The sequence below is a fragment of the Zingiber officinale genome, chromosome 3B (assembly GCF_018446385.1).
Source record: "Zingiber officinale cultivar Zhangliang chromosome 3B, Zo_v1.1, whole genome shotgun sequence".
NCBI lineage: Eukaryota > Viridiplantae > Streptophyta > Magnoliopsida > Zingiberales > Zingiberaceae > Zingiber > Zingiber officinale.
Window position 1 is genome coordinate 128,901,578 of NC_055991.1, and position 70,795 is coordinate 128,972,372.

Sequence of the window (70,795 nt, forward strand, 5' to 3'; positions counted from 1 at the left end):
TAAGTTAGTGAAAACATATGCAAGAAACAACATGCATTTATGATGTGGTTTTAAAGTTAGTCTGTATTTTCAAATTGGTTTAGCTAACTTAACCACCTAACCCTCCCCCTTTGGCATTCATCAAAATAAGCAAGGGTAAACAATCATAGTGTAGAGTTACTGTAAAAAGTAATCAAATTTTGAAACATATCTAAGTTTGGTTCAAAATTGAAAGATAAAAGTATAATTTTTAACACCAAGTTAAAAAATAGTCAAGTTGACTTGGGGGAGTTTAAAGTTTTGAAAACTTGTTTAAAGCATTAGCTTTTAGCTTTTAGAAAAATTGCTAAGTTTAGATAGTCTAATTTTCAAACATAAGTGTATAAGGTCTAAATTTCAAGATCAAGTTTAAATTTTCAAAACAAGTTTCAACTTTGAAACGCTTTTCAAACATAAGTTTTCAAAACCAAAATTCCAAAACAAAGTTTGAAAAATCTATTTTTCAAAACTGATTGAAATTTATTTTTCAACACTAAGTTTGTAAAAGATTCAATTTTCAAAATTAAGGAAAATGATTTTGAGAAGCTTAGTTTGTAAACTTAAGTTTTGAAAAATCTAATTTCCACAATTTTCAATAACAACGTAATTTTTTTTTTTAACTAATTTTTGTAAAATTTAACTTTCAAATCAAATTGTCAAAATTAAGTAAAATCAAATTTTAAGAACTAGATTCAGGACAATTTTCAAAGTAAAGTTAAATTAAATTTAAATCTTTACTTTTAGTTTTCAAAGGAGTTTGGTAAAAGTAAGATCATATTTTTAGAATGTTTTTGTAAAATTTGTTTTCCAAAATCAAATTTTCAAAGTTTAAAAGTACTAGTTTCAAAACCATGGTTTAAAATACTTGAAAAGTTCAGTTTTCAAAGACTAAGTAAAAAGGATAAAAAATTTGTGATTTAAAAAAAAAATTCACAATTTTAAACAAGTTGTTTTTAAACTTTGATTTTCAAAATTAAGTTTAAAATTCAATTTGGAAAACTAAAGTAGTTTTATTTCTCCCCCTGAATTTGATACTCCTTTAATTTATTACTCTCCTTTAATTTATTAAATTTTCTAGGGGATTTAAAAAAAAAAAAAATTGAACCTCCCCCTGAATTGGTTACTCCCCTTAATTTAATATCTCTCCCTTAAGTTAATACTAAGGTTTGGTTGTGTTAAATTTCAAAAGCCCTAACACATTTGTCAAATTTAGTAACACTTATATTATTATCTCTGTATCCTTGGTATAACTGTTTATTTGAATTTGATTAATTAATTATTAATTAATTTTAGATTGCGCTTAACTTTAGTTTAAGGTTAAATAAGATAAGATTTTATAAATTCAATAACAGTTAAGCATTATCAATAATTTATTTATTAGTTTTTACTTGATTTAATAATTTAAGACTTAGTGAAATAATTTAAATTTCATATTACCTGATTGAGTTGGTCAATAAAAGTGTTAGTTATAATAATAATAATTATTATTATTATTTATTTATTTAATTTTTTTAAAAAAAAATTAAAAGAATTTTTTTAAAAAAGTTTTTAAGAGAATCTTTAAAAGAGTTTTTAAAAGAATTTTTAAAAAAAGTTTTTTTAAAGAATTTTTAAAATAGTTTTTAAAGAATTTTTAAAATAGATTTTAAAGAATTTTAAAAAAAGTTTAAAGAATTTTTAAAAGAGTTTTTAAAGAATTTTAAAAAAAGTTTTTAAAGATTTTTTTAAAAAAAAAAATTAAAAGAATTTTTTTAAAAAGTTTTTAAGAGAATTTTTAAAAAAAGTTTTTTTTTAAAGAATTTTTAAAATAGTTTTTAAAGAATTTTTAAAAGAATTTTAAAAAAAAGTTTAAAGAATTTTTAAAAGAGTTTTTAAAGAATTTTAAAAAAAGTTTTTAAAGAATTTTTTTTAAAAAAAAAAGATTTTAAAAGAATTTTTTAAAAAAGTTTTTAAGAGAATTTTTAAAAAAAAAAATTTAAAGACTTTTTAAAATAGTTTTTAAAGAATTTTTAAAAAAGTTTTAAAAGTTTTTTTTTTTTAAAAAAAAAAGTTTTTAAAAGAAATTTTTAAAGAATTTTTAAAATAGTTTTTAAGAGAATTTTTAAAAAAAAAAATTTAAAGAATTTTTAAAATAGTTTTTAAAGAATTTTTTTTTTTTTAAAGTTTTTAAAAGAATTTTTTTTAAAAGTTTTTAAGAGAATTTTTAAAAAAGTTTTTAAAATAATTTTTTAAAAAAAAAATTTAAAGAATTTTTAAAATAGTTTTTAAAGAATTTTTAAAAGAATTTTAAAAAAAAGTTTAAAGAATTTTTAAAAGAGTTTTTAAAGAAATTTTAAAGAAGTTTTTAAAGAAATTTTTTTTAAAAAAAAACATTTTTAAAAGAATTTTTAAAATAAGTTTTAAAAGTTTTTAAAAGAATTTTTAAAAGAAATTTTTTTTTAAAAAAAGTTTTTTTTTTTTATAATTAAGTTAAAATAAATTTTTAGGTTAAAATAAATTTTAATTTAAAATAATTTTTAGGTTAAAATAAATTTTTAAGTTAAAATAATAAATTTTTAAGTTAAAAAAAATTAAGTTTTAAAATAAATTTTTAAGTTAAAAAAAAATTAAGTTTAATTTTTAAAATAGATTTTTTAAAAAAAATTAATTTCAATTTAATTTAATTTGAAATTCGAAATTTAATTTTGATTTGAAATTCGAAATTTAATTTTAATTGATTTTAATTTAATTTGAATTTGAAATTCAAAATTTAATTTTAATTTAATTTGAAATTCAAAATTTAATTTTAATTTAATTTGAAATTCGAAATATAATTTTAATTTAATTTGAATTTAAAATTTTAATTTTAATTAGTTTTAATTTAATTTGAAATTCAAAATTTAATTTTAATTAATTTTAATTTCGTTTGAAAATTAATTAATTTAATCCTTATTCATCTCACCCGATCTAGATTATCAATCAGGGAATCTTATAATTTTGTGAGATGAATTAGATTTAATTACAGAGTTTGGTTTAACTTGTGTTAGATTCAGGTTTAGCTTTGGTCTCAACAAATAGGCATTTTTCGGATAAACTTCTAAGCTTGGTGAGTCACTTGGACGTCATTAGAAGTAACCAACCTTTCGAGGTTTTCCGAATAGTCCTATCCGCGGAGCTTAGTATTAAACCTTGGTCTAACTAGTTAGGATCCATTTAAAGGTAACTTCGGTCGGTTCCACTTGCCCAAATGCACCAGATTGAAGTCATATCTTTCTAGACATGCGATGCCCAAGCTTCCCCAACGTACTATCATCAAAAAACTTCACCAGTACCATGATTCAAGTTAAACTTGAACCCTCTTTAACTAGTCCTAATTACCCTGTCGGGTAGGTTGGTTGGGGTTACCCTTTTTGGGTAGGTTGGTTAGGGTTACCCTATCGGGTAGGTTAGTTTTGGAGGTGCCAGCTATTCTGGAGCCTCCCCCTGAATTATTGGTCATAAATTTAGTTTTTAGTTCTGGGTTTATTATAGTTAAGTTTTGGTTAAAATTTAATGTTTAATTTGTAATTTAGATTCAAGTTTTTAATTTTGAATTAATTAAATTAGTCAAATTATCTTTCTTTAAGAGAGTGTATTTAATATTTGAATTTTCTTTCAATTTCAATTTTATTGGGTTAAATGAATTATATTTCTTTAATAGCTTATTTTTAAAGTTTAAGTTTTTATTTATTTTTAAATTTGAATTAACTAAACTATTTGAATTATATTTTCTTAACGGTTTATCTTTTAGCTTTTTATTAATTGTTAATTTTGAAATTTCTAGATTATTTTTGTTTAATATGTTATCTTTAACATTTAATTTTAAGTTTGTTAAATTCCGTTTTGATTTTATCAAAGTGTTTGATTTTATCCTTATATTTTCTTTGCCTTTTAAATTGATATGGTTAATTGAATTTATTAGATTAGTTTTATCTTTAGAGTTTAATTTCTTATTAATTAAATTATCTTGGTTTTGGATAGCATTTTCTAGATTAATATTGTCTAGATTAAATAATTTATTAATTTTATCTAGATCAATATTGACCTTGTCATCTTTTTTGTTTGAATTTTCAAATTTGTTTAGGTTTAAATTCAAATTTTTAGATTTATTAATTATTTTCAGATTTTCTGTATTTTCTAAATTAATTATATTTGTTTTATCAGAAAATATCCTAGAAGTATTTTTGCAAGTATTGTCATGTACACTATTTTCACATATACTTTCAGACATATCCAAATTAACAGTCGCATATTTTAAACTACTACTAGCAAGGGTGTTTTGGTAAATATTACTAACCTTGAGCGCAACCCCTAATTCAGCAGGCTTCTCCGTTGGATCTGACTCGAGTCCATATTCGACTTTAACTTGATCTTTGAGCTCCATCGGCTCCTCGTGAAGTTTGATCAATTGGGTCCAAAGCTCATGTGCATCTTTGTACTTTTTTACTCTGCATAAAACATTGTTAGGTAAAACATTACAAATGATTTTACTTACATTTGTGTTTAGTTCTGAGTTCTGAGAAGGCTTTCTCAATATCAGCCAATAATCAAAGTTTACGCTTCCTAAGAAGCATTTCATTAATCGCTTCCAATAGTTGAAATCTTGATCGTATGGTGGTGGTTCGTGGGGGTTCCGTCCTTCTTGAAGAGTCATTATTCTTGCACACAGAGAAACAGAAAAAAATCCCAAGGCTTGGTCTTGGATTAGCAGTGCTGAAAAAAAATAATATTTCACTATTTTCGAAAAAAATAATAAAATATTTGAAAAAATATTATTTCAAAATTTTGAAAATGTAATATTTTTTAAATACTAAATAATGGTGAAAAGATGACGATGTATTTTTCAAAAACCGTTTTGGAGGGAAAAAACGAAAGGCAAACAATATCTAATTTTTTTAAAAAAAATGACCCCCCTTTGCTTGATTGGTGGTTGCACCAAGTCAGAGCGGTACCTACTCTGATACCACTTGTAGGACCGTTAGATTCGATAGAGGGGGGTGAATATCGATTCGAAAATATCGAGTATAAGCGCAGCGGAAAAGTAAAGTAGACACAGGGTTTTTTTACTTCGTTCGGAGCCTGTGACGACTCCTACTCGAAGGCCCGTACTCCTTGAGTACTTTCGTTGGGCAATTCACTAGCAATTCAGATAATTACAATTTAAGTACAAAAAGATGCTAATGACAAGAAAAACAAAGCTGTACCGACAGACAAGGAATTTAAAAGAGCGGGAACGTGTCGTCGGAGCTTTGTGAGCGTCGTTGGAGCGCAGAGCAGCAGAGCGAGTAATCTCAGAGTTCTCAGATGTGAAAGGTTGATACTGAAGCTCCTGCCTGGGGCTTCTTTTATATGTTGCTCCGGGCGCCTGGATTCCTTCCGGGCGCCTGGATTCCTTCCGGGCGTCTGGAATGTGACGTAGCTGCTCAAACCGAGATGCTCCACATGGCGACGCGCGAGTTTGGATGAAGTTTGCCTCCCGGGCGCCCGGATTCCTTCCGGGCGCCCGGACCCTGTTTTCCCGCAGAATCCGTCCTGCAAGACAAACGTTAGTCCGGAGGCAAATTTACCCTGCAACACAGATTGTTAGCAAAAGCAAAGTGAGTATGAATTAGCAAAAAGGAGTATGACTTAGATTCCGTCTTTCCGAGACCGGAATCTAGTCACGATCTCGACTTAGACATCCGAAATAGATCTAAACCGGATCGACGCCTAATGTTCCCTTCCCGGGAACACGTCCTCGCAGTCACTCCCCTCCAGTGACTTACCTTACTTACCTGCCAGACGTCCGGTCAGCCCTTTGACCCGTCTGGACTTCTCGCCAGCTATCCGGTCAGCCCGTCGACCTAGCTGGACTTCTTGCCAAGCGTCCGGTCAGCCCGTCGACCCGCTTGGACTTCTCGCCAGCTATCCGGTCAGCCCGTCGACCTAGCTAGACTTCGTGCCAGACATCCGGTCAGCCCGTCGACCTGTCTAGACTTCTCCTGCACACTCGATCAAAGTGTCAGACAACAACAAAACTAACTTAACATATTTGTCATTCATCAAAACCTGGGTTAAATCGTTAGTGCTAACCGCACCAACAAGATGTTCTTATGTCGTAGTGTGACAATACAGTGCAGTGAAATCTTTAATAGTTAGATAAAATAGTTGGTTTATTTCATTATGCATGTTTCTTTTGTAGAAGAGATCCTTACAGCGTAGAGTGACACTGCGCTGTGAGTTCATCGCTGCTTGTTAGTTAGAATTTCTTTTATTGCATTAAGTGTAGAAAACCCTAAAAACAAAACCCCCATTGTTCGATTCCGTCTGAAAACAAACACCCTATCATTAGTTCCGCGAGATAGATGATCCGGTCATCTACTATACTACCTAGTGTAGGTTAAGGGATTCGATAGATTAGGAATTAATTAATTTGATATGAGCAAATGACAGTCACACATTAATCAATCTTCACCCCTTCTAAGTTTTTAGGACCAAAACTCATCTCAAGTCCCTGTGCTTTGTCCTTACTGCACCCGAATGCATGAATTTCCAATCGTCGTTCATGAGTTTTTTTGGGCCTATTAGAATCACCTTCGATCGGACCACCTGCTATCATACCAATGTCCCCTTGGGTTTAGTGCGTAGAAGATTGCCCAATGAGATCCTGGGTTCGAATCGCGGGGTAGTCAGGATGTAAATCCTGGTCCCCGTGTCCCTCTTCCCACTGCGCACTAGCTTCTCCGATTACCGTGATTAACCTCCCTCCTGATGGACTTGGGCAAGGTACGGCGGGGGCGCTGGGGGCGAGCGTTATCGCCTCTTGCCCAATGTCCCCTTGGGCGGCACTTGCCATAATTTTCTTCCTCCTGAGTAGGTTGGCATGGAGGTTACTCGAGGGACGCCCATGCAGCGCTTTGGTTGCCCCTTTGTTGGGGTGTTTGTTGGTTCTGATCGGTTGGCGCATTGTTCCGACGTAGGGGTTCAATTGGTCGACGATAACATTGGCGGTTGAGAGAAGAAGATCGCCATCGTAATTCTTGGTGCACCAGTCGATGGGGGCCTTGGTTGAAGTGGTAGTAATCTTTTGTTTTGTGAGTCCCCGAGCATTGATAGATGCAAAACATTAGAGTCCACAATCGAGACTCTGGGACTCACATCTGATCAGCTTCCATATGCTGAACAACGTATGACCTTGACTCGTGTTGCTATGGCGAAGGGCCCAGTCGAGGCCCTTTGGGAGGCAAATTGTTGTTGGCCAATCGACGCTTAGGAGCGGTGCCATGCTTAGGAACTTCCTTTTTTTCAAGCGGAATGAACTTATTCAATATTGATGTATTTAGTGGCTCGTCTGAGTAGATGGTCGAAATCTTTCGAAGGCTTCTTGATGAGGGATCGGAAAAAGTTATTATCTATAAGTCATTGAGAGAAGGGACTTATCAGAATTTCTAGGGTGGTCGAGGGGACATCTATGGCGACTTGATTAAATCGCTTAATGTAAACCTTCAACGTCTCCTTGGGCCCCTGCTTGAGTGAGAACATATTCATTGTCGTCTTATGGTAACGACAATTATTGGGAAAGTGATGAAGGAAGGTCGTTCAGAAATCCTTGAAACTATAGATAAACTCGGTAGGCAGCCGTTTGAGTCATCTTTAAGCAAAACCTGCCAAAGTAGTGAGGAACACTCAACACTTGACTTTGTCTGTGTAATAGTGGAGTATGATCACATTTTCAAATTTTAGTAAGTGGTCCTCAGGGTCGGTGGCTCCTGCGTACTCCCCGATCAACAAGGGTCAAAAATGTTTTGGCAATTTGTCCTCCAAAATCTCTTTAGAGAATTGTGTGCTTACTCTCTCAGGGGAGTCACTCGTCACTGGCCTTTTCCTTACAGATGTCCCGGGCGGGGGCATTCTCGGAAGATGATCCCTACATTCTCTTCGCTCGGGCCATGTCCTCTAGGGTCGTTCGGAACAATGTCCTATGATATACAATTGGTGAAGGCGACATCGGTGGTAGACTGATCAGTGGAACAGGTACTTAATTAAGGAAAGGCAACCAGAGGAGGCTATGTCGGCTAGAACTTGGTTGGGCACTCCACTCGGGTTATGTGTTCAGTGTGCTGGCTAGTTGCAGATATAGCAAGGTCATTCGGCAAATGGCATGTTGTTGCTGCTTGTCGTTGTTGCACCATTCTTGTCGTACAAGCTTCTATCACCATTTCCAGTTCTTCTTGTGTCAAGGTTAATGTGGTGAGTCATCCAGTTTTGTCCATCTTTACATTCCAGATGAGGCAAAATTTCTACAAACGGTGCCAAATATGATCTTGTCTGAAAGCGATGAAGGTGGTTGGCTGGCTGAGAATGTGACTCTAGTATTGACCAGAGGAAGACTCCTCACTATCTTGTGTGTCACAAAGAGCGTTAGATGTCAGGCCAGGGAAGGGGTCCCTGGCATTGGCTCTCCGACGCTCAAGTCAATGATCGATTTTGGGAGAGGAATAATGAAAGAAACTATAGCAATGAGCGTGTAAAATTATGTAGCGTCGCATACCTCAGCCTGTGAATAAAGACCTCCTTTTATAATATCATTGTTGTGTCTATGCATATTTACCTCCTTCATGTTGGCCATAGGATGGGTTGGCGGAGGCGCTGGGGGCGAGCGTATTCGCCTTTTGCTACCATTGTTGTATTTATGCATGAATTATGAAGACATTCCAAAAAAGGACAATATATAAAGTGACTCTGACACCTTTCCTAAAATAAGTTTGCAAATCTCTGTGATTTGATAGGCTGGAAGTTTCGAAAATGTAATTTGCCTGTAGAATATCTCCTATCCTCTATGGCACAAAATGCCAAAAGAACGTACTAATTTATTAGGCTACGGAGCCTACAATAGACTACTTTGATCAACCAATCAAATCACTAGTATAGTCCGACGAGGCCTTATTTCCAAGAAGTACTCTGTCAATGTTTATGAATGCAGTCGGCGACTTGGCTTTCACTCAGCTTCTTTATTTGAACTGCACTCAACTAGGTATCTAACATGCTCGATCATACTATACGTCATATCGGTTGGAGCACTCGGTCGGGGTAATTGATACTTGGCTCCATGCTTCATCATTGATTATGAAATCAAGCTTCGAGGTCAGATCGGCCGGAGGGCCCGTCAACATACAAGATTGGAACTCATGGTCCGACCGACCCGGAGGTCCAGTCAAGCATTCTCTTATTCCAAATGATGTTACATCCTTTGACTTTAATTACCATGTCAACCGATCTCCTAAACTTTGACTTATTCCAAAGGAGCCACCTTAAACACCATATCATATATACTTATTATATTAACTTAAAAAAGTACACTCATATTCATTTTAATATTAATAATTATTATTTATAATCCAGCTTTTCACTCATTTATTTCTATTATTTATATCTAAAATTTATAAAATTTATTTATTTTTATAAAATCGGTTCATTAACCACGTTAAGAAAAATGAACATGGTTAATATGTGAATATTATAACACTTATTCATATTGATTATAATATCATTTGGATATTATAGCATCCACACATTAATATTACATATGTCCTTGAACAATTGGTACATAGTTCATCAATATGAAAGTCATCGTCCTTTCAGATGGGTCTAATAGTTAGCGCATGAAGTGTTACCATCATAAGATCTGGGGTTCGAATCTCGGTAAAATTGAGGTAAATACCTCCCTTATGTGCTAGTCACTATTCCAAAGACTAGTAGTCGTCCGTGATTTACCTCCTCCGTGTTGGCCCTGAGACGAGTTGACGGAGGCATTGGAGATGAGCATATTCACCTTTTGCCACCATCAATGTGAAAATGATACCCGAGCTTGGCTAAGTCGGTCACCACATATAAAATTATCAAATCAAATAAAAATTAATTTAAAAGTTAATTTCTAATAAAGCTAAGAGAAATACTCTTTCACATAATCATCTAATTAATTTTTTAATTTACCTCTCCATAAAACTCATAATGCGAAGCATCTGGATCCGCGTATGACTTCTTTATTTGTCTCGTCAAACCAATGTGAAATTGACGATTGTGATCGGGATAGATAAAAATGTTAAACTAATGATATTTTCAAAAGTGAATGGAGCTTTACACCGTATGAAAGGTAATAAGCGAAGCAATGAAAGAAAATATTAGGATGGAACCTTTTGTTATAAACTTTGCGAACGCTCGGTTTAAATTTTGATAATGCAGGCTTGTGGCAAGTATACTACCTATATACGATTAAGAAATAAAAATTTGTTTTGCTTAGGCTAATCAAAATAAACAATTTCCTAAATGTTTACAGTACTTCACATGAAAAATTGGAGAATACGATACAAAATTATAAAACAATAAATAAATAAATTTTCTATTATCCTTGTTTAAGGAATTGAATTGTTATTTACACAAAAGATGTTAAAATAAAAACAAATAAGAATAGCATTTTTCCTAAAAATGCAGCTTAAGGTTTATGCTCAAAATTGAAACAATACGGAGAATTTATTTCTGTTTTTTTATCAAATATATTTGAGACTCGAGCAAATGTTACACAGGTAATAGCCGCTAGATTTGATGTCTCTTATATTGTCTACGCTTAAAAATTTCACTGAATGCTAAAAGTTAAATAGCATTAAAATCTGTTTAACACACAATAAAGAAGCATAAAACAGTGGCAGAGACGATAGGTAACATTTATCCCTCTTGCTGTCTTGCAGCACGAATATGAGAAACTTGATGCAATCTCTTTCAGTAAAGCAAATAGATAGAAGAAAGAAGAAATCAGTCTCTTAAAAAAAAAAGGAACTCCTTTTAGAGATTCAACCTGTGGAATCTCACAATCTATGTGAATTTTGTTTCAATGAAGTACAGAATTAGTTCTTCATAAATAAATAGCGTCAACTGTGAGACCCAATAAGAACTAAAGGCTAGCTTGGAGTGAAGAAGTTTCAGTAACCCTATACTGCATAAGGAGTTAGACTGCTTAATGCTAAGACAAATAAAACAGGATTTATATGATAACTTGTGAGGAAGTTGAACTTCAAGAGGACAGTTGTTGGGTTGCTTGGTTGCTTCTGAATTAACTGCAATTTTATCAGCATAGCCACTAGACTGCCAATGAAGGAATGAGAACAAAATAGGTTTTGGAAGAGCTGATCTCATGAGGTCCGGATCCGTTTGTTGTTGCTGCAGCGAGGACACTTATAGTTCTTGATGTGTTCAGCCTTTGCAGGGGTGACTTTTACACACTTCCCATGGAACCATTTCTCACAAGTGTCACAGAAAATCCAGAAATTGTCTAAGACAGAGCTCTCTCCACATGCCGCACAGAGATAATCATCCTCTTCCTCATCCAACTCCTCATTTTCTTCCTTTGCATTCTTTGCTCTGGTGTTCTTGGCCTGATATTCAGCCTTCTGTAAATAAAAACAAAGTAGATAGTTGATTTTTATTCATTGTTTTGCTAACCTTAGGCATGGATATTGGCTACTATTAATCCAAGAGAGTATCAAAATCTTAACCATATACAAAACAAGAAGCATATTGGAAATTCCATTCGAGAGTCTGTTACAGGATTTCCATTTTTTAAGTGGAAAGATGCATCAGATACCAATGCTGCAATTCATTTTCAGTGAGGAAGTGGATGTCGTTAGCCATTTTAACCACTGACTATGTTGCATGATCAAATTGTGTCGCTTATATGGGAAAGTAGTTTCCTGAGCTAATGATAATTAGCAAGAAAAGGATCCAGATAATGTTAAAATATTGGCAAGGATTGTTACCAAAATACAATTGTACACAAAATTATCTCCATAGCATCAATATCTTCATAGTTTCCACATGTATGTGATGTGGCATAAGCATGAAGACGGCAGATCACTTGTTTTTCACCTCTATATTTTCTTTGTTTGTCATACAATGATCTGACAAGGGATCTTGCCAAGCACATCCCATGTGTCAGGTAGGGTTAAAGCCAGAGGAATCATAAGAAAATAACAATATGTAATTGGTCATAACATCAGTGCAGTAGATGTAGATCTAAACTTCTCATACATAGCTGAGATTTATGCACTTCATATAAACAATTGGATGAAAAACTATTTATATTTTTGATAACCTAAATGAAACCAGTCCAGATGATAATAGATGGTTTAAGTTTAACATTCAGAACAAACCATGTTAATCCCAACTGATGAGATAAAATATATGAATCTTAACCCTGCTAGAACAGTATTAAATCATCTTGTATTATGTAAGTTCATTTGGATGCTTGATGCACGAACCAATGCTCCCATGTAAATCTAATGCATAACTCTCGTTTAATACTAATAAGGCTCTCATGTTAATCCCAAATAAATATGGCTTCTCTAAAATTTTAACTCATTAGATTATTTAGTTATTATAGTTCTATTTTTTCCTTTTTTGAAGTAAACAAGCTAGCTAAAAGGAGATTTAAGGAATAAAACTCATTTGAGTTCATCTCTATGCATTTTGATACATTCTGAGTTGTGGGTATGATATCCAAGTTGGGTTAGGGACCAAAATTTGGCATAGTACATTATCTTAGACCTTGATTACTTGTAGAAAATAGTATAATATATTATTCTAAAATGGCAACAGTAATAGCTTAGTTATTTGACCTATAAGTAATATGATTACCTTGACTTTATTGGATTAGTCATACACATGAAAAAATTCTCGTTTGTTGTTCTTATTCGTTACTTAACTGTTAGCTTAAATATCAATTGAGAATAAGACAAATGTTAGCTAAAAGAAAAATTAATAGCACCATGGCCATTCTTAAGTGATTAATAATCAAGCTTCAAAATGATGGATCAAATATTAATGACATAAATTAACAACAAATCATAAATATCTCATTTATTTTAACCTTGCTTGAGGCAAACCCATCTTTCAAATTTTTAAACAGAATTTTCTTTTGAAAAAAAAAAGATTCATCCATTCTCAAATTTTGTTGATTTGCATCTCCCCTTTGAGCATTTGTTTGATAATTGGTTGGGATTGCCTACTGAGATTTCAAAGTGCATATGGAATTAAGAAAAGGGAATTTCTTACATTATATAGCATCTAAGATGTTCTTACCAATTTTGAATTTGACTTGGATTTGTTGTTGTTCAGTTTAGATCCGGAGGTCTTATCTTGATTCTTTCCATTTACAACTTCACATATGGTGGGCATATCAGTTATCATATCTAATAGGAGTTTCCTGCATCACAAACAACAAATGAAGTTTCTTTTGGCTGTTCATACTAAATAAATAACAAAAACAAGAGAAGTATGTGACACTATAGGGGCGCAGAGAAGTAACTAACTTACAAAAAGGATTTTCAAGGATCAACAAAAAAACAAACTTTTTGAGTAAGTAATTATGTTTTAAGAGATACATAATATGACGTATGGATCAACAAAAAACCTAAACAATGAATATTTTGCATAATTGTTCTCATCTATGGCTGGGTTCGACATTGCATTTGAATCTCAAAAATGCTTTTGAAGAATAAACTATTATTAAAGTTTGTCACATGAAACTTCAGTATTAGGTATTCAGAATCTCAAATTTTCTACAATTTTATGATATATATTGTTTGGTAAAGCATACTTAGAAAACACTTCTCTTTGTATATAAAACAACAAAAATAAAATAATTAAAATATTAAATATTATGTTACTATATATCATAAAATCAAACTTATAATCTCATAATATTTAATGATAATGTATATTTACTATTAATATTTTATTATATATTTCATTTTTATATTAGTTTTTAAAGTATTTAAAAATTGCTTTAGCAAAGCAGCCTTTGAAAGCACTCACACACTTGCATTGGAGAAGTAGCTTCAGGAATCTAAAATTTGAATGAACGCACTCTAGGCATGAATTTACCAAACACCAAGATATGAAGATCAAGATGGTGGAATGCTCCTCCAACACGTCAAGCATCTTTGAAATGCTCTGCTAACTTGGCATGCTAGAATAGGATGTGGTGTTGTGGGAGCCGTGGCATCGCGGCATAAGTATAGCTTTAATGAGAGTAGCGGGGTTAACAGGTGAAGGAGAGTGTGAGAATGGTGAAGGAGACAAAGAGCTTGTTGGCAAAGTTCTAGCAGTCAATGCTACAAAAATAGAGAAGAGAACTTGAATGGCAAAGAACTAGGAAAGCTACTCCAATTGTTCCTCGTGCTCAATGCATTGTGCCACCACACCACCATCCTCCGTGCCTTTGTCAAGATTTGGAGTGTTTGTTAGTTACGATTACTCTCTAAAGAAGCTAAGAAGAAGAAAAATGGCCTGGCCTCCATGTGGTAATTGACAGTTACGTAGGTATCCACTTTATAAGTTACCTGATGTGGCAATCATGTAGCTACAAGTGTTTTAATGAAGACTGGACAGGTGTAAAGCTTGTGATATATTTATGTAATAACCTTGTAAATAATGGTTCCCACTAGTTACACCCAAACTTTCTAGTTGTGCATCCATCATTCATTCCCCTTGTGTGCCTAATCATTGCAATGACATGGTTCATTAAACAAGACAGCTAATGTATTTGAGACCAAAAGGACAGAATTTTATTGTTTAAGATAATTAGGGCCCTAAATTCTATACCAGGTATATAGGTTGAATGGAAAAAAGAGAACAAAAATCCTTAATGAAAGGGCTACAATATCTCAAGGCAACCATATAATACACAATAATCCAAGTCAATAAACGCATTTATTGCCCATTGGATCTTCTTAAAAGCAAATGAAAAGGCACAGCTTCTAAATAGTACATTATGATTCTGAATTTTTAAAGACATGTCTACATCCCTAAGGTTTTCTACTCAACATTCTGTTCTATAGTTGACTACCATTTTTACAGGCACATTACAGTAAAACTTGATAAGAATGTCGCAAATAATTATTCTAGAGAAAAAAATGTGTATTTGAATGTCCAACATTACAGGCCAATGGTTGCAAATCAATAATTCACATTCTACTTACAACAACTGCATGCCCTATTTGTGCAGCAAATGTTATTTGGCTCTCAGTGGCATTTAGAAGCAATTTAGCATAAGCATATAGCAGATAATTAAGTCATTAGACTCATGACCAGCAACTTGTATGGTCTAAGAAAAAGGACACAAATATATGAAATATAAGGTGTTTAGGTTTGAGTATAACTAACAATTGTTTGTACTTAAATAAAATAACAATTTTGTTATGATCGAGTTAACGATGCCTCTCTTTGCTCCTCTATGGTTAGCTCCTCTATGGCATGCACCTACTAGTGATTCTGCTTGGGCCAACTATCTGACTCCAATAGGTAATCCTACTCCCTTGGCCCAAATCCTTGAGAAGAATGTGGCTTGTCATGTTGATGTTTTAGAGTTTTACAAGAATGTTTCTTTGCATCAACACCAAAGCCTTCTCATGGTAGTTGCATCATGGTTGAGAGGAGTCAGACTACCTCCATTGTCACCTGAAAATTTTCCCCAAATACTCTTTGTTGTCTTTCAGTATGCTGTCTTTCAAGGGGGTTGAGTATTAATGAATATGTATAGACATTGGTTTCTTTTCTAACAGCTCTAGGTTTTGGGATGAGCAATTAGCCAATCAACTTTAAGACGGTAGGAAGTCATGTTCAAATCTTGTGTCTATAACAGTAATAATATCTCATCAATTCACATATTGAATTTGTGTCAATCAAGTGAAATATACTCATCCACACATGAAGTGGAAGCATTCAGAATAAATATGTATATAGACTGGCCCTTTCTTAGCAACTTGATCTTTTGCAGTAAGTAGTTAGCTAATCAACTTTAAGATGAAGGCATATAGTTCTTCCATTGTTTAAAATTCTTGGCTCATCATCTCCTTGCTAAGTGTGTCTCATTACTTTTAAATATTTGAACTTGGACATGAAGATTATGCAACACTATATGATTTGTGATCATCTTGTGAACTATGCATGCATGAAGGTAATGGAGCACTATATGATTTTGGACCATCTATTGAACTATGTGAAATTATAGTGACATACTAACACAAGTCTATCGCAAACAAAAAAAACATAGTCTAGATAAATGAGTATATGATATTGGTATAACTTAAACTTATGAATTCCCTGACAAAGTTTAGCCATAGTTAAATTATCTAACTGACAAGCAAGGATCTGATATGAACGTGTACGACAAATAGATAAGCATTGACAAGAATATAATCAACAGAAATCATCTTACCTATGTTTTTTTTCAAACTGAAACCGACCACTAAAATAAGATGACAAGGCAAGTAACCATGCATCACTGTGTAAAGCAACCAAAGATAACCAGGATTTCTTTTCCATTCCATCTCTAGCAAAGTTAATTCCCAAAACAGGCTCTGGAATTTCTGGAGGAACTTCTTCTGCAGGCAAATTGACCTCCCATTGCTCATCTGGATATCCATAGAGACACAGATTTTCTTTTGCTGAAAGAAGTAAAATGTGGTTAAGGTCTATCTAATCACATCACAGCAGGAAAATTACTGAAATCAACCTCACCAATAATTGATTAGTGTGTCGCACATGCTAACAAATATCTATATTTGCCATGTTATCTAAGACCACAATAGTTTGCATGGAAAGACAAAAAGGAAAAACAAATCCAGATAGTATCAAAGTATTATTAGCAATCCTAAACAGATAATAAAACCTATGTTGCATTAGTGTTATTTAGTGTGTAAAATGTCGTCTGTATTGATTAACTATTACATAGCTATCCCCCACATGGCATACAAAACATATATAGAATTAATGTTATTGAGTAAAATATCACCTTATAACTTATTGCCCAGGAAGTTAAATCTAATGCTGCAAAAAGAGGAGCAACTATATATAGGGCCATAGCAAAATAGTCAATAGACAAAAATGGAGTTATTCAGACTTCTCCTAAGACATGAAGAGGCACCTACACAAGCATTCAGCGATTATTGTCTCAGTACTCTGTTGATTCAAGATTCTGCGCTTTCCATGTCGATTGATAGAAAAGTATAGAATCATTGTTGGTTTTTAGTTATTGCATTATAACAATGATGCAAAAACATGACATGGAGCACCACTGAGTTACATCTAGGAAACCTTAACTGCAAATTGAGTAAAGGAAAAACATTGTTGATGAGGATAGATGTTGAACAATTTTTCATATCACTCTTACCACAATTATATAAAAAGGCAATCTAAGGTTATGTAAACATCAAGCATAGACAGTATCCTAGCAATTGCTAATAGTCAGAAGCAATGAAATCCATAATAAAAAACACTGTTCAAGAAAAATGTTGATAAAAAATCAAAGTCTTGCTCCATTTGTTTACAATTGGTACATGTCGGACTCAAGGGTATTTTCATTATGATTAGCATGGGTATTCACTCTATCCTATATATTAAGGTACTGGGTGTTTAAACCATTAGGCTAGCATGGGTATTTACTCTATCCTATATATTAAGGTACTAGGTGTTTCAATTTTTCTGATGAGAGTTTAAGGTTGATTTTGCTTACACAATTGCATAGTGGACGAGGTAATGTATAATATAGGAATGTCATTTACTGGAATTGACTATGTCTTATCAGGAAGTTCCCGATGTATATTGCACATGGAGCATGATCACTCAGTTACATTTCTGTCACTTTCCCTCTCCCTCTTCCTCCTATCTTCTTGCCCAAGTAAGCCTAGACTTAAACTAAGCACAAAAGAAGACCTAGACTGCTCATTTGGCCACACAAAACTATGCGAGCACCCTGAACAAGAACTTATAATGCGTCAGTGATCAAATACTAGTTTTCTGAATTATTGATCATTGGATCTCTGATACTTACAATCTGAATCCTAGGAAAATTGCATCTAAACTGAACATAATCTAACTCCGATCGCAAATGCTTAATTAGAGTACCAAAACCTTGTACATAAAGGCATTTATCTCGCTCAGTTGCAAATATCCGACAAATAAAAACCTAAATGTCAAGGCTTCGTTACTCCAGCCATGAAATAAAACTCCCAAGTACTTGAAATTCAAAAACCAAGTTGACTACCAGCAGCTAAGATTGTGGAATTACTAACCGGGATCGCATTGTTGATAGAAGTCCTCGAAATCTGCACAGGCGAATAACCAGGAAACAACAGAAGGTCAATGACGATAACATCGTTGAGAAAGGAAAAGAAGAAAGAAGCAGAGTGGAGTTACCGGTGGTGAGCGCCCTGATGATGGCGGCTCGCCGGCCCTTGATGTCGCGGAACACCTCCTCCACCAGGCGGGAGTTTTGGGCTGCCGATCCACGGTCCATCTCGGCGATCGAGGGGGCTCCTAATTGGTCACGGAGCTGAGAACGTAGCCAAGAGAGAGAAGGGCGTCAAGCTTCGCGAGCGAGGAAGAGATGAGAACGGCAACTAACGGTGGGACAAGGGTAATATTTCCAATAATTAATTTATATATTTCTCAAATAGGAGGAAGAGGATAGGAGAAAAGTACGGCTTCCGGTGAATATTTCGTGTCATCGTACCCACATATCATTGCAGAAGCATGCGGGGTCCAGCGGCTGACGTGCTTCCGTTATCTATGATGGGTGAGGATTTGGGTGGATTTTGTCAGCGATTTTACTCTGCCTGTTATTTCTTTGATAAATTTAAATTTTAGTTTTTTTTTCTTAATAAATAATATTATGCTTTCAAAGCTAAAACTGCTGTTTTCATTATTTATTAATTTTTTATATATTCAAATGTTTCATAATATATATTTAATAGTCAAATTAATGATTATTCTAATTCTTACTATAAATGACTAATATAGTGTAATTGTTTGTAACAATTTTATTATAATTTAAGTAACCACTTATACATATAATCAATCAATCCCAATACATGATTATGTGGAAATGAACTAAACATGTTTTTTTGACCTTATCGGCATGTGATTTTATAATCTTCTAAAACAAATGTGAAAAAATTGTGATGAATTTGTACCCTTTTTATAGGATGCCAAAAAATGAATATGCCAACTCGACTGGAAAAATAACTGGATTCGGATTCAAAAATTTTGAGTTCGGGTTAGATTTATATTGAGGTGTTTTTGAATTATATTAGAATAGGATCGAATTTGGATTCATCTAAATTTAAGCTTTAAATATGAATTTTTAGGTTAAATTAAATTTTATTTTAAAAAATTAAGATGCTATAGTAGTAAAGCTATTAAATAGGCCGATTTGTGACGGGTTGACATATGATGAATCAGTTATTTGGTGGCGTTGGACTGGCTGAAAATTTTTAATTCAAACTCAATCAGCTAATAGACCCATCGGAAAAACAAAAACTAATGTATAACAGAGTACAGAATAGCAGTTACAAACAATTCTATCAAAAATCTTTATCCAACGAAAGGAGCTTGCCAATTCTTCCGTGGAAGAAAGAATGAATGATCATTTCATATAAAAATAAATAATTAATTAATTAGGCTGAGTAACGTTGAGTCTGGAGTGATTGATCCGGTTTTATGAAAAATTTTTACTGGTTATCAGAATAAATCGGGAAGCGCTCGCAGCGGACAATCCAGGAGCTCAATATCCTTTAGTTATTTGTCCTATTTGAAGAAAAAATTTCTACAAATTCATTATAACTTAAACTCAAATCACTAATACTAGATGACAATTTAAATATCCTATCATTACTGTACCATAACCCCAAGGATGTCATTTCATATAGCTTGTATGAAAAATGGTGAATATATTCTTCATCTTCGCATGTGAAGCTAAACTGATAACGTCTGTCATAAAACGGTAAAACTCCAACAAAATAAAAAACTATATAAAAAATATTAAAAAATTCAAATTTATATTACCGATTAGGCAGATGAAATCTAAAAAATTCATCAATCTATGGACTAGGCGGTCGACCCAATTAGACTCATCTTTAAATAGGTCGGTAAATTTTTAATTCAATCCTTTTAAATTATTTAATAGAAGGGATCAATCAATTCAATTTATATTGACGATTCTAATTAATAGGATAATGATGAAATATTGAGATAAAAATAAAAATTATAAGAAAAATAATATATATATATATATATATATATATATATATATATATATATATATATATATATATATATATATATATATATATATATATATATATATATACAGAATTATTAGCCTACGAATCTATTCCTACGGAATCGCTACGGACTGCTCAGATGGCATATCCCCGTCAGTTTTTTGACATCCGCGTCATTCTTTTTTTTCCCCCCTTTTATTTTCCTCTCCCCGTGCGATTCTCCAAGCTCCGCACCCTCGCCGTGCCGGCAGCCGCGCCTTCGCCTCGCGATTCTCCGCAGCCGCTGCCTCGCCGTGCGATTCTCCAAGCTCCGTAGCCACAAGCGATTCTCCGCAGTCGCGCCCTGCCTCGCCGTGACATCGAGCTTCATCGTGCCGTCGACCGCCGACGGACCGAGACCTCAACCATCCCTCGCGAAACTAGGGTTTCCCCACACATACCTCGCCGTGCGATTCTCCAAGCTCCGTAGCCACAACAATCTCGCCGCACCCTCCCTCGCCGCGACATCGAGCTTCATCGTGCCGCCGACCGCCGCGGGACCGAGACCTCAACCATCCCTCGCGAAACTAGGGTTTCCCCACACATACCTCGCCGCGATGAAGCTCCCTTGCCGCTGTTGTTTCATATTTTCTGGTCTCATTCTTCTTCTCATCACTGGTACTAGACAGGTATGATAATTCAATCATTCTTTATGCAATCAGATAACTGTATTGGTTGATGATACAAAACCAGAGTGGAATTCTTTCTTCTAAAATAACCAGATCATATTTCTTCTGGGCTAATGAAGTGGTTTTGATTAAAATGTTTTGCATCAACCATATTTACAAAATGGCACACTAATGATTTCAATGGGGAACCTGGTGGTGTAGCTTTTGTTGTGGGATTTGGTAGAAGTATAAAAGATTAAACAAATAGGCAAACAATATTGATAGCTGGAATAGTTTTGCCCCCAAGAGTTTCATGGTTCGAGTGTTAAAATAGATATAACCCTAGGAGTTGAGATATGAAGGTAATCTAGTATTAAAATCAGCTTTTACAATGTGGTGTCTTGATAAAATACTAAATTCCATGACAGTGGAATGGAGTTGATCTTTTGAAATTGCAATAGGAGGTTCCATTTTATAAGCTATGTCATAGTGAGTTTTTGGTTGCTTATATGGATTTTATTCCACCATTAAACTCTGCACAATATTATGTCACTAGGAAAATCCAATTTCTTATTGGTTTAAATCATGTTAACTTATATTTATTAGTTCAAATCACCTATGCAGAGTTTATTGCTCATCTTTGAATATATGCATACAAACTAAATCTATTTTATCTCCTTATATAAATGCTAATTAAACTACTTCAAGATTGTAGTATTTCTTGAACTTTTCTTTTCTGATAATCTCACAAAATTCCATATATAATATGGAGTAGCAGGATTGATTTGTAATGCCACTCTTCTAAACTGCATAATTCTCTCAAACATCTAAAAAGAGTGTGATTCATCTAACAATTGGATTGACATGTGAATTCAATTTGACAATTTATAGAGCAGGATCTTCACATAGCTTGGTCATCATTTTTTTTTTTGAAAGCCTATAGTGGTACTAATTAGTTTTTTTTTTATCGAAGTAGCTAAAAATCTGACAAATTATCAAATGATAGAAATTCAAATTGAAATAAGTTATAGTTTTATCAAATGGTCTAATGGTCTAATACTTGCAATTTTGAGTTTAAATTGAAATACGTTGTAGTTTTTATTTATTTATCTACTTATCTCTTCTCAAATATAATATGACATTCCCCAGAAATGGAAGAAAATAGAGTTGATGATCAGGAATACATTCCCCAAGTTGCAGATGATCGAAAGCCAAAAATTGGGATGGAATTTTCATCACTAGAGGAGGCATATTCATTTTATAATCAATATGCACGAGAAGCTGGATTTAGTTCAAGGATAAACACAAGCAAGAAAAATAAGATGACAAATGAAGTAATGTGGAAACAAATTGTATGCTTTAAAGAAGGGCATACAGATCTAATGCGGAATGTTAAACATGCAAAACCTGATCAACTGAAAAGGGAAAGAGCACGTGGAACAGTTAAAACAGGTTGTAAGTCAAATATTGCACTTGTCAAGAAACAGACTGGACCTAATTGGATTGTCAGTAACTTCGTAGAAACCCATAATCATCCACTCTCGACTCCATCAAAGGTGCATTTACTACGTTCACATCGTAATGTTTCAGCAGCAAAGAGAACATTGACCAAACAATTTTCAGAGGTCGATATACCAACTTGTCAACAAATGCGATTATTGGAGATTGAGTATGGAGGACCTGAGAGGGTAGGTTGCACATAAAGAGATATTAGAAATTTTGAGAAAAACCTAAGAGATGAACAAAAGGGTATCGATGTCGAAACACTGATCGAGTTATTTACATCTGAGCAAGAAAAGAATTCTGCTTTTTTCTTTGATTACAAGACTGATTCAGATAACAAATTTATTAACTGTTTTTGGGCTGATCATGTATCAAGGAGGGCATATAGTGTATTTGGTGATGTAGTTGTATTTAATACGACATATAACACCAACAAATATGGCTTGATCTTGGCACCATTTGTAAGAGTTAATCATCATCATCAGACTATTATTTTTGGTTGTGGGTTTTTAAGTGATGAGAAAACTGAGTCTTTTGTTTGGTTGTTTAAGAAGTTTATAGAAGTCATGCCTAAAAGTCCACCAAATGTTATCATCACTGATCAGGATCCTGCTATGACGAAAGTCATTGCATAAGTTTTCCCTCATACAGTGCATCGATATTGTTTGTGGCACATATTGAACAAATTCCCAGATAAATTACACTCTTTAACTTTTCAAAATCACTATCAAAGCATAAAGAATGTCATTGCAAATTCTAGGACACCTGATGAATTTGAAAAGTCATGGGAAGAGGTTATCAAGTGTGCTAACTTGGAGAAGAACGATTGGTTGTCGTCGATGTATGAATTACGACAAAAGTGAGTGCCAGTTTATTTTAGACATATATTTTGTGCTGGAATGTCAAGTAGTCAGAGATCTGAAAGCTCACATTCATTTTTCAAGAGATATATCTCAAATAAAAACTCATTGATGGATTTTATCACCCGTTTCAATAGGGCACTGAGACACCAAAGACATAATGAGTTAGTTGCAGACCATATTGATATGAATGAGCAACCCAAGATTAAGACAAACTGGCCAATGGAAACTCAAATGGTTAAAATTTACACACAAAAAAAATGGTTGGAGTTTCAAAGTGAAATGACTGAGAGTCATGGTTATTATGTGCAACAGGCATTTACAGGAGTTGACTCAGTGGTTTACCGTGTGATGCAATTTCAAAGTTGTTCTTCCTTCCAAACCAAGGTTGCTCACACATGATAAACAGAGGGACTACATATCATGTAACTGTACAAAATTTGAGTTTGAGGGCATTCCATGTAGGCATATGTTAGCATTTTTTCGTATCAACCAAGTGTTTCATTTGCCTGATATGTATATACTCAAACGATGGACACAAGATGCAAAGGTTGGAGGAATATATGCTTTGGGAGAGCCAAATTTTATTGATGATCCAGATCCAGAAAGGTTTTTGATGTCGAGACACTCGAGGTTATCCTCTAAAGCTTCAATATTAATTGATAATGCATCTTTAACTGATGAGGGGACAGCCTTCTTGGATGAACAATTCAATTATATCTACAACAAAATTCAAGAGATGAACAATAGTAAAATATGCGTTGATGGAAGTCAAAGGAAGAAATCCATGGATGATAGCCTTGGTATTATTGATCCTTCTTCAGTAAGAACAAAGGGATGTGGGAAGAGATTGAAATCATCAAAAGAGAAGTCAATCTCAAGGTCCAGGATATGTCGTGAATGCGGGCATCGAGGTGTGTCACATGACAAACGCAACTGTCCAATTTTGCAACAAAAGTATGTGTCCATTAATTCTGCATTTCTATTATAATTTTACTTGCACACTCAATTTTTTTTTTAATTACATTATGTAAATATGATGATATGTCGATTTTCAGATCAACTGAAGGTAATTATCATAATAGCATTGACGACACATATGAAGCAGATTTGACATCTTTAGCTGGTACTATCAAAGTTTTATTTTATTAAATTATAGTGGTTGATTTAGAAAATAGAGTTATTAATTATCTTTATGTCTGCAGGTTCTAATAACATGCGGTAGGATATTTATAATTATCTATGGCTGGTAATCATCTATTTCCTTTGTTTGCACAATTACAAAGTACATTTCATCTTGCTTTTATTGAGCTAGTTCAGTAATGCAAATATAATTTTTAACTTGCTCTTTTAAATTTTGTAGACAGCTGATGCTTCACTTTTTGATATTTTGTTGTCGAAATACAATTTAATGACTTGCTTAAAACTTGCATGTGGTATGACACTTTATCAACTTTGTTTTATTCTGATGTGTTAAATCATATGGATATCTAACATTCAAGTACTATGCAGTTGGAACAAGGTTGGATGCTTTCATACAAGGTTGGAAATAATACAAGCCTCTCTGTCTTTCCTGCAAGTTTAGCATGTGTTGCTTTATTTCAATGTTGCTCTAGCTCCTAGTTCCATCATGACAACACTCTCGTTGCATGGATGAATGCTATGCTATATTCACAAAATGGAAGTTACAAGGCGACTTTTGATTTTATAATCACTGTTTATGTGAATGAGTTTCTTAATAGTTGTGCTAAATTGTGAAGGCATATTTCTAGAGTATGTATTTTGCTTAATATATGTGGTATATGTTTTAATAAGAGTCTACTTGATTAACCTAATTTGTGGTGAAGTTCAGTATGAATTCTGCATAATATGTGTTTTGTTCGGATCTTCTTTTGATTGAGATCTATGAACAACTAGGAGAATAGAAAGAAATAAAAGCATTAGACCATTATATTATATGAAACAAATGATCTTCTTTCATTGATTGATTAACTACAAGTTCAAGGTCTTTGATTATTGATGGATAACATTGTCAAATAATTCCGCAAATATTTTGTTTTTCATCTGAATATGTTGAATTAACTTATCGACTATGCTACAAGCATGTCTTTCTTTTTTTTTTTATTCTCTTGGTCAAGGATATTTTCACCTTTCACATAATATCTTTCATGTTTTCTAATTGCTAAGGATTATAATTCCATCGGTGGAATTTGGATTTGATAAGTATTATATATATCAGTGCTTCTAACTTTCTGCAAATTTACTTATACATCAGTAAGATAATTATCTTTTCCCAATTTAACATTTTTTTTTCTTCACAATACTATTTTGCCTCACAATGCTACTTTTCCAAGTTGAAGTTGCTTCACAGGAAAGAGCAATAAAATGAAGAGCCTAGTCAAGGAAAACAAACAACTCCTACGAGGTGCATGTTAAAGAGGAATTTTGAGTTTGTTATAGAATTCTAATTGGGATGAAACATAATTTGTTTATCATGATGATGATGCTTCATCCACATCTGGCACATGTATGTTCGTGAAACAGTAGATACTCAAAAGACAGTTAATCAACGAAACTTCTCAATTTCTATACTCAAGATTGCAATTATTCAAAATTTTTAATGGTCATAACAATTTGGTCTTATTATCAATGATCTTCATACATAAAGTTTGATAGAATGCCAAATAGGTGGTATGCTCTTTTCTTTGTCAGGATGAGATACAAAACCAGAGCTCCACCATAACATCATCATGTACCCACATAAATTTTAAAAGCTTCCAACTCCAATCAAAGATAAAAACGAAACTGCACACATGTTCCTTGGCACAACACTGCAAACATCTTCAATAAGCCATACAAGCCCAGCACACAACCATTAACAAACAATCAACACACCAAAAGGAAATCCAGAAACAGGGCGTCGCTGAAGAGGGAAAGTGTCGCAGCGAGAGAGGTCAGGGAGTAGCCTATAGGTGAAGCATCATTGAGTGGCATGAAATGAGAATTCAGTATTTTCTGGAGCTTGCATTCTCAAAATATGACAAATTGAGAAGAAAAAATAAAACACAATCTTATCAGTTACTGCAATTTCAAAAACATGGTCCCCTATAGCATCTGAATTACTATTGACTTGCTTAGAAATCATCATCATCCTCCTCGGCTATGTGCTTAGCAAGCTCCTGCTCTTGCTGCTGCCTTTCCCGTCTCTCCTCGGCTATTTCACTTCAGCAGTCCCGACGATCCAACGAGTGACCACTTCAACTTGGAAAACCTAGTTTCGTCGCAGCGAGTGAGGGAGGCCCTAGGGAGGGGGCGAGGGATGGTTGAGGTCTCAGTGCGGCGGCGGTCGACGTCACGAGGAAGCTCGATGTCGCGGCGAGGCAGGGTGTGGAGAGAGATTGTTGTGGCCCTAGGGAGGGCACGACTTGGAGAATCGCACGGCGAGGCAGGGCGCGGCTGCGGAGAATCGCACGGCGAGGCAGGGCGCGACTGCGGAGAATCGCTTGTGGCTACGGAGCTTGGAGAATCGCACGGCGAGGCAGCGGCTGCGGAGAATCGCGAGGCGAAGGCGTGGCTGCGGGCACGGCGAGGGCGCGGAGCTTGGAGAATCGCACGGGGAGAGGAAAATAAAAGGGGAAAAAAAAAAATTAAAAGAATGACGCGGATGTCAAAAAACTGACGGGGATATGCCACCTGAGCAGTCCGTAGCGATTCCGTAGGAATAAATCCGTAGAGTAACAATTCTATATATATATATATATATATATATATATATATATAATCAGGTTATTTGGATTTGTAAAATTATCCGGGTAAGATTTGAATGTAAAAATTTTTAATTATATTTAAATTTGAGTTGAATTAGAATTGATAATTTTTTTTATAAAATTTTTATTCTAATCCAACCTGAATCCGTCCAATCCGAATCGACGCTCCAATCTTTTTATTGGTCTAATTGGGTACAATATTTTTTCATATTTTAATTTGAATTGATATAGAGAAAATTTATATTCAAATGATGTTTATAATAGTATAAAAGAAATGGATGACATTACTCTTTGATGGATCATCTATATTTAAAGTGAAAAAATTTTAGCCTCAATATAAATCTTATTTTTGATTATAGAAGCTTAAGACTTACAATATGCCTTGAAAATTTTCTAGGACCTCGTATTTACTATGTACGTAAATCGTATCATTATTAATATTAATTATATATAATCTTGTATTTACTATGTACGTAAATCGTATCATTATTAATATTAATTATATATAATCTTGTATTTACTATGTACGTAAATCGTATCATTATTAATATTAATTATATATAATCTTGTTTGAAATATGAGTCAGACGAAGGTCGACTGAGATGTCATCGGTGTTAAACGAGAGGTGACTCGGATACACGTGGCGTATGTGCATCGAAAAATAGACCACCGCGTGGAACTGAAGGACGGCGATAATCTAACTGGCGGTACTTAGACTTTGCGCACACTCAGACAAGCGCACGGAACATTAGAGACCTGAAACCAAGGAAAAGTCCCCGACGCAAACCCTCCGATGCTCAAGTCAAAAACTTTTTCCCCAGAAGAACAGTGTACGAAGGAAAAAAGAAATTTAGAAGGCAAGTGTAAATGTGCGAGTGAGTATACCTGCTTGAGAGAGAAGACCTCCCTTTTTATATGATATTGTGTACCTTCAGAGTCTAATCGCTGTCAGAGAATGTCGAGTGTCAGAACATATCGGGTGATGGATGACACGTGGTGTCCTCTCATTGGTTGCAAGAAGGTTCTATTCGCAGTTGATAACAGACCATTAGAATATTCCCTGACGTATGACAGTTATTCCCTGACAAGAGGTTACGATTCTCTGACATCATTGTCACCTAGTACTTTCTCTCCAGCCCAGGTTTGACTATGGGTAGCTCGAGATGATCGTTTGGGTATAACGTCTGGCTCGAGTCTTGATGAGAAGAACGAGCTGTGGTGAGAACTCCATCTTTCTCATTTGAATCGCTAAAGAGTTGACCGGGAGTTATCTGTACTAAAAATATCAGGTCTGGTTATGCGGACCGAGCTGATAAAACCCAACCAGTCGAGGCAGGTCAGGTATTACCCCCGGCTACACCTTATGTCTCAGATCTGGAATCTTGATCTGTCTATACCCGACCGAAAATTATACAGTTGATGACGTCAAACGGTCTAACTCCTTCTTTCCCCTCCTAATTGTTGGCTATCACTCCCCTTTGACATATGTCTGTCACGTCCCCTTGACTTCTGACTGTTACATCTCCTTAACTTCTGACTGGCACGTCCCCATGACTTCTGATTGTCTGACCTTATTGAGCCCTGCCTTTATGTACCGTATTAATATAGATGATGTCATCATTACTAATGATGATGGTATAATAATTACAAGGTTAAATAAATTAAAAGTATATCTTCATGTTGACAACTTAAAATCAGTATCCTCGGGATGATGCGGTGGTTAATATATAGGATGTTATCATATGAAGTCTTAGGGTCAAAATTTGACGTATCTGAGCATGTCTTCTCCTAGGCCTTGGTTATCTGTATCATCCGTGATTTACCTTCTCTATGTTAACTGTGGGATTGATTGACGGGAGGACTAGGGGCGAGCATTTCTCCTTTTACACAATTGACAACTTAAAATGATGCCTCCGGGATTATAGTAAATGATAAGATATTCAGATTATCATCCAGATATTTATAGTTAAATCTCTAACTATAACGAATTTATAGAAATTTTTCTCCTGAGGCATGAAACCCATTGACAACTTAAAATATTCAAATACTCTAATTAATGTGATTAGGGAACATAATGGCATCTTTCTTCTATGGCTAAGATAAATTAAGTTTGCTCCCGGGATTATGATGCAGTGGCAGAGCATCTAGGTTGTCACCCAGGTACAGGGGTTTAAGTCCCAACTATGACGAATTTATAAAAAAATTTTCTCCAAATGAGTTACACAATTAAAGGACCCGATTTATTTTAATGGCCAATAAAAAACTTTTATACAACCGAATCGATCACCAATGTTATCCAATCTTATTAATCATTTTGTTTAAAGATAGATTAAGTTTGATATTTTCATAGTTAATTGGCACTGAGATTTCAATGCCCACTTTAACAAATTAAATGAAGAATATTTGTTTTTAGCAGTGACCATGAGTGTACACGTGGAGCAACAATACATCGTTGCACAAGCGAACTAACCTAGCTGTTGCAGCCGAATTGGTACTCAAATTTTTTATTTAGGACACTGTTTGGTATCATAATTTATCCTTCTATTTCACTTTGAGATCATTCGGAGTAAACGAAATCACCCTTTAGTAAGTGAACTAACCTTATTAAATAATTTCTGTTACTTTCCTCTCCATGCCCATCGGGTTTGGCTTTACAGAAAATTTACGTGAAAAGCATAAAATTCAGATCGGATTCTCTTAAAAGGTAAATAAATATGAATGTTGTGACTTATGACTAGGGACAATAATTTTCTTCGTGAATTCGGATTCAAAATCCAAAATGGAAGAGGATTCCGAGAGAATTTTCAAATATGAATTCAAAAATTTTTCAAATCTCTGCATTTAAATGGGACAGGGATAGGAGATGAGGATGGATACACCGATACAGGATGAGGAATAACTGATTAATTCAATAAATATTAGATGAAAAGTAAATGAGAATTTAATCTCCATGAAATTAGAGATAGAGATTTCCCTATTAAACAAAATCGAAGATAGATACAGAGATATAATTCAAAGACGGAGATGACAAATCTTCTCCAGCCCCAAGCCATTATCATCCCTAATCATGACAACTCGTCTCAAGCCATAAGTGAACACCCCCAGAAAATCCAACAAACCGCCTTTTTAAATCGTACACGCCAAGCCACATGAAACGCCTTGAAGCGGAATCCATTTGATCACCGATCGAAAGCCAATACAAATAGAAGAGAAATGGAGAAATCTAAGCAGAGGCTATCCAATAGTTTAACAAATCACTGTACATTGAGTTGCTGCCTGCCATCCTTAATTAGTTTACCTCTCGAGCTCCATAGCCCTGATGAGTCCTTTTCCCATACGGGCGAAGCTCGCAGATTCCATCAGCTTCTGCGATTCCAAGTCCATCTCCTCTTCCTCCTCGTCGTGGGATCCGCCTTCTTCCTTGACCACGGGAAGGTACCGTGGCTCCTCCGGATAGGCCCTGGTGACGAGCAGATAGAAGAGGACGCAGAAAACGACGAAGGCGGTCATGAACCAGCTGAACTGGAGGTTGACCAGCGACTTGGCCCGGTCGAGCGCCTCCGTGGTGTGGCAGCGCACGACCCGGTGGCCCTCCTCCAGGTTCATGAAGCACCCCTTGGAGATGAGGCCCGGCGTCCACAGCATGAACCCCATGACCACGAACCACACCCCTTGGAAGGCGATGCTGGCCGACCTCACGAAGCTGATCAGGAAGCTCCTCGGGCGGGCCACGGCCAAAAGGGCGGTGGCCAGCGAGACGGCGATAACGGTCTGCAGCAGCCGGTGGTACTGCCCTTCCACGCCCATGTGGTCCGCGGAGTGGAGGTGGAACATCAGCAGCTGCTGCGCGAAGGCGGCGGCCGCCAGCAGCATCGTGAGCTCGTCGCGCAGCGGCGCGCGGAGGCGGTCGAGGGCGACGCCGAGGACGGCGTAGACTAACAGGGCGAGGGAGATGGCGGCGTGCTCGAAGTTGTGGAGGTGGTTGGAGGGGATGGAGCCGTCGTCGTCGAAGGGCTGGTGCTTCTCAGGGCCGATGACGAGCTCCATGGAGATGGAGGCGAGGCTGCCGAGGGCGATGAGGTGGAGCTCCAAGTGGCGGAGCTTGCCGGCTCCGGCCGGGAACCAGGGGAGGGAGGCGTACGAGGCGGGGCGCACCGAGCGGAGCCGCACGTGGTTGAAGAGGTGCCAGAGGCCGATGACCAAGAACCCGAACCCCGGTGCCACATGACCGACCATAGTCCCCATGTCTGATTGCGCCCGACAAATGACAATTGCAGTTGTAGTGGCGGTAGCAGTCGCAGAGATCAGATGGATCGGTGAGGTGATGAAGGAGGGAAGTGGGGATCGCTGAGCTTTTATGGCTGAGTTGGGAGAGGGTCTAGATTCTTCGCGGTGGAATTTGGAGATCGATTTGATGGTTTTGTGCCGTCATTGGCCGCATCGCACGTTGAGTCAAGATTCGACAAGGAAGGAGAAGGTTGACTTGACGGAAGCGCACCCGAGGGGGATTGCTTCTCAGCCAAGCTTACTTGTCACACAAGAAAATATATAAAAAATATATATATTTGTCCAACATTTTACAATATTGTATTTTTAAAATATTGCATTTTCAAAATATAAGGGGGTAAAATTGAAAAAATATGACATTTAATTAGATGCATGATCTGTGTGACATTTAATTAGAAGCATGATCTGCGTGACATCTTTATTTCTAGCTGTAGATAATCGTAGTTTCATATTGTCTTCCCAAAGTCTTCGAAGGGTTATGCAAAGTCCTACTAGAGGCTAAGTTCAAGAAGATTTTATTTTATTTTTTTCTTCTCGTATAATCTTGCCAGTAAATGAGTGTTCCCCTCCCTGTGAGTCTATAAACTTTATGATTGATTTAGGGAGACAGGGTAAAATTAGAGTGAAATGGACAATAAATGTGTTTGATGGGAAGAACACGCAAGAAAATGGGATCATATATCATCTTGGGGTTTGACCCATTTAATTAAAAGACTAATTGCGGTAAGCAATGAGGTGGATTGGCTTGCTTTAGTTAATTTGCTAGAAGTTGTTGTTGGCGGAAGCCAATTTAGATACGTGGATGATTAAAGTCTAAGATTTTGGTGACGACTGTACCTACCAAACTCTATCATTTTGTGTCCTATTTTGTTGGTATGGGTAATGATAACGTATATCTTATTATTATTATTTTATTAAAAATCTCTTTCTTTACTTACGGCATATATTATTATGAATTTTATCAAAGAAATTTCTATAAATATTTTAGACCAACAAGATTAAAAAATATATTTTTCTTATTTTTTTTACTAAGATAAATATAATATTAAATTAAATTAATTTTTTTCATATGAAAATCGTAAAGGTGACACTCGAAAATCCAAACAATTCGAATTTTCAAAAATCCAAATAATTCAGATTTTCAAAAGTCAAGTACTTTACCCTAATTGTGCAAAAAGGCGGGTCCCGCCGCCCAACGGCCCCCTAGGCCTGGCCCCACAGGAATCCTAGGAGGAGGTACTTTACCCTAATGACTCTACTTTAGTATTTTAATACTAAAATACTTTAATTAATATAATTTCATTATAAAAGATCAATATAATTTTAATGTATTATATTACACACGCGAGTATATATAATAATCAAAATACATCACCACTTGATAATTTCACATCCACACGGATGAGTCCATCAAATTGAGCCCAATACTTCACAGCTCTACTGGACCAAGACTAGCCCAACATCGGCTAAACAGGGTCGAGCCCAACACAGATTGGTCAAGCCCGCCCAGGCTCATTTTTAGGGGTTATTAGAAAATAAAAATAGAGCAAAAGTAACTTATGTGGTGAATTATTTTACTAATTAGAAATTAATATATTTTTCCATTAGAAGGCAAGTACAACTCGTTGGACAGTTGTATCTGTCAGAGGTCAACTCCTTTTAACGCACGTGATATGCGTTGACTAAATGGGTTTCAACTACTAGACCTATCTTTGACATTTTCTCGATCCCATGATTGATCTCGTAACAAGTTTCTTTCAGTTTGCTTAGAAAGGTTTCTAACGTAACATAGACTTTGTAATTGTCTTTTAAAATATATCGAACTCTAAATGTATACAAAACCAAATGGTGGCTACCAACTACTAATTAATAGCTAATAACTAAGTAATTAACGCAAACACACAAACTTTCAATAATGTAAGTTCAGGTTTCCTTCGTGAAATGATTTTTAAACTTTAATGCACTGCAAAAGTCAAGCAATGAGCAGTGTCAAGCTTACATATGCTCACAGTGCTCTTACTCACTGTCCTCGTCGATGAATGAGCTTGGAGCGTGCAGCAATCTCATCACTAGCATTTTCTGCTATGGTTCGTTCATCCTTACGAGGGCTATAATCGTTTGAGAGGCAGGGGATGGATCTAATACTAGAAGGAACTCGAAATTGCGATGATCCTGCCGCACCGGCTAAGATACCGGAATAGCTCATGCCAGGGTTGACAAAGCTGCTGATGGTGGAGGAACAATCTGGGTGTTCAGAGTAATAATAAGGGCTGAAGCAGTAGGGCGGTGGACTCTTGTCGTTTGCTAACATGAAGCTAGCAGCAGAGGGGGCCACGGTGAAAGCCAGGGCAGTGGCGGCGCCGACGGGGACGGGGTGGTTGTGTGTTCCTTCGTAGGTCGTCACCAGTATCGACATGTCCTCCATGCACCTCTGTACCTGTGCTTTCAAAAACATAGATCGACATGTCCTCCATGCAAGTTGCCATCCGTTTTCAGTTAAAAATCTAAAGCTATATATATAATTACGTACCTGCTTCCTAACTGGGCATCCCGGCCCGACGGTGCATCGGTAGTAAGACCTAGGGCATGGATTCCCTTTCGCCATCTTCTGCCCGTATTTCCTCCATTGGCAGCCGTCGTTCATCTACAATTGTACTCTACTGATTAAATAAGTAATTAATCGACCATTATATTCGAGATAAAATCAATAATTTTTGGTATATGCTAGCTAGCTAGCTAGGGAGCTTCTTACAGTAGGGTCTTGGCATCTAACTCTGACGGAAACCCTGGCTTTTCTACTGGCTGGGTTGATGCTTTGGTTTGTGACTTGGGGCAACTCCTTGCCCTTGTTCTGACCTTCTGTCTCTAGTTCTCTCAATTCCCTGACATCGTTGTTGTTATCGTCGACGTCGTGGTTCGCGTAGGTTTGCAAGCTCAAAGATAAACGCAACTGCTTGCCATCGCCTGCAGAGTGTTGGATTTCTTTGCCCCCGCCCGACGACTTCTTCTGTTCCTGGAAGCTGCTCTGCTCTCCCAGAGAAAGAAGAGAGACTGGGTGCTCCTAAATTTAGTAATTGCCAATACCGAACTTCAAAATCTAAGCTCAGTTATCGATTTTATGTATATATAAAATTTTAATGCCTCTTGATGATTTTGTTGCTGGATGCCTGCCAACTTCGTCCGCAACGCTTGGAAATCGTTGAAGGTCCGCTCGATCACCTCTCGCAGAAGCTTGTTCTCCGCCTTCATCCTCTCCTTCTTCTCTTGCAAAATCCCCAACTGCAAGATCATAAAAAGCTTTCAGAAACAGGTTTTGAGAGATGCAAACTTTTTTAATTAAACTCTCACCTCGTCCTCGATAGCATGGTCGTCTTCGTCGTCTAATCCTGAGCCTAACTGATGATCTTTATGCATTATCCTCTTGTAGTCGTCTTCTTTTTCAAGGTTGGCGTGAAGATCTTGTAGTCGATCGACGCCTAATTTTCTGTGTCTTAAATAGTACAGTCAGAAGAAGTAGAGGAAGGAAATCTCGCACGCTGCCTTAATTTTTAAAATCATAAATAATTGTACGGAACCACCATCCGTTGATAATTTTCTAGTTAATTTGAGGGCTAACGTCGACATCTTCACCAAAACCAAACAAAATCCAAAAGGCTCACCAGGAATGCCCTTAATTGCTCCACTGACCTTGATTTTTTGGGCATTAAAACTTTCGTCCTTGTACAATTGTTTGCAAGAATTAAGAGTCGATTTGACTATTTCTTTCGCCGTGGGTTTGCATTTATTGGGATATAATGATTGCTGGCGGCAGCCACTAAATCTCAAACCTTCGATTGAGGTATAAGTCGTCCGTACGGCTGAATCGGTATTCGGATGACCGAATTGTTTTATGGGTATTGTTAAATGGTCAGAATTTAGTCAGCTAGAATATATGCATGCATGTATATGTATGGGTATTTTAGTAATTTCATATGGCCACATTAATTATATGTATATCCATATATACATTTTAATTGGGAGATAGAGATTTCTAGCTGACCAGATTCTGACCAGCAAGATTTACTCTATAGGACAATAATCGATTTCTACCAGATAGATTTTCTTGAGAATTAAATGTATATCATATTTATTTTAGACACCCCTAATTCTATGGAGCCAAGAGTACAGCAGTGGGTAGATGTCGTCATGCTGATGAATAATATACGCACCCTGCCATAAATTCATAAAAAATGATGGGAGTTTCGTATAAAATTAAAAGCGCACTACTTTAATTTGGTATTTTTCCTTAAAATTATAAAATTAGCATGGCGTTCTTAAACATGTGCTTCAGAATTTATGCAAAGAATTATATATATAATATTACCACGCGCAGAGTTGTTACTCGAAGCCATTTCATATTATTTGTGGAGCGGCAAAGGTTAAATGAATTTGTGTGGGTTAATATAATTTATATAGTTGGCGTTGATGAGGGTGCAAGTTCACTACATAGATAAATAAACCTTTTTACTCAATCACCTTTATTTGAGAAAAATTGTACTCGCAAGAGCCCTCTTAGCCCAATATCTTAATTGGGCCTTTCTACATAAGCCTCTTTTCGTTAGATGTTAATAGTTTAGTCGTCCTGTGTTTAGATTGAATTGATGGTCAAATTAATAAAGTACTTGTAGAAAATAATTATTGATACACGATGAAATCAATAATATTAGTTAAATTTTATTACTCCCGTAGTAAATAAAACATAAGAGGTATATTTTTAAAATTATTTTTACATTTAATATAAATCTTTATGAGCATAAATTAAAGGAAAAAAAAATCTAAAATCTTTGCTTTAGTTGCCCAGTAGAGCCCACATTCCATGCTGTCTCAAACTTTCTCTCCTTCCAAAGATTTTTTTTAAAAAAAATAAAAAAATAAAATCACAAGAACATAATTTCCTATTTAAAATATTCGTCCTCTTTGTTGACCGTTACGATAGAACCTTTTCCTTTCGTCTCTCTTTTCCTTTCCCCTCCATTCCTTCCCTCCAATTGCTCCATCCACCAAGCAAAGCATCTCCCAATTCCCACCAATCCATGGAGAAGGATTCCCCTTGCTATCGCCACTTCCATCTGCTCATCTATCTCCTCTCCATCACCGCCGGCGTCTCCAAGTCAACCATCGAGCCCTGCTCCGGCTCCGACTCCTGCCCCGCCCTCCTCGGCTACACCCTCTACGCCGACCTCAAGCTCTCCGAGGTGGCCGCCCTCTTCCACGTCGACCCCCTCGCGGTTCTCGCCTCCAACGCCTTCGACCCCTCCTTCCCCGACGTAGCCGACCGCATCCTGCCGGCCGGCCTCCTCCTCCGCGTCCCCACCCGCTGCTCCTGCGCCGACGGCATCCGCCGCTCCCTCTCCGCGCGCTACCGCACTCGCCCGGGCGACACCCTCGCCTCCATCGCCGGCTCCGTCTTCGGTGGCCTCGCAACTCCGGACCAGATCAGGGAGGCCAACGGCATCCCAGACCCGGCGGCGCTCGAAGTGGGACGGACGCTCGTCGTGCCCCTGCCATGCGCCTGCTTCAACTTGTCCGACAACTTCCTCCCGGCAATCTACCTCTCCTACGTCGTCAGAGCAGGGGACAGCGTCCCCAGCATCGCCGCCATGTACTCCACCACCGTCACCGATATCATGAATGTCAACTCGTTAGGAAGCACGGCCGCGATCAATCCCGGCGATGTGCTCGTTATCCCCTTGCCAGGTATATAAACACACACACATCTAGCTCAGCACTCCACTACTTCGAAGCATGACTGCGTCCCTAGCTCAAATTAAAGCTCTGTCCTTGTCAAATGTAGCTTGCCCATCAAGGTTCTCGAACTACGCCTCAGATTTTGGTATGATCGTGGCGAATGGCACTTACGCCATTACTGCTGATAATTGTGTGCAATGCAGCTGCGGACCAGGAAATCTCAAGTAAACATTTCAAATCTCTGCCTCTCTAATTTGCAACTTGTTGTGCTCACATTTCATCGATCAAAGTAACTTCCACTTCCTTGCAGTTTGTACTGCACGCCGGCTTCTCTGTCAGTGTCGTGCTCGAGCATGCAATGCAGAAGCAGCAGCCTCATAGTGGGAAACATCACCACCAAGTCTACCGGAGCTGGCTGCAATGTCACATCCTGTAACTATAGTGGTTTTGTAAACGGGTCGATAGTCACTAAGTAAGCATCAGTCAATTAAGGACTGTTTCAATGTCGTAACAAAATTGAAGTGCTAATTTGATTAGTTCATCTTGCAGATTGACTAAGTCGCTTCAACCTCGTTGCCCTGGTAATTTTTTAAGCTTCTCTGCTTCGTTTCTGTCACAGTCTCTCTGTTAGTTTGAATAACACTGGGTGGTTTCCACATATGCTGCAGTGCAACCTCAGCTGCCCTCATTGACACCGCCGCCAACGACACTGATGCGCGATCTGTTTCTTGCTCCAACGCCGTTGCCACTGCCACCGGAGGCAGGTGGCGCTTTGCCTACGCCGAAGCCGTCGCCGCCGAAGTCTCCGGTGTCGGGGGAATTGGCTCTGCCTGGCGTTTCTCCGGCAACTGGTCCTGACGCAACCGCCATGGTGGGTGGTTCTGCGAGTTCCATGAATCGCAAGGAAGCAATTCTCATCTTTTGCTCGGCTCTCAGCTTATTATTAGCTTTTGCCCTTCCATCCAGTGACACGTCAATTTTGTTGCATTAGTAGATTTTACAATCATTTTTCGATATTTTTGCCTTGCCGATGTTGAAGTTAATTTGTGGTTTGGTAGAGCGAGACGATGCTATAATTTGAAGTTGGGAAGCATTTCTCTTTAATTATATTGCTGATCAATCAATAATTTTTTTTATAGTCGGTCCCTTCCAATGCTTAATGCACTTACAATTTCACCATTTTCTATATATGTTGAATAAAGTGATCACTGGCTTTAAATATTCCATCTCATCTAAAGGAGGCTTATTCTTTACTACGGAAATTAATAAAAAAATATAGAGCAGCGTTAATTCATCATTGCTTATGTGCGTGAGCGTAATATTAAAGGTCTACTCGGATGGATCTAGTGATTAGCGCATAAAATGTTATCATCATAAGGTCTGAGATTCGAATCTTGGTAAATCCGAGACAAATATCTCCCTTATATGCTAAATACTATTCAAAAGGTTAGTAGCCGCCCGTGATTTACCTCCTCCGTGTTGACCCTGAGATGGGTTGGCGAGGGCGCTAAGGGTGAACGTATTCACCTTTTTGCCATCGTGAGTGATCCTGTCCGAAAACTGAATCAACGGACGCTGGGCACGTGACGCTCTCTAAGTGGCTGACGTAGATCTCCTGACTGTCCGCACGGACCTCCGGTGAACCTGTACAGAAATCGGGCCGGGAAGGGGTTCCCGGCGACGACCCTCCGACGCTCAAGTCAGGTAAGCGAACAAGCAAATGACCTCGAGTATATGATATCGCGTACCTCTGGTGAAGTGCGAGGCTCCTTATATAGAGCTGGGAAGGAGCTCATGCACACATACCGAGGCGAATACGTGTCCCCAGCCCATACCTCAGTAAGGGCTTGTCAGAAGGCTTACCTGACACCATACTGCTACAGTCCAAGCATGTCTTCGATGGGACAGCAGAACCCCTTGTTGTAAGATTTGAAGTATGGCCGGATTATAGAGCATGTCCGCTGTCAGAAGATGTCCCTTGTCCTTTTCTCCTTACTCCCCGCCGGTCGTCCGGCCGGCCAGCACTCGCCTTACGTCCGGCCGGTCTTATATAGTGATCTACTTGGGAGATTCTCGATAATGTGCTCAGTGGATGCTGTTAACAATATGCTGCCTTATGTCTTCGGTCGAGCGTGCCATCCGCTCGACCCTATGATCCTGTTCAACGAGCGCCGGAACTCCAACTCCCGCCGGGGCGTCCTTTGCCATCAGTTGGACACCGGTCGGCCGGTCGGTCGGTCGGCCAACCCTTCTCCGGTCGGCCGATTGATACAACCTTTTCTCGGGTGTCCGGTCGGTTCATCCTTCTCCTACCGACCGCCTGGCCCTTTGACTTCCACGTGGCGTTGACTCCCCTGAACGGGGGGTCCCCTGTTCTTACCGCCGGATCACTTGCCTCCCCTTCAAATCTAGTCGAAGGAGGCGATTAGTCCGACTGACTGGACTGTTAGTTGAACCGAGCGGCCCACTGCAACAACCGTCCGATCGGAAACACAGGGGGTAGCTAAAACGCCAGTCAACGGTCGCTTTACTCGGCTTCTCTTCGAAGTTTTCGCCAATCTATGTCATTAAGGTCGAGCACGCACCCATTAAATGCGTTCCAGTGGCTGGCTGCCACGTGGCGGTGTTGTCGTAGTCGTACGGCGGCGACGTGGTGCTTTGACGGGATCGAGGCGGTTCGAAATGGACGGCGCGATGCGCGCTCTGATTCCCGTGACCTGGATCCAACGGTGGAGGCCGCTCGACCTCCCCCCTATAAAATCTTCGCCCTCCCGTCTTCACCGCATTTGCACTGGCGATTTCAACCTCTGTCCCTGGTGTTTCGGTGCTCCGGCGATCCCGCTCCTGCTCTCCGACGATCTCCGGCGTCCCTTCCTCGTCGTAAGACTCCTTCTTTCTCCTTTTAGTTCTTGCGCTTTCTTTGCGTTGCTTTCCCCAGTTTTCGTCCTCGAGGTACTGTTCCAGTGCCCTTTTTCTTGTTTTTGTCCTCTGTTTCATCTTTTTTTATTTCATCCGCTCGGACAATGGCCCAATCTTCCCAACCCGAAGACGAAACTTTCGGCCCATGGTACACTACCATGGAGTCGCGCTTCGGTCGGCGCGACGTCGATGTTTTGATTAACAGTTTCGACCTCCCCTCCAATCTTGAAATCATCATACCCACCGACTCCGCTCGGCCAAACAAACCGCCGCGCGGATCATTTTGTGTTTTTCGTGACCAATTTACAGCCGGTCTACGCTTTCCCATTCATCCCTTCCTTGTAGAAGTTTGCAACTTTTTCGGCATCTCGCTCGGAAGCCTAGTCCCCAATACTTTCCGCCTTTTATGTGGTGTAGTCGTCCTCTTCAAAATCCATAATATTCTCCTCCGGCCAGAGGTCTTCTATTACTTCTATTACCCCAAGCAATCCGAGTTGGGCACCTATATGTTCCAAGTTTGGCCCGGCTTGGTCTTCTTTAATAAATTGCCTTCCTCCAATAAACATTGGAAGGAATTCTTCTTTTATATCCGCCTTCCCGGGTGGGCTTCCTTCCGAACCCAGTGGCAGGTCGGCAATCCCCTCTCCTCCGAGCTCAAAAAGTTCAAGACCCGACCGGATTATCTCTACGCCGCCAACATGCTATCCGGTCTGCGGCTGGACATCAACAAGTTCCTTCCAGAAGGGGTTATGTACATCTTCGGCTTGAGTCCGATCATAGCCCCACTGCCGAACGGCTTCGGTAAGAGTTTAACTTGGTAAATTCTTTTTAATTGCTAACTGATTTTCCCTATTTTCCTTTGCAGCGAACACCGTTATGGAGTCAGTGATGGCTGGTATTCTGAAGAGAAAGGTGGCGGCGCTCGAAGCCGCGGCAGCCAAAGAAATGGAGACGCTCGGCATCAAGCCAATCGACTCAAACGAAGAAGAGAGCGGGACACATGCTGGGGAGTCGGCCGCTCAGGCTTCTCTCCAAGAGCCAGCGGCTGGAGCAACTATCAGCCAAGAGCCTTTCGCTCGGGATGAAGGCTCCGCTCCGGAAGAAGAGCGGCCTCTCCAAAAAAGACGCCGAGTGGAGACTCCCCTCCGATCAGCTCACTCTGCGGTTCAACCGTCAGCTCGAGCCACTACAAGTGCTCGCGGCAAGGCTCCAGAGGTCGAAGCTGTTTCGTCCGACCAGACGCCCTCTGAATGGGACGAGCTGGCAGCCCCTATTGAGGTTATTCCGGTCAGCACCCTTCCGCCCGCTCGTCAACCAGTCCAACGTTCAACCATTCGATCTCAGTTCTCGGCGCCGGCCTCTGATCCTCTTCCGACCGCCGGTCAGACGACCCCCGGTCATGGCCGCACTATACGGGTAACTCTGCATCTCCCGACTGAAGAGCTGCTGCCAGAGGCCGACCGACCAACCGCGCCCGAGCATACCATCACCTTGAAGGGGCCCCTAGCTGAGATGTGGGCCGACGCTCGGGTGCGCGTCGCGCTGATCCCCCTCCGAAATTTGGCCAATAGCCATATGCAGGAGGCCACGGGGGTAAGTTTATTTTCTCCGAAGTTTTGTATGCCTTCCTTCCGATCGGCCACTAACAACTTTTAATTTCTTTTGTCAGAGATGGGTGGAGGAGATTGCTGTCTCCAACCGCCTGGCCATGGTGGATGAAGAACTAGCCCAACTGAAGGCGGCAGTCGGTCCGTCCGGCTCTCAAGGCCCATCGTACTCTGAGCTGCATAAGGAGCTTAAGAAGGCTCAAGATTTGCTGGCGGCCGAGCAGAAGAAGATGGCCGACTAGGCTCACAATCTGGTCGAGCTCGAGCGAGTGAAAAAATCTCTGGATCACAAGATAAGCTTGGCGACCAAGCGGAAGAATACGGCTATCTCCGACCTGGAGAAAAAGAATGTGGAGGCTCGGGGCCTAGAGCAGAAAGTAAAGGAGCTGATGGATCAGCTCGATGGCGAGAAAATGGGCCGCTCGGCTGACGCACTCAAGCATGCAGACGAGCTGAAAACTTTGCAGGAGTCCCTCGCCGCGTCTCAATTGGCCTTCAAAGAATACCAAGAGGCCAAGCCGAGCCGGGTTGCTACTCTGAGACAGAATTACATCCGCTCGCCCGAATTTTCAGAAAAAGTTTGCGAGTGGATGTACACTGCTTTCGACCTTGCCCTGACCACCACCACTACCTACTTGAAGTCCAAGGGGCAACTCCCCGAGTCCCTCGTCATCCCGGCTGCAGATCAAGTGACGCTCCTTGATAATATCCCTAAGGATCTTTATGATTATATTGAGTAGACATTTTATATGTAATTCGGCCGCTCGGTCAGAAAATGATCTTTTTTGTAATTAGGTCGCTCGACCTAAAGTTTTATTTTTAATGCAACGTTTTCCTTTCGTTTGCTTTGTCCTTTTGCTGGTCAATGTGAGTGTTGTCCGCTCGCCTATTATCACATCTCGTGCCCCAGAGGGATTTTTACGAAGTATTTTGCGTAATTTTCCCGCTCGGCTAAATATATCCTGCTTTGACAGAAGAGGCTATTGACCAGGTGTTGATAAGTACCTTTGGGTACTGTGCCGAGCAGAACGTAGAGGTGGTCAAACGCTTATCGATGGCGAATACCTTCCGCTCGGAGGGTTTATAGACGCCGGCTCGTGTCTCGATTTTTAACGTCGGAGCTCGACGGTCTTCCGCTCGGAGGGTTTATAGACGCCGGCTCGTCTCTCGATTTTTAACGTCGGAGCTCGACGGTCTTCCGCTCGGAGAGTTTATAGACGCCGGCTCGTCTCTCGATTTTTAACGTCAAAGCTCGACGGTCTTCCGCTCGGAGGGTTTATAGACGTCGGCTCATCTCTCGATTTTTAACGTCGGAGCTCGACGGTCTTCCGCTCGGAGGGTTTATAGACGCCGACTCGTCTCTCGATTTTTAACGTCGGAGCTCGACGACCTTCCGCTCTGAGGGTTTATAGACGCCGGCTCGTCTCTCGATTTTTAACGTCGGAGCTCGACGGTCTTCCGCTCGGAGGGTTTATAGACGCCGGCTCATCTCTCGATTTTTAATGTCGGAGCTCGAGGGTCTTCCGCTCGGAAGGTTTATAGACGCCGGCTCGTCTCTCGATTTTTAACGTCGGAGCTCGACGGCCTTCCGCTCGGAGGGTTTATAGACGCCGGCTCGTCTCTCGATTTTTAACGTCAGAGCTCGACGGTCTTCCAATCGGAGGGTTTATAGATGCCGGCTCGTCTCTCAATTTTTAACGTCGGAGCTCACGGTCTTCCGCTCGGAGGGTTTATAGACGCCGGCTCGTCTCTCGATTTTTAACGTCGGAGCTCGACGGTCTTCCGCTCGGAGGGTTTATAGACGCCAGCTAGTCTCTCGACTTTTAACGTCAGAGCTCGACGGTCTTCCGCTCGGAGGGTTTATAGATGTCGGCTCGTCTCTCGATTTTTAACGTCGGAGCTCGCGGTCTTCCGCTCGGAGGGTTTATAGACGCCGGCTCGTCTCTCGATTTTTAACGTCGGAGCTCGACGATTTTCCGCTCGGAGGGTTTATAGACGCCGGCTCGTCTCTCGATATTTAACGTCGGAGCTCGACGGTCTTCCAGCCGGAGGGTTTATAGTCGCCGGCGCGACTCTCGATTTTTAACGTCGGAGCTCGACGGTCTTCCGCTCAGAGGGTTTATAGTTGCCGGCTCGACTCTCAATTTTTAACGTCAGAGCTCGACGGTCTTCCGCTCGGAGGGTTTATAGTCGCCGGCTCGACTCTCGATTTTTAACGTCGAAGCTCGACGGCCTTCAAGGCTAATTTCAACACGATCCGAGCGGCACGTGGTCTTCGTGTAGTCGGCCGTTCGGCCAATAATTCCAAAATGCGTTTTATCACTTTGCCTCCTGCATTAAAAGGACACAGGCGACCAAGACATACATAAAATGAATTACATCGGTGCACCTTTCACCCAGCTCGGTACGGCTGGAAGTGGTTCGCTCGGTCATCCTCTTTCCCCTTGAATGCGGACCGGATCTTTATCTCGGCCCCATGTTGAGATATTCTCCGGTCGGAACTCTGATGTCGCTTGACCTCTTGACGTTGACGTCGCTTATTGCTCGGAACGCTCGGCTTGCGCCTTCTGTTTCTGTTGCTCCACGAGCTTAGTTGCTCTTGCCTCGATTAGAGCATCGAGCTCCTCTGTGGATAGCATCACTGAGTGCGATCGTCTAGCTTCGTCCATTGCTTCCGGTCGGATGCAGGTGCGTTCCCACAGACGGCGCCAAATTGATCCTGTCCGAAAGCTGAATCAACGGACGCTGGGCACGTGACGCTCTCTAAGCGGCTGACATAGATCTCCTGACTGTCCGCACGGACCTCCGGTGAACCTGCACAGAAGTCGGGCCGGGAAGGGGTTCCCGGCGACGACCCTCCGACGCTCAAGTCAGGTAAGCGAACAAGCAAATGGCCTCGAGTATATGATATCGCGTACCTCTGGTGAAGTGCGAGGCTCCTTATATAGAGCTGGGAAGGAGCTCATGCACACATACTGAGGTGAATACGTGTCCCCAGCCCATACCTCAGTAAGGGTTTGTCAGAAGGCTTACCTGACACCATACTGCTACAGTCCAAGCATGTCTTCGATAGGACAACAGAACCCCTTGTTGTAAGATTTGAAGTATGGCCGGATTATAGAGCATGCCCGCTGTCAGAAGATGTCCCTTGTCCTTTTCTCCTTACTCCCCGCTGGTCGTCCGACCAGCCAGCACTCGCCTTACGTCCGGTCGACCAGCACTCGCCTTACGTCCGGCCGACCAGCACTCGCCTTACGTCCGGCCGGTCTTATATAGTGATCTACTTGGGAGATTCTCGATAATGTGCTCAGTGGAGGCTGTTAACAGTATGCTGCCTTATGTCTTCGGTCGAGCGTGCCATCCGCTCGGCCCTATGATCCTGTTCAACGAGCGCCGGAACTCCGACTCCCGCTGGGGCGCCCTTTGCCATCAGTTGGACACCGGTCGGCCGGCCGGTCGGTCGGCCAACCCTTCTCCGGTCGGCCCATTGATACAACATTTTCTCGGGTGTCCGGTCGGTTCATCCTTCTCCTACCGGCCGCCTGGCCCTTTGACTTCCACGTGGCGTTGACTCCCCTGAACAGGGGGTCCCCTATTCTTATCGCCGGATCAGTGAGCATAATGGTAAAGGGTCTGCACTTAATTATAATTTTATTTTAAATCTTATCAAATTTTTCTAAGAGTGTAACTTCAGTTGAGAAATATAACTCTCGGGCTACGGAGGGTCTGCGCTTAATTATAATTTTGTTTTAAATCTTATCAAAAATTTCTACAAATGTATTTATCTTTGAGAAATATAGTTCTAAGGAATATGCTATAACAGAAGGACGTTAAATTATTACCTGAACATTCATAGTATAATCTATCTATAATGTATTTATAAAAAATTTTCCTTTAAATAAGACACACAAATATAGAAAGTTGAACTTTTGGATCATTTGGTATGATAATAGATAATTTTTTTTCATAAAATGGAACCGATCGATACAAATTAGTGTTACCTATCCAGCAATTTTGTAAGATGAGAAATGTAGCATGCAGTGGCAACATAAATTTCACAATGCTCAAATTGTCCAAGATAATTCAAGTTTAAAAATCAAATAGGGTCAGGCTCGTCACAAAATCAACAATGAATATTATATTTAAAATTTACAATAATTTTAAAATTTTCACCCTTTAACGATTTTTTTTTTTAAATTTCATTGCAAATCCATTTTGCAATAATTTTTTTTTATTTTAAAACTTGTTACAAAATTCGTCCTTAAATAATGAATTTTTTTATAGTGCTATATGCTTCCCCATGACTGCTACACCCTGACACAAAGGCTAATGGATTAGATTTTGAATAGTTTGGGCTAGGGAAAAATACTTTTAACCTCCCTTTATTTTTTTATCAAGCAGTATTTTGTTTCCTGTATTTTAAAAATAACACTTAATCCTTTTGACCAAAGTCAAATGTGAAGGCTTTATAAAAGATAACTATATCTTTATATTTTTGATATTTTTTTTTGATAGTATTAAGTGGAAAAAATATATTGAATTGATGTGAAAAATAATTACATATATCTTCAAGATTGACTCTTTAATTATTGGTTATTTGGATCGATAGTGTACACAGGGAGAACATATATATATATATATATATATATATATAATATAGAAGCATCCAGTGACAATGCCCTTCGTCACTCTCTCGGATCTGTAGTTGATGTCGGTTTGTCGATGTGTCCGCTCTCGGTGAGAGAGTGCTCGGGAGTCTGGGATAAGGGTGTAATCGAGTCGAGCCGAGCCGAACTCTTGGATGTTTAAGTTTTGCTCGTTTATAATCGAGCCGAACTCGAGCTTTATTTAACGAATATATTCATGGCTCACGAGTTTATTCAAGTTTTTATCGAGCCTAAACGAGCTTAATAAATATAAATTATAAATTTAAATATTCATTAAAAACTAAATTATATATTTTTTAAAAAATTATAATATTCTTGTTAAAATTTATAATTTTATTCTAATAAATAAATTTAATATATTTGTCTATGTTTTTCATAAGTAGAGTGTAAAATCTATAAATTCAATATCAAAATCATTATTTTTTTTATTTAAAAGTTTATTCATGAGCTTAACGAACATGTTCACGAGTTAACGAGCCGAATATTGTGAAGTTTGAGCTTGGTTTGTTTATCTTAACGAGCCTCATTAAACGAGCTCAAACGGGCTTTTATCGAATCGAGCTTCGAATAGCTCACGAGCGGCTTGGCTCATTTACACCCCTAGTCTGGGACATGCCTACTCTAAAACCCAGGGGATAAATAGATTTAAATGTACGAGAGCATGCTTTCTTATAACCCGGTCGGACGACTTGGAAGTCTGGGATAGGCTTGGTCTAAAACCCAAGGGCTAAATAAATTTAAAGGCGCGAGAGAATGCTCGCTTATAACCCGGTCGGACGACTCGGGAGTCTAGTGTTGGTGTGGTTAGCACTGACGGTCTAACTAAGGTTTTGATGAATGACAAAGTAGGTTGAGTTAGTTTCATAGTGATCTAACACTTTGACGAAGTGTGTAGGAGAAGCCCAGCTAGGTCGACAGACCGACCAGATAGCTGGCACGAAGCCCAGCTAGGTCGACGGGCCGACCGGATAGCTGGCACGAAGTCCAGCTAGGTCGACAGACCTACCAGATAGCTGGCACGAAGCCCAGCTAGGTCGACGGGCTGAACTGATAGCTGGCACGAAGTCCAGACTGGTCGACGGGTTGATCGGATGTCTGGCACGAAGTCCAGCTAGGTCGACAGGCTGACCTGATAGTTGGCACGAAGTCCAGACGGGTGGACGGGCTGACCGGACGTCTAGCAAGTAAGTTAAGATAAGTCATTGGAGGAGAGTGACTTGGTGAGGACGCGTTCCTGGTTAGGGAACTTAGGCGCCGATCCAACTTAGAACCATTTCAGAAATCTAAGTTGAGATCTTGACTAGATTCCGGTCTCGGTGAGACAGAATCTAATTATTATTCTTTTACTATAACTGTGCTAGCACTTTATTTTGCAGGATAGTATAATTTGCATTTGCCTCGGACTAACGTTTTCTTGCAGGAAGTTAATTGCCAGAAAATGGGGGTCCGGGCGCCCAGAAGGGGTCCGGGCGCCCAGAAGGGGTCCGGGCGCCCGGAGTGCAAATCTTATCCCATCGCAATCGTCACATGTGGAGCTCACTGGTTGGCTGGGCTACGTCACAATCCAGGTGCCCGGAGCTTCCTATATAAGGAGGGTGAGCCCTGGAGCAACGAACAACAATGTCTTCCAATGACTGCTCTATTGTGTTGTGCTCCTGCGACGTTGCTTCTCCGACAACCTGCTAAAGTTTTCTTTCTTTCATTATTGTCGGTATTTTTCTTAATAGTTCTTGTACTCAATATTGTAATATGATTTTGTGAACTATTAGTGATTGCCCAACGAAAGCACTCGACAAGTGGGGTCCTTGGAGTAGGAGGCGACCAAGGCTCCGAACCAAGTAAATTGGTTTATGTTAGCATTGCTTTGCTTTTATTCTTCCGCTGTGCTTACTCTAATTCGATACAATAATTTTTCGATCACTATTCACCCCCCTCTAGCGCTTCCATGATCCAACAAGTGGTATCATAGCAGGTACCGCTCTGACTTGGTGCAACCACCAGTCAGACAAAGGGGATGAAATTCTTTTTCAGTTTTTTTTCGGCTTTAAGTTTTACGTTATAATTCAAACTGGTATCATTACCTTTTTTGGAAGTTTTTTTTGTATCAATTAAGCTGAACTGGTGCAACACCAATTCAGTTTTAGATTCTTTTTAATTTAATCTCATACTACTAATCCAAGACCAAGTCTTGGGATTTCTCTCCTCGTTTTCTTGTGTGCAAGATCTATGGCCCTGAACGAAGGATATAGCACTATTCACCCCCCTCTATTCAATGGTGACGACATTCCCTGCTGGAAGAAGCGAATAGAGGTCTATCTGAAGACCGACTTCGACCAGTAGTTTAGCGTCACCAGAGGCTACAAGACGTCGGTCAACAACTTCGGAAATCCACTGGACCTAGATCAGTGGACTCCGGACATGAAAAAGAAAGCCTCGACAGACTTCAAAGCCCTCAACACACTACAATACGGGCTGACGAGGGAAGAGCTGAACCAAGTGGGTCCACACCAAAATGCGAAGGAATTATGGGACAAGCTGGTCGAACTACACGAAGGAACGAGCGACGCCAAGGTAACTAAGCGTGACCTTCTTTTAAATAAACTATTTAATATTAAAATGCAGGAAGGAGAAACAACAAGTCAGCTCTATGCGAGGATCAAAGACATCCTCAACAGACTTCACGCGATAGGCCACCAAATGGAGAATCGCGACTTAATCAGGTACGCTCGAAATGTGTTTTCTCGAAATGCATTATGGGCATCCATCGTGGATGCCTATAAGATTTTGAAGAATCTTTCTAAGTTGAAATTAGATGAGTTGTTTTGTGAACTTGAGTTGCACGAGTAGACTAACGCCAGGACCGAGAAAGGTATCGCTTTGTTTGCAGGTTCCTCCAAGGAAAAGACAAAGACCAAGCCTGAACCTGAAGATGAGTCTGACCAAGATTCAGAAGATGAAGAGTACCTGGTGAACTTGGTAAGGAAGATGTTCACTAGGAGAAAGAAGAACTTCATCAGAAAAGACCTACAGAAGATCAACTCCACTACTGAACCAAGAAATGTGACTTGCTTCGGGTGCAACAAGAAAGGTCACTACAAGAACGAGTGCCCGAAATTGGAGAGCGACAAGTCGAAGACGACCAAGAAGAAGACTCTCAAAACAACATGGGACAACTCGTCTTCAGAAGAATCAGAGGCCGAAGATCAGAAGCACCAAAGCCACTTCTTGCTAATGGCCCGTGAATCAGAGGACGAATCGAAAGACGAGTCCGAATCCGAATCGAGCCATGAGTCAGTACTCGTTTCCGAAGGTCTCGAAGAGGTATACCTTAGTTTAAATAAGAATTTTTTTAAAGTAATTGCATGTTTAGATAGAAAATTAACTGCAATTGAAAATGAAAATAAAATGCTCCTTGAGGAAAAACCAAAACCTCAAGGAACAAATCACAAATTTTAATCCAACTCAAGCCTTAACACTTGAGGAGGAAAATTCAACACTAAAATATGAAATTAATAAATTAAAAGGGCTTTTAGAGAAATTTACATCTAAATCTAAAAATTTAGATCTTATATTAAATAGTCAAAAAGGTGTTTACAATAAATCTGGATTTGGCTACAAGTCAAGTTCAAATAAATTGTTTATATCACTAATAACTCAACATAAACAACAAACTAAAGCTTGGATTCCGAAAGCGTGCTTAACCAAGCAAGTAGGAATTAACCAATATTATATACCCAAAGATAAAATATATTATGTAAAATCAAATAAACCAAATCAAAAGCCAAAACACAAACCTAGACCAACTAAATCAAAATCAAACCATTTTAAAACCTACCCAGATTATCATTAAGTTAAATATAATTATAAAAATAATCGACATAAACCCAAAACTAAAACCTAAATCGGATCAATAATTCAGGGGGAGGCTCCAGAATAGCTGGTACCTCCAAAACTAACCTACCCGATAGGGTAACCAAAAACTAACCTACCCGACAGGATAATTAGGAGTAGTTTAAAAAGGGACACCAGTTTAACTTGACTTACGGTACTAATGAAGTTTTAGATGATAGTACATTAGGGAAACTTTGTCTATGCATGCCTAGGAAGATATGGCTTTGACCTTGTGCATTTAACTTAGTGGAACTAACCGAAACTACCTCTTACGGATCCTAATTAGTTAGACCAAGGTTTTGTACCGAGTTTAGTGGATAGGACTATTTAGAAAATCTCGAAGGCATGGTTACTCTAATGATGTCCAAGTGACTCACTATAGCCCAGAAGTTTATCCAGAGCATGCCTATTTGTTGAGCTCAAAGTTAAACCTGAATCTAACACAAAGTTAAACCAAATCCTAAAATTGAACTTAACTTCATCTCACAAAAATTATAGGTTTCTCTAATTGAAAACATAGATCGGGTGAGATGACTAGGGACTTCAAATCAAACTAAATCGAATCGAATCGAATTGAACCAAATCGAATCGAATCGAACCAAATAGAATTAAATCAAATTTAATTAAATTAAATCTAATTAAAATTAAATTAAATATAATTAAATTTAACTAAAATTAACTTAAATCTAATTAAAATTAAATCAAATCTAATTAAAATTAACTTAAATCTAATTAAATTAAATTAAACCAAATCAAATTAAATTTAAAATTCAATTTCAAATTATTTTAAAAAAACTAATTTAACTTAAAAAAACATTTTAAAAATTAATCTAAATTAAAAATTATTTTAACTAAAAAATTAATTTAACTTAAAAATTATTTTAACTAAAAAATTAATTTAACTTAAAAATTATTTTGAAAATTAATTCAACTTAAATCATTTCAAGTAAAATTAAATTCAAACACAAACTCATCTTAATTCCTACATGTTGTAGGAAATCAAGTGGACCTTGGACAGTGGTTGCTCCAAACATATGACTGTGGATCATGTTGGATCGTAGACGTTCGATAGGGGGGGGGGGGTGAATATCGATTATAAAAAATTCGTTCGAAAAGAGAGTTAAATGCAGCGGAAAAAATTAAGCAATGCTAACACAAACCAATTTTACTTGGCTCGGAGCCTGTGTCGACTCCTACTCCAAGGCCCGCACTCTTTGAGTGCTTTTGGTGGGCAATCACTAACAATTCAAAATTTATTACAAACTAAGTACAGAAACTGCTAATGAAAATAAAAGAAATACCGACAAGGAAATGAATCGAAAAGAAGAAGTGTGTTGTCGGAACTTCGTTAGCGTCGCAGGAGCGCAGAGCAGCAGAACAAGCAGTAGGAGATCTTCCAGTTAGTTGTTGTTCAAATCTCCAGCCCTGACCCTCCTTTTATATGAGGCTCGGGGTGCCCCGGATCCCTTCGAGGCGCCCTGGTGAGACGTGGCAAGTCTGACCAGCGAGCTCCACGTGGTGACAACACGATCAGGATAAAATTATCTCCCGAGCGCCCGGATCCCTTCCGGGCGCCCAGATTACTTTTTCTCCATAAACTCCTTTATCTGCAAGAAAGAGTTAGTCCGAAACAAACAATATATATATCCTACAAAATAAGATGTTAGCAAAGTTTATAGTTTGATCAAAGAAGAGTATGACTTAGATTCCGTCTTTCCGAGACCGTAATCTAGTCACGATCTCGACTTAGATATCTTAAATGGATCTAAGCCGGATCAACGCCTAATATTCCCTTCCCTGGAACGCGTCCTCACATTCACTCCCTTCCAGTAACTTACCTTTACTCACCTGCCAGACGTCCGGTCAGCCCTTCGACCCGTCTGGACTTCTCGCCAAGCGTCCGGTCAGCCTGTCGACCCGCTTGGACTTCTCGCCAGCTATCCGGTCACACCGTCGACCTAGCTGGACTTCTCGCCAAGCGTCCGGTCAGCCCGTCAATCCGCTTGGACTTCGTGCCAGACATCCGGTCAGCCCGTCGACCTGTCTGGACTTCGTCTGCACACTAGGTCAGAGTATTAGATCACGACAAACCTAACTTAACCTGATTTGTCATTCATTAAAACCTGAGTTAGACCGTCAGTGCTAACAACACCAACAATCTCCCCCTTTTTGATGGAATGACAACCTGGTTAAGTTAGTGAAAATATATGCAAAAAAAAATCAAGCATAATTTTTGAGGTTTAAGTTAGTTTTTCAAATTTACATTTAGTTGTTCTAACTTAACCACCTATCCCTCCCCCTTTGGCATTCATCAAATAAGGACATAATCAATAATACTGAGAACAAACAAAGTAAACAAAATTTAAAGAAATGATGTCAAGCTAACTTGGGGGAGTTTAAATTTTAGCACATAGTATTTTATCTTTTATTTCTTAACTTTTGTAAAATAACTAAGTTTTGAAAAATAACTAATTTAGCAACATAACTTAGTATATTTTGAGTAAGTTTTTAAGGGTAATTTTTGCAAAATTAAATGAATTTACAAACTCAAAGAGAAAGTTTTTAAAAGCTAATTTTCAAACATAAGTATCCAAGTTTCAAGAAATTGAATTTTCAAAATAAGTTTCAACTTGGAATTCTTTACAAACATGAGTTTTCAAAATTAAGTTTGAAAATCTACTTTTGAAAACTAAACCCTTAGTTTATAAAATTCAATTTAAAAGCTTAGTTTTATAGAAGCTAGTTTTCAAAAGTGGATATATTAGGTACTCAAAGAGAAAATAATTTTGGTGCTAAGTGTGAAAGTAAGTTGATTTACTCCTCCCCCTAAACCTGATATTCAAAATAGCTGTTGAAAATATTTGCTGAGAATATTTAAGATAAGATTTTTTTGTTATTATTATTTTTTAAATAAATTGAGGTAGAATTTTCTAAAGAGATTTAAAGAGAAAATTTTAAAAAAACTTAAGGAGATAATTAAAAAAATAAATCTCCCCCTGAATTTGATATATCTTTAACTTATTACTTTTCCTTAATTTATTAATCCTCCTTATTTTATTACTCCCCCTTGATATAATGCTAAGGTTTGGGTGTGTTAAATTTCAAAGCCCTATCACATTTGTCAAATTTAGTAACACTTATATTATTATCTCTGTATCCTTGGTATAATGGTTTATTTGAGTTTGATTAATAATTAATTTTAGATTCAGGCTTTTAAGCTTTAGTTTAAGGTTAAATAAGATATGATTTTATTAAGTAAATAACAGTTAACCATTATCAATAATTTATTGATTAATTTTTACTTGATTTAATAATTTAATACTTATTTAAAATGATTTAACCTTTGTATTAATTAATTGAATTGGTTAATAAAAGTATTAGTTATAATTTGACTTTTTCATTTACTTTCTTTTAGGTTGGATTAACTTAGTTTAAAGTTAGTAGTAATTTAAAGTACAATTTATTAAAGTATTAAACAAAATTAACTAAGGTTTAATTTAAGTCAAAAATTATGTTTTAATTAAATTAATATTTTAAAGGTTGATTAAAAATGATTTAGAATAATTTTAATATTTTTAATCAGGTTAAATCTAGGTTCTAATCAAATCAACCTTAGTTCTCAAATAAGGTTAGACTTAAACAATTATTTGATTAAATTTAAAGTCAAAATTTTAAGTTTTAAGTTTTATCTTAGGTATGAATTTAGGGGGCGTTTGGTTCTTTCCTAGGAATAGGAATCGGAATGGGAATCATTGTATTGTGGAATGAGAATGGGTATGAGCATGGATATCACTCTTAAAAGCAATGTTTGGTTAGTTGTATATCTTCTATCAGAATAAATCAAAGTTTCCTTTTTTACCCTTAAAGGAAAATAAGAGAAAAAATTAGATGTGAGAGAAAGATGAATGTGAGAGAAAAATATGATGAAAGAGAATTATGAGAGAGAAAGTGTGATAAGAAAGAATGAAGAGAGAGAAAGTGTGATGAGAGAAAATGAAAAAAGAGAGTGTGATTGGAGAGAGCATGATGAGAGAAAATATGATGTGAGAGAAAGTATGATAGGAGAGGATGAAGAGAGTGAAAATATAGTGAGGAAAAAATGAGGAGAGAGAGTGTGATGAGAGAGAAAGTATGGTGAGAGAAAAAAGAACAGTGAATATGATGGGAGAGATTGAGGAGAGAGAAAGTATGATGAGAGAGAAAGTGTGTTGAGGAAAAAGGAGTAAATGTGATAAGAGAGATTGAGGAGAGAGAAAGTATGATGAGAGAGAAAGTGTGATGAGAGAGAAAGTGTGATGAGGAAAAAAGGAGGAAGTGTGATAAGAGAGATTGAGGAGAGAGAAATGTGATGAGAAAAAAGATAAAAGAGAGTGTGATGGGAGAGATTTAGGAGAGAGAAAGTGTGATGAGAGAGAAAGTGTGATGAGGAACAAAAGAAGGAAGAGAGTGCGATGGAAGAGATTGAGGAGAGAGAAAGTATGATGAGAGAGAAAGTGTGATGAGAAAAAAGAGGAAAGAGAGTGTGATAGAAGAGATTAAGGAGAGAGAAAGTGTGTGATAAAATGATGAGAGAGAAACTATGATGAGAGAGAAAATATAATGAGAGAGAATAAGGAGAGATAAGTGATATGAAAGAAATAATAAATAAATATATTTTGATATTTGATATTAATGGAGAAAATTTTAGTTTTAAGTCAAGGGTATTTTTGGAATAAGGGAATATTTTGATTGATGAAAATAGGGTAATGGCTCATTGAAGGGGAGGTACATGGGAATGAGTCATTACCCAATTTCAAGGATTCATTCCCTTATTTGTATTCCTATTCCTATAATCCAAACATTAACAATGGGAATCAATGATTCTCATTCCCATTCCCCACTCCTATTACCCTAAATCAATGAAAGTTTTAATTCTAAGTAATAATTTAAGTAGTTTTAAATTTAAGTTTTAAAGTTTTAATTAACTTAAGTGTCTTAGTTTTAACATGACTTTAAAACGATGATTAAAAGAATTTATAAAAGAAAATTTTAAAATATTTTTTTTAAAGAATGTTTTTTTAACGAATTTTAAAATGATTTTAAATAATTTTTAATAGTTTTATAAAAGAATTTTTAAAATGATTTTTAAAAGTTTTTAAAAGAATTTTTAAAATGATTTAATAATAATTTTTAAAGGAATTTTTAAAATGAGTTTTAAAAGTTTTTAAAGTAATTTTTAAAATTTTTAAAATAAGTTTCAAAAGTTTTTAAAATAATTTTTAAAATGAGTTTTAAAAGTAAAAGAATTTTTAAAATGAGTTTTAAAAGTTTTTAAGATAATTTTTTTTTAAAAAAAAATTAAATGATTTTTAAAAGTTTTTAAAATAATTTTTAAAAGAGTTTTTAAAATAATTTTTAAAATGATTTTTAAACGAGTTTTAAAATAATTTTTAAAATAATTTTTAAAAGAGTTTTAAAATAATTTTTAAAATAATTTTTAAAAGAGTTTTTAAAATAATTTTTAAAATGATTTTTAAAAGATTTTTTAAATAATATTTAAAAGAATTTTTTAAATAATTTTTAAAAGAGTTTTTAAAATAATTTTAAAATGATTTTTAAAAGAGTTTTTAAATAATTTTTAAAAGAGTTTTAAAATAATTTTTAAAAGAGTTTTTCAAATATTTTTTAAAAGATTTTCTTTTTAAATAATTTTTAAAAGAATTTTTTAAAGGAATTTTTAAAAGAATTTTTTTAAAGAATTTTTAAAAGGAATTTTTTTTTAAAGAATATTTAAAAGAATTTTTAAACGAATTTTTTAAAATAATTTTTTAAAGAGTTTTTAAAATAATTTTTAAATAATTTTTGAAAGAATTTTTTAAACAATTTTTTAAAAGAATTTTTAAAAGAATTTTTAAAAGAATATTTTAAAAGGATTTTGAAAAGAACTTTTTAAAAGAATTTCTTAAAAGAATTTTTTTAAAAAAGAATTTTTAAAAGAATTTTTTAAAATAATTTTTAAAAGAGTTTTTAAAATAATTTTTGAAAGAATTTTTAAAATACTTTTTAAAATAATTTTTTAAATAATTTTTAAGTTTTTAAGTAAAAATAGTTTTTAAAGTTAATTTTAAGATAAATTTTTAAGATTAAAATAAATTTTTAAATTTCGAGATTTAATTTTAATTTTAAATTTTTATCTTAAATTTAAATTTAATTTTAATTTTAATTTTAATTCAAAATTTAATTTCGATCCTTAATCATCTCACCCGATCTAAATTTTCAATCAGGAAATCCTATAATTTTGTGAGATGAATTAGGTTCAATTTTAGGGTTTAGTTTAACTTTGTGTTAGATTCAGGTTTAGCTTTGAGTGCAACAAACAGACATTCTTTGGATAAACTTCTGGGCTATGGTAAGTCACCTGAACATCATTAGAGTAACCATGCATTCGAGGTTTCCAAATAGTCCTATCCACTGAACTTAATACTAAACCTTGGTCTAACTGGTTAGGATCCATAAAGGGTAGCTTCGGTCAGTTCCACTTAGCGAAATGCACCAGGTTGAAGCCATATCTTTCTAGACATGCGTAGACTAAGCTTCCCTAACGTACTATCATCCAAAACTTCACCAGTACCATTGGTCAAGTTAAACCTTGTCCTTTTAGTCTAGTCCTAATTACCCTGCCGGGTAGATTGATTTTGGGTACCCTACCGGGTAAGTTGGTTTCGGTTACCCTGCCGGGTAAATTATTTTTGGAGGTACCAGCTATTCTGGAGTCTCCCCCTAAATTATTGATTTTTCTTTTTAAGATTTCTTGTATAATTAGAGTTGGTTTTAGTTAAGTTTTAATGTTTAATTTATAATTTAGATTTAAGTTTTTAATTTTGAATTAATTAAATTGGTCAAATTATCTTTTTTTAAAAGAGTATATTTAATATTTAAATTTTCTTTCAATTTAAATTTCAATTTCAATTTCAATTTTATTGGATTAATTGAATTATCTTTCTTTAATAGCTTATTTTTAAAGTTTAAGTTTTTATTTATTTTTGAATTTGAGTTAATTAAATTGTTTGAATTATATTTCTTTAAAGGTTTATCTTTTAGCTTTTTATTAATTGTTAATTTTGAATTTTCTAGATTATTTTTGTTTAATATGTTATCTTTAATATTTAATTTTAAGTTTGTTAACTTCCGTTTTGATTTTATCAAAGTGTTTGATTTTATCCTTATATTTTCTTTACCTTTTAAGTTGATATAATTAGTGGAATTTATTAAATAAGTCTTATCTTTAAAATTTAATTTTTTGTTAATTACATTATCTTGGATTTGGATAGGATATTCCAGATTGATATTGTCTAGATTATTAAACAATTAATTAATTGTGTCTAGATTAATATTGACCTTATCATCATTATTATTTGAACTTTCGTATTTGTTTAGGTTTAAATTTGAATTTTTAGGGTTATTAATTATTTTCATATTTTCTGAATTTTCTAAATTAATTAGATTTATTTTATCAGAAAATATCCTAGGGGTATTTTTGCAAGTATTGCTAGCTACACTATTTTCATAGATATTTTCAGAAATATCCAAATTAACATGTATATTCTTTAAACTACTATTAGCAGGGGTATTTTGGTAAATATCACTCACCTTAACCGCATCCCCTAATTCAGTAGGCTTTTCGATTGGATCTGACCCGAGTTCGGATTCGATTTTTACTTAATCCTCGAGCTCTATCGGCTCTTCGTGAAGTTTGATCAACTGGGTTCAAAGCTCATGTGCATCTTTGTACTTTTCTAGTCTGCATAAAACATTGTTAGGTAAAATATTACAAATAATTTTACTTACATTTGTGTTTAGTTATGAGTTCTGAGAAGGTTTTCTCAATATCAACCAATAGTCAAAGTTTAGACTTCCTAAGAAACATTCCATTCTTCGCCTCCAGTAGTTGAAATCTTGATCGTATGATGGCGGTTCGTTGGGATTCCATCCTTCTTGAAGAGGCATTGGTCTTGCACACATGGAAACAGACAAAAAAATCCCAAGACTTGGTCTTGGATTAGCAGTGCTAGAAAAAATAATATTTCACTATTTTCAAAAAAATAATAAAATATTATTAAAATATTAATAGAATATTTGAAAATTTATTATTTCAAAATTTTGAAAATGTATTATTTTGTCAATACTAAACAGTGGTGAAGAGATGACGATGTATTTTTCAAAAACAGTTTTGGAGGGAAAGACAAACGATATCTAATTTTTCTTTAAAAAACATCCCCCTTTGTCTGATTGGTGGTTGCACTAAATCAGAGCGGTACCTGCTCTGATACCACTTGTTGGATCGTAGACGTTCGATAGAGGGGGGGTGAATATCGATTATAAAAAATTCGTTCGAAAAGAGAGTTAAACGCAGCAGAAAAAATTAAGCAATGCTAACACAAACCAATTTTACTTGGTTCGGAGCATGTGTCGACTCCTACTCCAAGGCCCGCACTCTTTGAGTGCTTTCGGTGGACAATCACTAGCAATTCAAAATTTATTACAAACCAAGTACAGAAACTGCTAATGAAAATAAAAGAAATACCGACAAGGAAATGAATCGAAAAGAAGAAGTGTGTTGTCGGAACTTCGTTAGCGTCGCAGGAGCGCAGAGCAGCAGAGCAAGCAGTAGGAGATCTTCCAATTAGTTGTTGTTCAAAGCTCCAGCCCTGACCCTCCTTTTATATGAGGCTCGGGGCACCCCGGATCCCTTCGAGGCGCCCTGGTGAGACGTGGCAGGTCCGACCAGCGAGCTCCACGTGGCGATGACGCGATCAGGATAAAATTGTCTCCCGGGCTCCCGGATCCCTTCCGGGCGCCCGGACTACTTTTTCTCCAGAAACTCCTTTATTTGCAAGAAAGAGTTAGTCCGAGACAAACAATATATATATCCTACAAAATAAGATGTTAGCACAGTTTATAGTTTGATCAAAGAAGAGTATGACTTAGATTCCGTCTTTCTGAGACCGGAATCTAGTCACGATCTCGACTTAGATATCCGAAATGGATCTAAGCCGGATCAACGCCTAATGTTCCCTTCCCGGGAATGCGTCCTCACAGTCACTCCCTTCCAGTGACTTACCTTTACTCACCTGCCAGACGTCCGGTCAGCCCTTCGACCCGTATGGACTTCTCGCTAAGCGTCCGGTCAGCCCGTCGACCCGCTTGGACTTCTCGCCAGCTATTCGGTCAGCCCGTCGACCTAGCTGGACTTCTCGCCAAGCGTCCGGTCTGCCCGTCGACCCGCTTCGACTTCGTGCCAGACATCCGGTCAGCCTGTCGACCTAATTCGACTTCGTCTGCACACTCGGTCAGAGTGTTAGATCACGACAAACCTAACTTAACCTGATTTGTCATTCATCAAAACCTGAGTTAGACCGTTAGTGCTAACCGCACCAACAGATCACACCAAATTCACTGAACTAACCTACAAAAGATTAGGAACAGTTGTCTTTGGGAATAACGGTAAACTCAAGGTAATTGGTATAGGTAACATTGAATTTAGAACTGACTTTATTATTACAAAAGTATTACTCGTTGAAAATTTCAAGTATAATCTTCTTAGTATTAGTCAATTATGTGACACTGGATATAAGGTTAGGTTTTATCTTAAGAATGCTTAATCAAGCACTTAGACAACCCTTCTATAAGTTTAAAAGGGTTTAGACAAGACAACATCTATGCAATTAACCTAATCTCTTCTTCAATTAAGTGTTACTTAACACAAAAAGAAGAAACCTGATTATGACATAGAAAAATATCACGCACTAACTTCAAAAATATAAGTAAATTAAATGGATTAGTTAGAGGATTACTAAAATTACTTAACTTAGACTCAACAATTTATAATGGTTGTCAACAAGGAAAACAAAAAAAATCAACTCACAAGCCAACTAATCAACTTCAAACAAACTCAATACTAGAACTCTTACACTTAGACTTATTTGACTCCCATGGGGTCAAGTCAATAATGTTAGGACCAAAAGTAGCTAGAGGGGGGGTGAATAGCTCATCGCGTTCGCTCGATGCGCTTCGTTGCTTGGCGTTGCTTGTTGCTTCTTGGAAGTGCAGCGGAAAATACAGAAACAAACACAAGCACGCTAACACTAGGATTTTACTTGGTATCCACCTCACAAGAGGTGACTAATCCAAGGATCCACACCAACGCACACACCCTCCACTATGAATAACACTCCTTTATGGTAACTGCCAAAGGCGGAGAAGCCCTACAACACTCTCAATACAAGAAGAAGAAAGGGAAATACAAGTTAAGCAAAAGCTTACAAGATGTGCAGTAAGAACCCTAACCCTAACTTCTTCCTCTTGCAATAGATCCGCCTCTTGACTTGGAAAGCCTCCAAGAACCTTCAAGAACTGGCGATCACGTGCTTGTAGAGAGCTGTGGAGGAGCTGGAATGAATCTGAGAAGAGCTCGTGAAGAGATTCTTTGAAGACCACGCTCGCCTGCGGCTTTAAACCCGACGCAACGGTCGGATCCCGATCGATTCGAATGTTCCGAATCGATCGGGGAGGCTTTGGATCGATCCACGGATCGATCCAGAGCGCCTCTGTGCTCAGGAAACGCGCCTGGATCGATCCACGGATCGATCCAGCGCTTATCGCGCGAAGCAACATCGTCCCGATCGATCGGCTGATCGATCGGGACCTCTGGATCGATCCACGGATCGATCCAGAAGCTTTCTGTTCGCTGGGAAGAATCTGGATCGATCCACTGATCGATCCACAGCCTGGATCGATCCACGGATCGATCCAGCACTTGGTTTTTGCCCAAAACCAAGTCCCAAACCTCCCTAATCAACATCCGGTCAACCTTAACCTGTTGGTACATCATGCCTCGCATCTGGTCACTCCCTTGACCTGCTAGGACTCCCCACCAAGTGTCCGGTCAATCCCTTTGACCCACTTGGACTTTTACTCGTCGTGCCAAGTATCCGGTCACTCCATTGACCTACTTGGACTTCCACCAGATGTCTGGTCAACCTTGACCCATCTGGACTTCCTTCCTTGCCAAGTATCCAGTCAATCCTTTGACCTACTTGGACTTCCCAACACCAGATGTCCGATCATCCTTGATCCATCTGAATTTCCTTCCTTGCCAAGTATCCAGTCAATCCTTTGACCTACTTGGACTTCCCAACACCAGATGTCCGATCATCCTTGATCCATCTGGATTTCCTTCCTTGCCAAGTATCCAGTCAATCCTTTGACCTACTTGGACTTCCCAACACCGGATGTCCGATCATCCTTGATCTATCTGGATTTCCTTCCTTGCACGGCTTCACTCACTGGGACTTTCACCTAGCTTCACTCACTAGGGTTTTCCATCCGCCTAGTTTCACTCACTAGGACTTTCACCGGCTTCACTCACCGGACTTTCACCCAGCTTCACTCACTAGGATTTCCTTCGCCTAGCTTCACCACTAGAACTTTCACCTGGCTTCACTCACCAGGACTTTCACCTAGCTTCACTCACTAGGGTTTTCCATCTGCCTAGCTTCACTCACTAGGACTTTCACCTGGCTTCACTCACCAGGACTTTCACCTAGCTTCACTCACTAGGATTTCCTTCTGCCTAGCTTCACTCACTAGGACTTTCACCTGGCTTCACTCACCAGGACTTTCACCTAGCTTCACTCACTAGGATTTCCTTCTGCCTAGCTTCACTCACTAGGACTTCCTTCTGCCTAACTTGCCAGTTAGGACTTCCCAGTCAAGTATCCGGTCAACCTTGACCTACTTGACTCTTCTTCGATCAATATCTTATTGTCAAACATCTAAACCCAAACCAAGACTCAGCTTGGTTAACCAGGTCAACCTTGACCTGAGGGATGTTGCACCAACAATCTCCCCCTTTTTGATGTTTGACAATACCACAATAACACTTACAATCCCACATGTAAGTTAGGCTAATCCTATAGCCTCCTTCTTCATGCCACTAGGTAATGAACCCATAAATTAAGCTTTTCATTCTCCCCCTAAGAGGGCAAACTCCCTCTAGGTAATGAAAACCTAACTTACTTCCTTTCATTCTCCCCCTATTGGCACACATCAACCTCCTACTAATAAAACACATCAACCCGTCTTTGGACACACATCAACCTATGCTCCAATTTTGGGTACACTTCAACAACTCCATTTGTTGAAGACTCTCCCCCTGAAGAGTTGCTCATCGTGATCACAATTTCACTCATTGTGATCAACACAATAATGAAGGTCCCATACCCTTCATTTATCCTTAACTTCTTCCTCAATGTAGACAAATACCCAACCTTGAGCATTTTCTAACATCTTGAGTTCCCACTTGAAATGATGAGGATATCCACTCCCCATATATCCCCATTTCAAGTTTAAATGCTCAACCTTGAGCAAGTTCACAACAGAAGGTTAACCACCTTCCAAGGTTCATGAAAAATAATTTTCATGTCTTTAAAGAGTCTCTCCCCCTAAAGACATGGTGGAAACTTCTGTCATTGCACCAACAATGACTTGGAATCCCTAAACCTTTAGGAAACCCAGATTTAGAAGTTTTGAGGTTCAAATGTTCAAAATTTGAAACAAACCTCAACCTAAACTTCAACTTAGCCTTCCTTTACCATTCCATCCTTGTTTTCAACACGAAAACACCCTTTTTATGTATACAAATGTATTTTAAGGGTTTGGAATGAGTACATAGACTAAAAATAGATTCAAAGTGCTGAAATCAGGCTTTCCCAGCCAAAATCAGCAACTTGGATCGATTGGAGTTGGGTTCCAATCGATTGAACCTTTCTGAATCGATCCACTGATCGATTCAGACTACCTGGATCGATCGGTGATCGATCGAGCTACTGCTCGCGTGATTTGCCTTCTGAATCGATCCATGGATCGATTCAAGCACTCCAATCGATCCATGGATCGATCGGAGCTCTGATAGTTGCTGAAATTCCATTTCAGTCAACTTCAGAAACCCCTAGAAAATTCTACAAAAATCCAAAAATTATGAAATTTCGTGTAGACATTGTTTAGGGCATATATTATCAAGGAAAAATAGTTTTCTATGAAAATACATCATCTTTTCAAAGATTGACACAAACTTGAAAACTTGCAAAAACTTTAGTGTTTTCTTCAAGTTTGTGTCTAACTATTCAATGGTGATTACTATCAAAAGATAGCCTTCACCAAGGTTTTCCAAAATCATTTTGAAAACTTTTTCAAAACCAATATCCCACCATGTTCCTTGGGCATAATGCACATGACTTGTACATTAGCTTTCCCAATGATGGGAAAACACATATCTATGTGTTTTGATGAAACTAAAACTCAAAAGAATGCACTAAATCAACATCTTGAGTTTTGTTCATCATCCTAACATCTCACTTGTATCTAATGTGCACTAAAATACATACAAGTCATCTTATAGGTCTTTGTGAGATGTAGATTTTGGTTTTGCCCTAATCTAGGGATCATGCATATCTATCTAGGTATTTTGGAGATATTAGACACCCACCTAGGATGTCACTTGTTAATAAGTGTTGTTAAATGCCTTTTGTCCTTAATTACAAGGAATTAAACTTAATGCATGATAATGTTATGACATACATCAAAAGAAATAATTTTCAAAAGAAAATATCCTATAATTACATGATGTATGAATGTCATGACATGGTATTTTGGATTTTTCATAATAAAACATGAACAAAAATAGACATGATGTCATGACATATGATGGGCAAACAATCATGGCAAGATTTAGCATAAATAAAATATACCTAGATTAACTATCTAAGTATCCTTAAAACCTTAGCTAAACTTACAACTTAAACCTAGATTGCCCTAAAGTGCTTCAAGAAAATGTCAAAGCCTAAATTGGCATTTCTAATTCCCTTGATTAATTTATGCCAGTCGAAATTAAGCATATCCTCAAATGTTGGCATATTTCATTTTTCCACAAGAGTAGCACTTCAACATAAGGCTTCAATTTCCTTTAATTTTCTAAGAACATACCAAAATCCCAACTTGGTAGCTCTTATGAATTTCCCAATATGTGCCTTTTAAGATTAAAATCAAATTTTCACCACTAGGCACATTTTACTCTTTCAAGGAGTAAACAATAGTTCCATTTCATTTTCAAAGGTTAACAAAAACCTTGAAAATGCTCCTTGAGTGTCAATTTCCTCAAAGTTGGGTTAACTACCCTTCTAATTGGAGTTGACACTCTCTAACCCATTTATGGGATAGAGAAGATGCTCCTAGGAACCCAACACCTATTGGTGCTCCTTGGATGCTCTAGGTACTCACTAGGATAACTTCCTAGATACCTTCCTAGTGACCTTGTTGGGCTTCTTAGAAGCCTTGGTCACATTTTCTAGGTCAACCCTAGGGATAGCCTCCCTTGTGACCTTGTTAGTGACTTTCTTAGACTTCTTAGAAGTTTTAGTCACTTTGGTTGCAAAAATACTCTTAGGGATGACTTCCCTAGTATTCTTGACTTGACCACTAAACCTAGGGTTTGTTCCATAACTATATGGAACCCTATGATAACTAGGCACATCCTTCTTAGCCTTTGGTTTGTATCCCAAACCTCTATGGCTATTTGATAGCTTTGACTTTCCTAGCCCTAGGTTTTGCTCATTTTGCCCTTTTAGGATATTTTCCATCCTTTTTAGGGTCTTTTCCATTTTATCAAGTCTTGATCTCAAGACTTGATTTTCTATCATTAAATCCTTAGAATTTGGTTTTTCATTAAGTCCATGAGCATTTTGGTTTCTAGGCTTGTATCTAAAATCCTTAGAGTTATTGCCTAGACTTTTACCTACATTCCTAACCCTAGGAGTGATAGTCTTAGCATGTAGGGCCACATGCTTTTCCTTAAAGCCCTCATGCTTTCTATTCTTATGGTAAATTGCATTAAAATGATAAAAGTTAGACCTATCATGCTTTTTACCATAATGTAAAGGAGTAGGCTCAATAAATGTTACCTTCTTCTTTACCTTGGAGGCTCCCCCTTGACTAGTGCCTCCTTGAGCCTTGACCCTCTTCTTCCCCTTGGGGCATTGACTACGATAATGCCCCTTTTGATTGCAAGAGAAGCATATAATATGCTCCTTGCTCTTCTTTGTGTTGAGGATGGTCTCCTTGGGCTTCACCTTGCCCTTTTGTGCCACTTGGCCCTTCTTCTTGGCTAATTTAGGGCACTTGCTCTTGTAGTGCCCATGTTCCCTACATTCAAAGCATATAATATGATTTTTATTATTAATTGAAATATTTATACCTTTGCTTGTAGGGGTGACATCTTTTTCTTTGGATCCGGAGGTAGAAGCTTCCTCTTGATCGGACCTTGATTCTCCTCCATTTGATTTTTCTTGACTTGTGGAGGTAGAAGCTTCTTCCTCCTCTTCTTCTCTTGACCCGGATGTAGAGGCTTCTCCTTCTTCTTGATCCGGTGTCACCAAGGATTGCTCCCCTCAATCCTAGAGGTGGAGGCTTCATCATCTTGAATATGAAACAAGGAATATGCTCCCTCCTTGTTCCCTTCGTTGCATTCCCTTGAGGATGAAGCTTCTTGGATTTCCTCTTCTTGGGAGGTTGAGCATCTATCAACCTCGGAATCCTCCTTTTGGTCTTGCTCCACAGAGTCTCCCTCTTTGGATTCTTCTTGATCTCGTACAGTGGAGGGGATCTCTTCATGAAGCTTGGCCAATTTGCTCCAAAGCTCCTTGGCATCTTCGAATTCTCCAACTTGAGTCAAGATGTGGCTAGGCAATAAGTTGACCAGAAGCTTGGTCACTTTGTCATTTGCCTCGCCCCTTTGAATTTGCTCCGAGCTCCATCTGCTTTTCTTTAGAAGCTTGCCCTTGGAGTTTGTTGGAGCTTCGAAGCCTTCCATTAGAGCAAACCATTGCTCTATCTCCATCATAAGAAAGGTTTCGATTCTTGATTTCCAAGAATCGAAGCTTGTGGATGTGTATGGTGGAGCCACCCTTGTGTCAAATCCAAGTCCATCTTGGAATTGCATCTTGAAGTTGAGCTTGATAAAATCTTGAACTTGAAGAATTTGCTCCAACTTCTTCACCCTCTAGCTTTTCTTGATATGCTTGACCCTTCCGGCGATGATTCCGGTGAAGAGCGGCCTTGCTCTGATACCACTTGTTAGGACCAAAAGTAGCTAGAGGGGGGGGTGAATAGCTCGTCGCGTTCGCTCGATGCGTGGCGTTGCTTGTTGCTTCTTGGATGTGCAGCGGAAAATACAGAAACAAACACAAGCACGCTAACACTAGGATTTTACTTGGTATCCACCTCACAAGAGGTGACTAATCCAAGGATCCACACCAACGCACACACCCTCCACTATGAATAACACTCCTTTATGGTAACTACCAAAGGCGGAGAAGCCCTACAACACTCTCAATACAAGAAGAAGAAAGGGAAATACAAGTTAAGCAAAAGCTTACAAGATGTGCAGTAAGAACCCTAACCCTAACTTCTTCCTCTTGCAATAGATCCGCCTCTTGACTTGGAAAGCCTCCAAGAACCTTCAAGAACTGGCGATCACGTGCTTGTAGAGAGCTGTGGAGGAGCTGGAATGAATCTGAGAAGAGCTAGTGAAGAGATTCTTTGAAGACCACGCTCGCCTGCGGCTTTAAACCCGACGCAACGGTCGGATCCCGATCGATTCGAATGTTCCGAATCGATCGGAGGCTGGATCGATCCACGGATCGATCCGAGCGCCTGATTCGAAGCGCTCGATCGATCCACGGATCGATCCGGCGCTATCGCAGCAACATCGTCCCGATCGATCGGCTGATCGATCGGGACCTCGAATCGATCCACGGATCGATCCGAGCTTTTCACTCGAAGAATGGGATCGATCGCGATCGATCACGGCTGAATCGATCCACGGATCGATCCAAGCAATTTTGCCCAAAACCAAGTCCCAAACCTCTAATCAACATCCGGTCAACCTTGACTGTTGGTACATCATGCCTCGCATCTGGTCACTCCCTTGACCTGCTAGGACTCCCCACCAAGTGTCCGGTCAATCCCTTTGACCCACTTGGACTTTTACTCGTCGTGCCAAGTATCCGGTCACTCCATTGACCTACTTGGACTTCCACCAGATGTCTGGTCAACCTTGACCCATCTGGACTTCCTTCCTGCCAAGTATCCGGTCAATCCTTTGACCTACTTGACTTCCCAACACCGGATGTCCGATCATCCTTGATCCATCTGGATTTCCTTCCTTGCCAAGTATCCAGTCAATCCTTTGACCTACTTGGACTTCCCAACACCAGATGTCCGATCATCCTTGATCCATCTGGATTTCCTTCCTTGCCAAGTATCCAGTCAATCCTTTGACCTACTTGGACTTCCCAACACCAGATGTCCGATCATCCTTGATCTATCTGGATTTCCTTCCTTGCCTGGCTTCACTCACCAGGACTTTCACCTAGCTTCACTCACTAGGGTTTTCCATCTGCCTAGTTTCACTCACTAGGACTTTCACCTGGCTTCACTCACCAGGACTTTCACCTAGCTTCACTCACTAGGATTTCCTTCTGCCTAGCTTCACTCACTAGGACTTTCACCTGGCTTCACTCACCAGGACTTTCACCTAGCTTCACTCACTAGGGTTTTCCATCTGCCTAGCTTCACTCACTAGGACTTTCACCTGGCTTCACTCACCAGGACTTTCACCTAGCTTCACTCACTAGGATTTCCTTCTGCCTAGCTTCACTCACTAGGACTTTCACCTGACTTCACTCACCAGGACTTTCACCTAGCTTCACTCACTAGGATTTCCTTCTGCCTAGCTTCACTCACTAGGACTTCCTTCTGCCTAACTTGCCAGTTAGGACTTCCCAGTCAAGTATCCGGTCAACCTTGACCTACTTGACTCTTCTTCGATCAATATCTTATTGTCAAACATCTAAACCCAAACCAAGACTCAGCTTGGTTAACCAGGTCAACCTTGACCTGAGGGATGTTGCACCAACAAATAAATGGTAGCTTATATTATCAAGTAATAATGGACGATTATTCTAGATTCACCTGGGTAAAATTCTTAAAAAATAAAGATGAAATATTTGAAATCTTTATGAATTTTTGTAAACAAATTAAAAATGAAAAGGACCTAAAAATTAAAAGAATAGAAGTGACAACGGAGGTGAATTTAAAAATCATAACTTCGACCAATTTTATCTTGAAAACGGATATAATCACGAATTCTCGTGTCCAAAAACACCTCAACAAAATGGAATTATAGAATGAAAAAATAGAACTTTACTTGAAACCTCTAGGACAATGTTAAATGAACATAAGTTACCTTAATATTTTTGGACAGAAGCTGTTAGTAAAGCATGTGATGTGTAAAATAGAACCACACTAAATAAAACCTTCTTTAAAATATATTATAATAAACAACCCAATATCAAATATTTTAAAGTATTTGGGTGCCCAGCCTATATACTAAGCACAAGAGAATACTTAGGAAAGTTTACTTATAAAATAGAAGATGAAATTTTTGTAGGATATTCACTGAACAGTAGAGGTTACAGAATTTATAATAAAGTCACACTAAGAATTAAAGAAAGCTCAAATGTGAAATTTGAAGAGTCTAATCAAAACCTAGAACAAATTCAGATTCAACCAATTGATTTTGTTCAAGGTAACAATAATCAAGAGGAAACCAGTGAATCTTTAAATAATGAAAAAGAAGATCACCTTCAAGTGAATCAACCCCCTAGAACCATAAGAGTCAACCCAAATCACCCAATTGATCAAATAATTGGTGATCCAGACCTAAGGATTCAGACTATGTCATCATTTAGAAACCTAAGTCAAATATCCCTAATCTCAAAAATTGAACCCAAGTCTATAACTGAATCCTTACTTGACCTCCTTACTTGACCCACACTAGATCATAACTATGCAAGAAGAACTAACTCAATTTGAAAGAAACTAAGTCTAGGACTTAGTATGTAACGGCCCGCCTTCTACTGGTAGGCTGTAAGGTCGGACCGTCACAATATGTTGTGCTAACTATTCCATGACCATCACTAAGTCTAGGTGCGGAAGCTGTACTAATTAAAATTTTGCTAACTATTATCATTTCTTGATTCTATATGTGCTAAGGGGTGTGATCTAAATCATTCATAACATATATTACATCCCCCAATGGTCAAGGAACTTAACTAAGAGTTTCTTACTGAAATCAGGCCTCCCAATCGATCCACGGATCGATTGGAATGGCTTGATCGATCCATTGATCGATCCAGGTGGCTACTGTATGCGGAACTCAGGTTGGATCGATCCAGTGATCGATTCAGCACGCTACTGTGCTCGGGGCAATATTCTGGATCGATCGGCTGATCGATCCAGACTGGCCAATCGATCCCAGGGCTTTCTGTTCGCGACAGAAGGCATCCGGATCGATCGGCTGATCGATCCAGGAGCTTACTGTTCGCGGTACGAACTTCTCAATTATGTTTGAAAACTGTACTGAGTTCACATAACTATTTTGTGATGTTTGAAAACTATATTCATAATAGATTAAAATACATAATCATGTTGCTGTTTGGGCCCGGCAACTGTACTTGCTGTGCGCGCATCCCTAACTAAACCCGGGGTTGCAAATTCCGAATATAGTAGGGTTACTAGGTTAGCTGAACCTAGGGACGACTATGAGAGCCCAACCCAATGGATATCTAATCCAGTACAGTGCCACTGAGAAAATAAAATACTGAACATAGCTAATTATTACTTGTCTTGCTCTTTCTATGTTATCTGAACCTAGAGTTAGGTTGTCTGAACCTAGAGGCGACTGTGGGAGCCCACCCATTGGACATCTAGTCCTATAAGAGCTATAGCAAGACTAAATAAGCTGTGAAAAATGCTTCTATTGCATTTATCTAAGCTAATAAAATGCCTAAGTTGCATTTTAACTGTGCTAACAATTTATTCGAACACTTGGTATGCGCTAGTTCGCATCCTTTGTGCCGAAAGTCTACATATTACTAAACCGAAGATTAAAATTCATATGAAAGCTACTTATACTGCAGGTGAGGGGTTTTTTACCTCTTGCTCGAAGTTTCTTACGATTCTAATCGCTAGGTTTCCGGAGGAGACGATCCTTTCGACGATCTTCTCGCGTCTATGCGTTCCTCTCGCGGAGGGGAGCGCCCTCGTGTCGGAGTCATCGCCGGAAGATGCTCCTAGAGCCTTTGGGATGAAATCCTAACCCTTGGGGGCTTGGTGCATCGAGAGAGAAAGAGGAGGGAGGGGGCGGCATGAGGTTAGGGTAAGGGTGAGAAAAGTTACGTTAAAATAACTCTTCACTTATTAATTCCCTATTTATATTAAGTGGGTAATTTCGTCCAACTCTAATATAAATTTAATTGCCTCCCTTTTCTTTCAGCACGGCCCTGCTGGGTTCACTTGGTTACTGGAGTTCACTATAAGTCGTAGGACCCAATAGGTCTCGGGTTCAATTCCCGCGTAGGCTATTTTCGTTCTCTATTTATTTTTGCTACTTCCGCTAATCTAAAAATTCCATAAAAATATCCTAAAATTCTAGAAAAATACTAGGATATTTCTAATAATTATTTTGAGAATTTTCGGGCGTTACAATCCCCCATACCTTATAAAAAGTTCGTCCTCGAACTTAGAATAACTCTGGGTACTTCTGTCTCATACTGACTTCTGTCTCCCAAGTCGCCTCTTCTGTTGTGTGATTTTGTCAAATGACTTTTACTAATGGTACCTCCTTATTCCGCAA

At 38.1% G+C, this 70,795-nt stretch overlaps 6 protein-coding genes across 9 annotated transcripts; 3 read left to right on the forward strand and 3 right to left on the reverse strand.

The window, feature by feature from the left end:
• Positions 1-10,837: 10,837 nt before the first annotated feature.
• Positions 10,838-18,474, reverse strand: LOC121967689 (PHD finger protein ALFIN-LIKE 3-like). The gene is made up of 5 exons (XM_042518071.1): positions 18,265-18,474; positions 18,141-18,173; positions 16,286-16,514; positions 13,147-13,270; positions 10,838-11,459 (listed from the first exon to the last, which is right to left on the reverse strand). The coding sequence occupies exons 1-5, from the start codon at positions 18,362-18,364 to the stop codon at positions 11,202-11,204; spliced, it is 744 nt and encodes a 247-aa protein (XP_042374005.1). The 5' UTR covers positions 18,365-18,474; the 3' UTR covers positions 10,838-11,201.
• A 1,313-nt stretch (positions 18,475-19,787) lies between these two features.
• Positions 19,788-23,298, forward strand: LOC122055225. Its single transcript, XM_042616595.1, has 3 exons — positions 19,788-19,849; positions 20,269-20,797; positions 21,926-23,298. Exons 1-3 carry the CDS (start codon positions 19,788-19,790, stop codon positions 22,016-22,018), a joined length of 684 nt encoding a protein of 227 aa, XP_042472529.1. The 3' UTR covers positions 22,019-23,298.
• Positions 23,299-23,329: 31 nt separating this feature from the next.
• Positions 23,330-25,724, forward strand: LOC121967690. Of its 3 annotated transcripts, XR_006107829.1 has the most exons (5): positions 23,330-24,096; positions 24,198-24,265; positions 24,345-24,388; positions 24,503-24,575; positions 24,652-25,724. XR_006107829.1 is itself a non-coding variant. In XM_042518072.1 (4 exons), the coding sequence occupies exons 1-3, from the start codon at positions 23,609-23,611 to the stop codon at positions 24,362-24,364; spliced, it is 576 nt and encodes a 191-aa protein (XP_042374006.1). In that variant the 5' UTR covers positions 23,330-23,608; the 3' UTR covers positions 24,365-24,388; positions 24,503-25,724. The 3 variants fall into 3 exon arrangements, 1 of the variants encoding a protein (XP_042374006.1); XR_006107828.1 differs by having other exon boundaries at positions 24,345-24,575; XM_042518072.1 differs by having other exon boundaries at positions 24,503-25,724.
• Positions 25,725-30,051: 4,327 nt separating this feature from the next.
• Positions 30,052-31,284, reverse strand: LOC121967693 (transmembrane protein 45B-like). The gene has a single exon (XM_042518077.1). It carries the CDS (start codon positions 31,149-31,151, stop codon positions 30,201-30,203), a length of 951 nt encoding a protein of 316 aa, XP_042374011.1. The 5' UTR covers positions 31,152-31,284; the 3' UTR covers positions 30,052-30,200.
• A 1,742-nt stretch (positions 31,285-33,026) lies between these two features.
• LOC121967692 (probable WRKY transcription factor 9) lies at positions 33,027-34,698 on the reverse strand. 2 transcript variants are annotated; one of them, XM_042518075.1, is made up of 5 exons: positions 34,542-34,698; positions 34,335-34,472; positions 33,946-34,254; positions 33,724-33,837; positions 33,035-33,630 (listed from the first exon to the last, which is right to left on the reverse strand). In XM_042518075.1, exons 1-5 carry the CDS (start codon positions 34,605-34,607, stop codon positions 33,214-33,216), a joined length of 1,044 nt encoding a protein of 347 aa, XP_042374009.1. In that variant the 5' UTR covers positions 34,608-34,698; the 3' UTR covers positions 33,035-33,213. The 2 variants fall into 2 exon arrangements, with proteins under 2 accessions (XP_042374008.1, XP_042374009.1); XM_042518074.1 differs by having other exon boundaries at positions 33,027-33,837.
• A 1,501-nt stretch (positions 34,699-36,199) lies between these two features.
• On the forward strand, positions 36,200-38,029 carry LOC121967691 (lysM domain-containing GPI-anchored protein LYP6-like). Its single transcript, XM_042518073.1, has 5 exons — positions 36,200-36,929; positions 37,027-37,144; positions 37,231-37,392; positions 37,470-37,501; positions 37,589-38,029. The coding sequence occupies exons 1-5, from the start codon at positions 36,266-36,268 to the stop codon at positions 37,909-37,911; spliced, it is 1,299 nt and encodes a 432-aa protein (XP_042374007.1). The 5' UTR covers positions 36,200-36,265; the 3' UTR covers positions 37,912-38,029.
• The last annotated feature ends 32,766 nt before the right edge of the window (positions 38,030-70,795 follow it).

Excerpts from the sequence above, each read along its gene's own strand:
- LOC121967691 (XM_042518073.1), top strand. The coding sequence starts at position 36,266 with ATGGAGAAGGATTCCCCTTGCTATCGCCACTTCCATCTGCTCATCTAT. Across the intron at positions 36,930-37,026 it reads GCTCGTTATCCCCTTGCCAG|CTTGCCCATCAAGGTTCTCG; the intron begins GTATATAAACAC and ends TGTCAAATGTAG. Across the intron at positions 37,502-37,588 it reads GCTTCAACCTCGTTGCCCTG|TGCAACCTCAGCTGCCCTCA; the intron begins GTAATTTTTTAA and ends CATATGCTGCAG.
- LOC121967693 (XM_042518077.1), bottom strand. The coding sequence starts at position 31,151 with ATGGGGACTATGGTCGGTCATGTGGCACCGGGGTTCGGGTTCTTGGTC.
- LOC122055225 (XM_042616595.1), top strand. The coding sequence starts at position 19,788 with ATGGTGAATATATTCTTCATCTTCGCATGTGAAGCTAAACTGATAACG. Across the intron at positions 19,850-20,268 it reads ATAACGTCTGTCATAAAACG|ATGGCATATCCCCGTCAGTT; the intron begins GTAAAACTCCAA and ends CGGACTGCTCAG. Across the intron at positions 20,798-21,925 it reads TCATCACTGGTACTAGACAG|AAATGGAAGAAAATAGAGTT; the intron begins GTATGATAATTC and ends GACATTCCCCAG.
- LOC121967692 (XM_042518074.1), bottom strand. The coding sequence starts at position 34,607 with ATGCATAAAGATCATCAGTTAGGCTCAGGATTAGACGACGAAGACGAC. Across the intron at positions 34,473-34,541 it reads ACCATGCTATCGAGGACGAG|TTGGGGATTTTGCAAGAGAA; the intron begins GTGAGAGTTTAA and ends ATGATCTTGCAG. Across the intron at positions 33,838-33,945 it reads TTAGATGCCAAGACCCTACT|ATGAACGACGGCTGCCAATG; the intron begins GTAAGAAGCTCC and ends GTACAATTGTAG.
- LOC121967690 (XM_042518072.1), top strand. The coding sequence starts at position 23,609 with ATGTTAGCATTTTTTCGTATCAACCAAGTGTTTCATTTGCCTGATATG. Across the intron at positions 24,097-24,197 it reads TGTCCAATTTTGCAACAAAA|ATCAACTGAAGGTAATTATC; the intron begins GTATGTGTCCAT and ends GTCGATTTTCAG. Across the intron at positions 24,266-24,344 it reads AGATTTGACATCTTTAGCTG|GTTCTAATAACATGCGGTAG; the intron begins GTACTATCAAAG and ends TTATGTCTGCAG.
- LOC121967689 (XM_042518071.1), bottom strand. The coding sequence starts at position 18,364 with ATGGACCGTGGATCGGCAGCCCAAAACTCCCGCCTGGTGGAGGAGGTG. Across the intron at positions 13,271-16,285 it reads CAGTTTGAAAAAAAACATAG|GAAACTCCTATTAGATATGA; the intron begins GTAAGATGATTT and ends TTTGTGATGCAG. Across the intron at positions 11,460-13,146 it reads CCAAGTCAAATTCAAAATTG|AAGGCTGAATATCAGGCCAA; the intron begins GTAAGAACATCT and ends TTTTATTTACAG.